A 64,105-nucleotide genomic window follows, 5' to 3' on the forward strand; every position below is an offset into this window, starting at 1 on the left:
AGAAGTCATCCCTTCAGTCATTAACCCAGAAATTCCTTTCTTACACATTTTACAAGTTTTTTGTGATATAGGTTATGACATTACGGAAAACACACTTTGGAGCATATGGTGTCTCACAGTCAATCATTCAGTTCCTCTTGCTCTCAAGATTCAAAGAACTTATGAAATTCTTATGACTCCTGATGCAGCAGATGCCTTCTTATGGACCTTGTTGGAATGGTATTCTCCTATACCATGGTGGAGAAAAGAACTGTACAAGATCATCCTATCCAAAGAACAAGAAGGAAAAATAGAAGAAGAGATTTCAAAGATCACTGCCATTTTCATCATTCATAGACCTTACTGGAAAAGGCCCGATGGAATCATTTGGTCTCAGAATATTGCTTATCTCTGGGGATATTTCAATGACTATCCATTAGATCCCTGTTCAAAGACAATTCTACTAAAACATATCCAAGAACTCAACGGGTATGTAGAACCAGAAGACCAACCCAGTTCTTCACATGGCCCAGGCCCAAGTTCCTCACAAGCCCAAGATCCAATGCAAATTGATTTGATCTTTGATCCAATAGATGATGATGCAAATGCTGATGTCATGGAAGAGATAATTGAAGAAAAGGCCAAAACAGACAAACCTTGGTGGGAAAAGATGTATGGCGTTGTTGTGCTTTCAACCTTTGAAAAAGTTATTACAAAAGTTTGAATTTTTTGTTACATAAATATAGCATTTGAATTAAGTTAAGGATTTATTTTTATTTAATTTTATAATTTTCACGTGAATGTGATACTACTATAAAACTTAGGGTTCGCTTTTTCTGCAGTTACTGCAGATAAGTTATCTGTAGTAAGTTCGATACGACGTCGTTTTGGGACGGAAATCATGGTTTTTTTGTAATTTTAATTTATTTCAGGGTTATAATAGTCTTTATATTTATAATTTTTTAAGATTTCAATATCAAAACAACGTCGTTTTGGGAACAAATGCAGATAACTTATCTGCATTAACTGTTGAAACATTTTTCCCCAAAACTTATGTGCTATAATTTGAAATAAAAAACTGTTTTAAGATCTTTCTGTATTAATAATTGAGATTAATTTTTCTTACTTTGTTATTGTCTAATTTTCTTTTTTGTGCAATAGGTGATAGATACTTACTTTATCCATTTATGACTTTGCCAATATATGCAAAAGATATGTTATTTGCACAATAATTATCATAAAATTTTAGATTGAGATTAATTTTTCTTACTTTGTTATTGTCTAATTTTCTTTTTTGTGCAATAGGTGATAGATACTTACTTTACCCATTTCTGACTTTGCCAATATATGCAAAAGATGAGAGAGATTATACTTACTACATATTTTTCTTACTACTTCTTACTACTAAATCTTAACCGTTGATTTCTGTCAATCTAATGGTTATAATTTATTGGAAATTAATAATTAATTAATAAGTGAGATTCAATAAATTATAACCATTAGATTGACGGAAATCAATGGTTAAGATTTGGTAGTAAGAAGTAGTAAGAAAAATAGGTAGTAAGTATAACCTTTCCCGCAAAAGATATGTTATTTGCACAATAATTATCATACAAATTTTAGACTTTTCAAAAAAATAACAGAGTAAATACCCTTTTTGGTCCTGAACAAGTTTCACGATGCCCGCTTTAGTTCCTAGCAAATAAAAATGCCCATCGTGGTCCCTAAGAAATTTAAAATGGATCTATTTAGTTGAAATCGTGGTCCCTCACAAATTCAAAAAAGACCCATATTAGTCTCTAAAAGGACTAAAATGGGTCTATTGTGAATTTCTTAGAGACTACTATAGGCTTTTATATTTGTTAAGAACTAAAGCAGGTATCGTAAGCCCAAAAAGAATATAAAAATCTATTCAATCCAAATCGAATATTACGGGAAACAGCCATAAGTATTAAAAAAACTCCGACCTGCCGGATTCGAACCAGCGACCTAAGGATATCTGATGTTTAACCACTACAGTCCTCCGCTCTACCAACTGAGCTAAGGTCGGCTTGTGCAAACTCTGGCAGCATCTAATTGTTATTTGAATCAACAGGCTGTACTAATAAATGATTTGACATCAGTAAGGCCCAAGTTTTTTTAGGGAGTGATTAGCAAGGCCCAGATTTTGATGCAGAAAGCCGATATGATCATACAAGTCAAGGTCCATTATTGAGAAATTATTAAAAATCATCTTAAAGCATTACTTAAAATTTCATTTTATTTACCAACAAAATTCCGCATAGGTGGTAAATAGTTGGGTTCTTTAAATATATTGAAAGGAGTTTGATTTCTTGTCGTGTGTATGAATTTTTTTTTATTGATAGAGATAAAATCCACTTCAATAAAATATATATCTCAAGAAAGATTAATTTTCGGCTCTCGATTTTCGAGAGTATGCTTTCAATTTACTGGAAGAAAAAAAAAATGATTTCGTTCTTACATTCCAATAATGGGATGAGAAACTCTCCATCTTTTATAAAAAGGGTGCTTAACCAATGGAAGTAGTAATATGAACCTGACATATTAGTTCTCCAAATTGATGTAACCAAATGGTTTCGATTTTTCATAGTCGAAGAAAAATGTAAAAATCAAGTTGGATAAGCTTGGGAATGATTCTGACCTTATATAATTTTTATGGCCCGTTATATGACTGTCTTCATCTTCACTTTTCTCTCTCATTTGAAGTTTCGTTCCTTTGAGCTTTGTCAACCCCTTCGTCTCATCTCTATCACATCCAACTTTGTCTTAACCCAATACCCCACAAAGCTCCATTTCATGGATATCATTTTTGTTCGTGTGCATGATTAGATATTCAGTCCAAATGCAAGTTATAGTCATCCCTAAAACTAACCAATTGAGCTATTATTCATAATGTAAAACTATTTTAAGCCATCTTGTTTTATATTTTGAATCATATTTATATCTTTACCAACCTTTATTTTGACCAACATCTAGTATCTATTATTGTCAATCTAATCATATTCTATCAATCTTTCAAAATTGCAATAAAAAATGTGACCAAAACTGCTTTGTGCTAGTTATTATTAGATGTAATCATGAACCTATATCCTTACCTATCAAATTCTTATAAATGTTAATGGCTTATTATAATCAAAGTTGCTATCTTTTAGACTTTCCCCTCCAAGCACGCCACCAAAGTTTTTTTTTTCTAATAAAAAAAAAAAACCTATGATATAATCAATCGATCTGCCCAAAAGGAAGGAGTCTGAAATTCATTATGGATTGTACGTAGTTAATGATTGATGGTGTAATATGAATTCATGTGGTTCTTGTTGGAAATATTGAGAACCAATATATATATATATATTCTTTAATATTAAAGTTTCTAAAATTACTTTAGATAATATTATTTAATATTCACCAAAATACATAAATAAAAATGTCTCGGGTCTATATATTTTTTTCTTTTCTTCGTGGAGAGGGAAAATTTTCTCAGATAATTCAATAAGAAAATAGAGAATTCTAAAGGCATAGTAAAAATCGTCGAAAGCAGGATTCGAACCTGCGCAGCCCAACAGATTTTGAGTCAGTCTCCTTATCGACTCAGACATATCGACCCAAGCTCAATTTAGATTAGAATCAAGGAATTATAAATGAAATTTGTCACTGAGGTGCTGGGTGATCTATAGTGGGTTAATGACTTGGATTGGTCCCGGAAGCACGTGCCAAGAAAAAGGGTCTACATGGTAAGTTTGGTCAATTACTTGACACGAGATAGAGAGAGAAAGAAAGAGAGGGGTGGATGCTTGAAGTCCACTAACATATTTTAGTGCTCGGATATAGATATATACTTGCTTCTATGCAAAAATGGAATAAGAGAAGGGTCAAGCTACATATAAATCTTGAGTTCTAAGCTTTTTATTATTTTATTATTTGTTTATGTGACTTAGTCAGAATTATTCACAAACTATATGGTTATTTAAGACACTAGCATATTTTAGCGGGAATGTCAGAAGGAGGATTAGTTGTTGTTGTTATATATTATGCTATATACGCAAACAAACTATTTTCCTTTTACTTTTCATGCTCGTGTTGTGTTGTGTGCTTTCTCTCTCTGACATTTTATATGTCACTTCTCTGTCTTTACATGTCTTGTTGCTACTCATAAACTTCGAACTTTGTTTTTGTTGTATACTGCCGAGAGAACCACATTGCTTCTGTACCATTTGACTACCACCGCATTTGCAGGAACTGTGTCTGTGTTTTGTGTCCACTTTTGGTTTGTGTTAATATCAGAATATGATCTTTTGTATCTGTGTCATTCTCTCCTCTTCTTCCTTGCCCAGTTTGGCCTTCTCATGACTCTCCCTTATTTGGATTCTCTTTTGTGTAAGTTTTAAAGAGTCAGTTTAAAGATTCTTGATCTGTGGTGTGTTTCAGTTTTCGTTTTTTTTGTTTTTAAGTTATGGAATCTTATTGCAATCTTGAAGTGGATGTAAATGGAGAAGAGACCTTCATAGTGGACAAGGTAACCAACCCTCTTTGAAAATCTTGTAATTTGTTTCAAAACTTTGTTGAAAATGTTTTGACTTTTTTTTCTTCTATGATTTGCTCTCCTTCTTCTGCCTTTTGTTTTTTCTTTTTCCTTTTCCATTGCGTTTGTTTATAGGATCTGTACTACATCACAAGGTTCTTCTTTTTTCATTCTTTTGGTTAATGGTTTCAGTTCGTGCTAAATGTTGCTACTCTTGAATTTAGAAATGATTATGGTTCAATGATTTACACTTTTGTAATTTTTTTTTTTTAATTTCTCTTTTTCTCTCTTTCTAGCTACCTTCAGTAACTTTATGATTGTAGCTTTCCGCCCATCATTAATTTGCACCTACACAGCATTGAGGTGGGGCAAATGGTGTTTGCCCATCCTGGCAATAATTTCCATAGCCATTCTCACAAACCACAAGCACGACACACGTTTTTTTCATCTTTTCTTTTAGTTTTTTTACTTTAATGTTTCACGTCACATTAAATGCTGCTGCTAGGGTCTTCTGGGGTTTCAATGTTCTTACCTTCATTTTGATTGTTTTATTCACATCTTTAAAGAGGGACCCAAAGTTGCTTTATCCCATTTATTTCTTTTCTATACTCTTCCCTCTTAGATGATTAGTAGATAGAGATCCTTCCTGCTCACCCTCATTTTCAATTTATTGTCTATAACGACTTCTCTGTCTCCACTTCATTCTTTTGGCTTAGGAGCTTTTATTACTGTGGAATTTTCCTTTCATTCTCTCCATTTTCCCATTTATTTTTTACCCACCTCCTTTTCTTGTCTATGTGCTTCTCCAGTGATTTCATGTTTTTGGTGGGTTTTTTTGGTATTTAGATAGCTTTTTCCACAATAAAAAATTGCCCTTTACTAGTTTGCTGGAACTTGCTGCATATCTAATTGTTCTTAGAGAATAGGACATTGTTTCTTTTATGATTATCTAACTTTATTTTAAATGGGTAATTTTGCAGGCTGTTATTGCTCAGTACTCGGGCAAATTTGCTAAGTTATTTGGAAAATCCAGTGGTGGCACCAGAAACCTTAAAGTAATATTCCATGATTTTCCAGGAGGTGCAGAAGGTTTTGAGCTTATATTAAGATTCTGTTATAACAGTGGAAAAGCTTATATAAGTCCCTCCAATTTGTTACTCGCACGTTGTGCTGCTGAATACATGGAAATGAAGGAATCTGTGGTTGATGTTTCTAACTTATTTGAGCAAACAGAAAAATCACTCCAAGAGATCAGCTATTGGACTTGGTCAGATCTTTTGATTGTTTTGAAGCAATGCCAGAATTTATCATTAGTTGCAGATTCTTCAGTGATGCTTGAGAGATGTTTGGATTCTGTAGTGGGAAGAGTGGTTTTGGCCAGTGAAGCAAGTCCATGTCCATCAACTTGTTCCACTGACAGTTCTGGTATTCGGTTTTCATGTGACTCTAAAAGCACTGAGAGTATGAAGACAAATTTCTCTCGTTCAACATGGTGGTTTGAAGATCTCCTATTTTTGAACCCCTTGTTTGTTGAAATGTTGGTAAAGTCAATGCTTTCACGTAAGTTGGACCATGTTGTTATAAGCAGGTTTCTTCTCTATTATCAAAAGGCAAAATTTTCCACTGCTGCTACATATGAGAAGAGCAAGATCATTGAAATGGTTATAGATATGCATTATAATATGGATCACAGCACTGTTTCTTGCAAGACTTTATTTGGGATTCTTCGGGTTACTGTGTGTTTGAACATAAGCAAATGTAGCAGGAATAAGTTGGAGAATATGATTGGTTCCCAATTGGATCAAGCAACCTTGGACAATTTGCTTGTTCCATCTCCATATGGAATAAGCTATTTATATGACGTGAGCCTTGTTCTGAGATTTTTGAAAGCATTCCTGCGTGGAGGAACTGGTCTAGTCACTCCCATTCGGATGAGGAAAGTTGCTAGCTTAATAGATTTGTATATAGCAGAAATAGCCCCTGATCCTTGTTTAAAAACTTCAAAGTTCTTGGCTCTTGCCACAGCATTTCCAGATTCCGCAAGAGATTCTTATGATGAGCTCTACCATGCAGTGGACATGTATCTAGAGGTATGATAATTCTTTTCAAGTTAATATTTTAAACTTGGAAGTTTTTTTAACTTTGGTCATATGGTTAACTACTTGATTTATAAAGCGACTTAAATCTTCATGTTCTATTCATTGGAAATGCTAATATGATATGACAAATATGTGAAAGGTAGTCTCAAAATTTAGTGTAAACCTCTATAATAAAAAAAAATCAAGGCCTACTTAAACTTGGTGTAGTTGAACAGACAATGTTGTGTTATAGGTACATGCTCAATTGTCACAAGAAGAAAGGGTGAAGATATGCTGTGGTTTAAATTATGATAAGCTTTCACCTCAAGCTTGCCTACACCTTTCTCAGAATTCAAAATTTCCTTCAAAATCTGCGGTTCATGCTCTCATCTCTCAGCAATCTAAGCTCAAAGATTTACTCCATGATACTCCCAATTGTGGTTTAAGTGGTGTTGCTCAAAGGGGAAAGAAAGACAAAACCAGTGAACAGGATGTGTTGTATGCTAGCAATTTTGATCTTTCAGCTGATAATGAGAAACTCAGAGCACATTTGCAAGGAATGCAGTGTAGGGTTATGGAATTAGAGAAATTCTGTAGGAAAATGCAAACCCAGATGACAAAGATCACAAAATCAAAAGCATCAGGCCATAGTTACACAAGATCTTTGCCCAAGCTTTGCTCATGACCATTTTTTATTTTTTATTTTGGATTTTATTTATTTTCCAATTTGTAATTTTCATATATGTACAGCACAGGAAGGAGTTTTGTGTGTGTTGTTGTAGTTTTTCCACTATTCTGCTTAACTTGGAGGTTCATTGGGTAAGAACAATGATACTGATTGTACAGTCATGAAATAATGGAAAAGATTGCAAAGAATTTCAGATAGGCATGTGTTAATTCTCAGTAGTTCACCAACTCCTATTTCCATTGTTTAGAGAGTATATGGACATTTAACTTCAACAGGAATTAATATCTGTCTATCTTCAATTTAGAAACATGATATTTGAATGTGGTACTATTCAGTCTATTTTGCTTTGTTGTGAATCAAACGCTACTTGCAAGTAAAAATATTGCATGCTAGATGGTCAAGTTTCAACTAATAAAATTATGGTTTGTTAGCTTACCATTAGATGAAGACAAGGTGGTAGTTGACACTTGACATGCCATAGATACAAAGTATAAAAGGGATGACAAGAGCGGGCCACGTTGTCACTGTATTCACCAGCCACCACTACGCCAGATCCCGATACACAACGCTTTTCGACTTGTGAAAGTAGGAATAATAGTTGATTGTATTTATCGGAAATAACTCATAATTCGCATTCACATAATAGTCTCTTATTGATAGGACACATAGAAAACAAATGGCCGTAGTATTAATGTGAACCTTTGGATTTTTATTTTTTTTAAAGAGATATAAAATAATTAATTTAGCCTCATCCAATGTCTTAAGATTTTGAGTTGAAATGGTTCTTTACATGGTATTCAGTAGCCACGAAGTCACGAGTTCGATCTTCACCGCTCCTACTTTCAGGTGGAATTAAGAAAAGCACAAAAAAATAAGCTTCTGCAACACAAGGCAGACAATAGGCTCGTGCCATATCTACGCTTCAAGTCCAAAGAGCTCTTACATGAGGAGGTGTATTAGAGAGATATAAAATAATTAATTTAGCCTCACCTAATGCCTTAAGATTTTGAGTTGAAATAGTTCTTTAGATTTGTTTTTACAAGTTTGAATTTAGATCCATAAATAGCTATGTTGTTTAGAGTTTCTAAACTTATTTATATTACTCTTATAAAATAGTGTGTTTTGTGTAACCGAGTGAGGTGAGAATAGAATAGTGAAATATTGTTCGACATAGCCTAAAACCAAGGTAAATCTGTGTCTATACTCTTTCTTTTTCTGTTTTGGGATTTATGTATGTGATTGTTGGTCCAAATAATACGTAACCTTACCCTTATTTTACTTTTTTGTGCAAAGAAGACATTCGATAACAAAAAAATATATATACTCTGAATGCTTTTTAGGATATGATATATTCTTGTGTAGAACTAGTATTTTAGGATGAATAATTCCTTCAAGTTGACTCAGATTCCAAACCAATCACGATGAGGATTAGTTGTAAGCAGTGCATGAAGGTCCCATGCGTTGCAAATTAGTAATAATGCCATTGATAGCGCAGCAGAGGAGGTGGAACTGGTCCCTATTGTTTCTTCTGCTCCAATATCAAGCTTGCCTTTATTAGGTGTAGCAAAATGTCCCACATTAACAAGACCAAAGTACATTAGCAGCGTTACAAACTAAACCTACTACACCCATACTAAAACCAATTGTTATAGCTTTATCATGTAATGCAGTTTATAATTTGAAATTCTGATGTAAACATAGTCATGCTTTTTCCTAAGCGACTTAAATCTTCATCTAACCCCTAACTCTTGAAAACATAAGCATTAATAATTTGTGTTTCGTTTGAGTATGTACCAACATGTGCATTAGGCAGCAGGAGTCAATTTGGTCTAATATGGAAAATTTTCTCAACTAATAATATTATAGGTACCCTGTTTGTGATAGATTATAATTATGTATTTCTATATTATAATTATGTATTTCGCGAAGTATATAGTTATAATATAAAAATTGTTTTTTTTCATTCTTTATATCAGCTGACAACTTTTGAAGAGAGAAAAAAAAAAAACTTTAATATTATAACTATATACTCCCTGAAATATATAGTTATAATCGGTAGCTGAAAAAAAAAATTACAACAACCTAAGAAAAAGATTTCCCATAATTATAAATATATAATAATGTCCTTTCATCTAAAGAATATTCGTACAGCAAGGGCGTGGTGGTGTTAAAGATAGCACATGTTTTTGTGGGGCTAACCGTAGAAGCCACTGGAATCCCATTTAATACACTGTACCTGTGGTAAATGTTTTTTGCCCTTCCTATAGTTAATTTTGCTTAAAGGAGGGACTAAAGCTGATATGCTCTGTGATAAAGGAACAAAAGTAAACAACCCTCCTCTTAGATTAGAGGCATATTACTGGCCATAAGTGTTGATGGGTCAATTCCACCCCCATATTCAAAGGATATGGCACTGCCCTTTTCTTTTGCATTGAATCCATGTATAACCTCCAGAGAGATATCCAATTTTGTGTAATGGTCATTAATTTCCAACATATTGGGTGCATGATGAACCTAAAAAGGGTGAAATATTACTAGCTATAAAATTACCATAAAGGCACATTAATTTTTCTTTCTTTCCTTTTCCTTTTCTGTTTGTGTGATGGGATGCAATAACATCTCTAGTGATGAACCTCAATTAAAATAATCTGTGTGCTGGCTATGATAACAACTGAACCCATGTAAAACCGCGTGTTAGGTAAACACCATGAATTCCACCTATTGGGGAAGTACCCTACTTTCAAAATATAATCAGATGTCATAATCAATATTCTCTTATAAATAATGTAAATAATAAAGCTTCTAAATATTAATATAAAAATTCCCTACAACAAGTTTATAACTTTTTAGCCAATTTTATAATTATCGGATATAATATATGGGCGAACATTGATGCAATAATAAAGCCGTTCATTTGTGACTCTAAGTGAAGGGTTCGAATTTAGAAAATATTATAAAAAAATACACCTTTGCAAAAAAAATATAAGCTTACGGACAGTCCACTTTCATTTTATCTTGACAAAATCTAAGAGCCATGCGCACCGCGATTTGACTTTTTTTATAATCTAACGGTAACGGATATCTTAGCAAGGAAAATGGAGGGGTACGGCCACCATTTTTTAGAAGGTCTTTTAGTGTAAATAGAGGGGTAAAATTAGAAAACAAAAAAATAGTAGCGGTAAAAGGAGAAAGAAAAAATTGATGATGTGAGAAGGAGCACCAGATCATTGGGTAGTCTTGGACTATAATAAATATTTCCCTTAGCAAGGGTTTTCCTAGTACATGTTGCACTTTGGAAAAGTTTTGTACAAGGAATTTTTTGGATTTTCGGAGAAGTGAGAATCTTATTTATTTATATTTGATATAAAAATTGTGAAAAAAATTATTTTTTCCATAATTTTGATTTGTAAACACTTTTTAAGGCAAAATATCATTTAAGAATACTACCACTGACATGATATTCTTGGATTCCCGTGAACTGAAAAAACATTTTGGTCTCTGCGCCACTAGCGTCAAACAATATTTTCTTTTTGTACCACTAGCGCTGTGATGGTGCCACTAGCACGAAGTCTTCAAGTAATATTTTCCTTCCACGCCAATAGCGTGGTGATGGAGCCACTAGCGCCACCAGTGCAGTTTTTAAAATCATCCTATATTTCTAATAATATTTGATAATTAACTAAATATTAAATAAGAAAATTTGAGCCAACATTCATAATAATATTTTGATTTAACAAACAACTTTTTGATCAGATTTCCAGTAATACTTGACGATCAATAAGAAATTTGAGCCAACATTCTTGATAATATTTTAGTTTATCAAACAACTTTTTGGTCACGTTTAAAAAAATTCAATTTCCTAACATATTTTGGTAATCATAATTCCCAAGCATAAAAATATTTCTCATCTAACGCCTCTTAAAGGGAAATGCAAACTGTTTCATTTTATGGGCATCTTGTCTCCTTGGCCTTATTATAAAGAGTAAACATCTTTTTTGGTCTCTGGCAATATCTACGAAATTATTTTTAGTCCCTGACAATAAAAAAGGACCAAATTGATCCCTAAAATTATGAAAAAAGAGCCACGTTAGTGACAGAGGAGTTGATAGAAGGACTAATGTGACCCTTTTTTCATAATTTTAGAGACCAATTTGATCCTTTTTTATTGCCAGGAACTAAAAAGGATTTCGCAAATATTGTCAGGAACCAAAAAAAGATGTTTACTCTATTATAAATCTATAACGAAGAGGATGGTGTAGCTAGCTAGCTAGCGTAACATTCAGGTTTGTTTCCTTAGGTAGTGTCATTGTGTCAGCGTCCTAAAAGTCATGTATATGTGCCGTGACGATGAAGACATGCATTGATTAAGAAAACCAAGTTGGTAATTGAGCATTTCATATTTGCATGTGTCGTGAGAATATAGTATCGTAAGCATAAAAGTCGGTAATGTGGCGCCAATAAGCCTTATCGAAGAAATTAAGCTCGTAGCTTGTGTAACGTTTTCCTTAGACGCTACTCTTCTCCCTCTTTCGAGGTCTCAGCAATTTCGTTGAAAATAAAATAAAATAAAATATCCCTAAATAATTGGTAATCTCACAATGCTTATATGGTAATACTTTGGCTTGGGATTCAACATGGAAGGTTATTGACAATAAGGTCTCACATGAACCCAGTCATACTCGTCAATAAGCGCGCACATCCAGAACCCTTAAAAATCAGGCTAAATTTAATGTATGGACTATATGGTATTTTAGTTATAAGTTTGTTTAATCATCAACAACGGTTATTATTATTATTATTATTATTATTAGTAGGGAAAAATGTTTGTCATTTTAAATAACATAAAGTTATGTCATTTTAAGAGAGAGATAGACACAAAATAATATTTTTTATTTAAAATTTAAATAAAAAATCGCACACTTTCTCTCCATGATTTTCATTTTGTGTAAAATGACATAACTTATGTCATTTAAAATGACAAACATCAAACCCTTATTATTATTGTCACAGATGTTGTAAAACTAATTCGTTAAGCATTATCACAATATTGCTTACTAACCAAGTCCTCACACAATAATTACTTTTACTATGTTTGGAAATGATTGTTTTTAGGATTGTAATAACTTTTTTTAATTAAAAAACAGTTAAAAGGATTTTTTTAGACGCTAAGATAAATTAATCCCAACATGCATTCGTCTTAACAAAGGATGTTTCGAACCACTTTTATGAATTATTATTATTACTTAATCCCAACACCATTTGGGGAGAGACATAAGTACCGTAATCTTTGGACTAGCATCTGAACTTTGAATTAATCCCATAGGCAGTTCAAAGAGTCGAACTCGTGAGAATATCGGAAGATTCTGATTCGCCTTAAAGAGATAATTATGATCCGTGAAAAAAAAAGATGGTCTATTATTATTATTATTATTATTACTATTATTTCGTTACAGTGAGAACATTGAAATTTGAACTATGACCCCAGATAAATTACCAAAACTTCTTCGCACTGGACAAATCCTAACGGCTTATCACAGCTTATCATAATTATTTGATAATGAGTTGCCAACATTGTATTTCGTATCACTATATATTTTGAGTACGGAACTAATTCTTATTGCTTGAATGTTTAATAGTGTGACTTTGGGCTCGTGAATTTTTTTAGTGAGGTTTGACTTTTTACATTACAAATAAAATCAATTCATATATAGCTTAAATTGTCAATTGAATCCGACACCACGATTTTATTGATTTAAATTTTAACTCATCATTAAATTTAAAATCATCTTACACTATCATTCAATTTTATATTAAAAATGTTAATACAAAAGTTTCACCTGATAACATAATTCAATTATTTTTATAATATAATAATTATTATAATAAATAAAATTTATCGAATAATATAATGCCACAACCAATTCGTAATGAATCAAAAATAAATTCATTATTATTGTAGTAAGTGGCGGATCCAAAAAATTAACGAAAGGTGTGCACTAAGTTTAAGTACATATAGATCTAGGTTTGGTCTGAAATGTGACTTGCGAGTAGCTGCCGACTGTATGGGTCTGGTTTAGATCTAGATATGGACGGATTGCGACTCAATTGGATCGATGATGGAGGAAGAAACAAATGTTTCATCTTCCAATAATGGAGATTGAGGTTTGAGAGGAGATAAATTAGTATCTAGATGCAAATGATGGGCCTGGAATAGAGCTCTCTGCTGTTAGGTTTGAATAATGAAGGTGGAGGAAAAAAATCACAAAAAAATAAAATAAAAGGAGAAAAATTTAAGGGGTAGGATATCGTAACAACCAACTAGGGTTACTACCAATTAATTTTACCGTTAGATCGATTATGTTGATCCAACGGTTATATTTATTTTCATCTTTGTATGGTTATGATCCCCATATTTAATGTAAAAATATTAAATATGAAAAATCATAACCATACAAAGTTGAAAATAAATATAAAGTATTAAATATTGGAAATCATAACTATACAAAGATGGAAATAAATATAACCGTTGGATCAACATAATTGATCTAACGGTGAAATTGATGAGTAGTAACATTGGTAGTAACCCTAATTAGTTGTTATAATATCCTATCCCGAAATTAAATTGGAAAAACTTAATAAGAGAAGGATATTTTTGTATTTTTATATCAAATTTCAAGGGTGAGCATTTGCCTCCTTTCTCTTGTATGTGGATCTGCCTCTTATTGTAGATGCATCCTTTCTTTACCGTGCACAAGCCAATGTTCATTATGAATATCTTTTTGTTGGGTTTGCTCTTTTACTAAAGCCCAAATGGGTTATTAGTATGAGAAGAGCCCAAGGAACCTAGAGCCCAATGAGCTAGGGTTTCTTGGAACCCATATAAATACTACATCTTAAGTCATCAGCCTCCAAGGTCTTCTTTGTGAGAAAGAGGCAAGCTCAGAATCTAATCAGTGCCCACACACTTCCCCTTCTTCCTCGAGAGATAGTTTGGAAGATCTGCCACAGTCCAGCTTCAAGGAGGTTGTTCGTGCTGCGGCGCTGAGGTGACCTGTTCGTGAAGAGGAATCCTACAAGGGAAGATTCTACACGAGACCTGCGCACCGAGAGGTAATTGTGAAACAAGGATGATTCGGTAAGCATACTAATGTACTAGGTCCTAAACCGCTTCCGCATAAATCTAAGATTTCCTACACTTTTACCATTGTGATGTTCTTAGCTCCACATGCACTTCATTATAATTTTTTTTTGGTACAGTACTTCGTTATAATTTTAAATTGAATATAGATCTATGGTATAATTCCACATGCTTATATTGTTTAGTACTAAAGATTGTCATTGTGGATTAGTACTAAGGAGTCCCATGGGCTACTGCTGTCAGCTGCCTCTATGGACCAAGCCACCAAGTCTGTTGTTCTCGTAACACGTGGCATGAAAAGGCCTTTCATGCGAAACCATTGGGCCATGGTCCATTGGGCCATAGTAGAAAAGCCACACAAACGGAGGAAACTAACTGCTCAATGAGACTTTGTTGTGGAAAGTAGAAACTCAAAAGCAATACGCAGCCATCGTTTAGCACAGGGCGAACTGTTCTTTCGCTTTTTTACTAAAGAAACTCAAAAGCAATAGGCTGTCATAATTGGAATGGGCCCAATTATGGCGGAAGTGATGCTCTTTTTGATTTACAATTTGGGTTTCCACGGCCACTCCATCTCCGTATATAGAACTGGGAGTTTTTTTTTCACCCTTTGTCATTTTCGAGGTATTCTTTGAATTCTGGCACAAATTAGACCAGCGTGAGTAATTGAATATAATTGGAAAAATCAAGCAATATGATTTTTTTTTGTTTATTCATTTATTTATTTTTTTGAGATGGCCTCCAGTGCGTTAGGTTGAGCTAAAGTTAAGAGCAAACCACTCAAGTAGCCAAATATCCATGAATATTATGGCACTCGACGAAATTAGCTAGCAAATCAAGCCTTTTTTTTTTTTAGGTCCACCCAACTTGTTCAGGACTAGGTAGCCAAATTTACTGGTCAACCATTAAGGTTCATATAAAGGTCATATCTTAAACTTAAAGTGAGACTTTTTAAATCTTTATAATAGCACACCTTACACCTCACGTATTAGATGACTGTGTTTGCCCACACCTTACGCAACAAGTGAGTGTGTTTGCCTTACACAAGACCAATAAGTACAAAACGATTATGGCTGAAGATGCATCCTCACAATATTTCCAGAGCTGTTATGCTAAGGAAATCTCACTACAAAGCCATCATGCCCTTATATTCCCCCTTAATTCTCAGTGTTTGCTCGAGACATTATGTACGATGACTCTCTTTTGAACTTAGGTCTATACCTCTTTCTCATAATACACTAATGTATTGAGATATTTCATCCCATCCGAGAGAAACAAGTATTTTCTCCGTTAACTAAATAGCTGACAGCTATATTACGACACCTCATCAGGCCTTTGCTTTGTGTTGTTATGTGTAAAGAACCATTTCAACCAAAAAATTTAAGTTTGTAAGTGGAGGCCCATCAATCTTTTCAATTTATATCTCTCTAACATATTCCCTTTTGCAAGAGGCCTTTGAGCTTGAAGCGTGGATATTGTACATGTCCATTTTTTTTGTTCTATCTTAATTTAACTAGAAATCGAACTCGTGAATAAATACTCATCAACAATTTTATATTATATCTCTCTAACATCATGTCCAAGTAAGTAGTTGTCACAAACAAGGAAAACGGAAGGCGACATCCAACCATTTTCAATACATTGCTCCAATGTTAGCGTGACTGTGACCTCGATTTATGAAAGATGATTCTTCATGGGGAGAAGATTTACATAAATTGAAGGTAGGGTCGGCAAAACAAGCTCCCCTGACGGGCCGCCCCGCCCACAAACCTGACGCGGGCTGAGTTTTTTTGTGCAAAATGGATTCAGCCCGACGGACCACCCTATACTGCTCGCCAAACGGGGTAAGACAGATCAAGTTTTTCAACCCACTTTCAAAAGCAAGGCGAGATTGGCTGGCTTATTTTTTAGCGGATTAATGACATAGAGAGGCTGGAGTGTCGCCCACTTTGCCACCTCTAAATTTGAAGAAAGGAAAGAATGGTTAAAAGTAGAACTAATTGCTTGTACGAAAAATTTAGGGTTTTATATTTAATTTGGTGACAAAAAGTTTAGGGAAGGGAAGTTTAACCTATTAATTTCAAGGTTAATTATGACACAAACTTCAACGAGTACTTGTGTTATTTAAGAGATCTTTTTATCGACATTACTTAAAATAGTCGTAGTTGAGTTAACTTTGATTTGCACTAAAGTGTTTCTGCTTTTTCCAGAAGATGTGGCAAGATGTGTCGTTCACACTTCACGGACAAAGAGCTTTAGAAAATTATCTTTTGTGTCGAAATATTAGTGTATTATAGCGAAAGAAACAAAAATCATGGTGGAAAAAAGTGAGAAACAGACCTTTTAAACTGAAGATAAACATTCACTTTCTGTTTTCTCTCCTACAAATGAAGCAACCAATAGTTCGAGTTTCCGAAAAACTAAAAAGTACCTTGAAACCTCTGACAGTAGTAGCTTGAAAACTGCCAAATAGGGGTGCTAAACGAGCCAGGGACCTTTGGCTAGGCTCGTAAAGGCTCAACTCGTTTAATAAAAGTTCGTGTTGGAACCGGTCTTGGACTTGTATAAAAGCTCGTTTAATAAAAAGGCCTTAGGCTCTAATTCAGAAGCTCGGCCTTAGAGCCTCCCAGGCTAGCCTAGTATATAAATATTTATTTATACTTTTTATACTACTTGTAATAATTCTCTCTCATCAATTTATTTCACCCTATTTTATTGGTTTAACAGACTTTTTGAATGATTTTGTTCTATATTATGTTATTTGGATATATATTGAATTTATGTATATTTATGAAATTACTAGTGTTGTTCTATATTATCCTTCATCCTCCTTCACACAAACAAACCCACAAAAACTCATTCGTTCCACTGTGCACTGCTCGTTTGTGTCAATTTATTTTTTATTTTATTTTTATTTTTGTTGGCACTTTTTTTATAATGGGCTAAGATAATATAACCTGTTATCTACTTTCTCACTTTAATTTTTTTATTTATTGTAGACTTTGTAAATTATTGCTGCAAATTTGAAGCTAAGGTTTCTATCTGGAAATTGATTTTTTGTGGAATTCTGTTCTCTTATTTTTATTCTTTAACATGCTAACAGGCTAAGACAGGCTTCACACAGGCTTTTATTTTTTGTAAATAAACCAGGCCACAGGCCAATATTATATTCATAACAGGTAACAGGTTAAGGACAGTCGGACACGTTTAAATACAGGCTTGACCCGTTAAGATCAAAGCTCGGCTCGGCTCGGCTCGTTAACACCCCTACTGCCAAATATAACAACTTAAAAATTGCCTGCAAATAACAATTAGCAATAAGTAATTAGTAATGATAGTTTTTATTAAGTAATAATGTATTTATTATTATTTTATATATTTTTTAATAAATAATAAAAAATGGCCATTTAAAAAAATAAATATTATAAAAAGGTGATAAATCCACTTTATATAGTAATATACAATAAATACAGATAAAATTATCTTGTTGGCAAAAGGATAAATAAAATAAGATAAACAATCAAATAAATAAGATAAGATAAACCTTTAACACAATTTTAGGGAAAAAAGAGATAAGAGAAAGCTAAGTTTGTGGCTGATGATGCCATCTTAAATGCAAAAACAAAGGATAATAGGACAATAGCTTGATAACTCACACAACACCAATTACTACAAAATGTGTCGTATTGACGTTACATGAGAATGATAAAAAAATTCACTTTTTGTTTTCTCCCGCACAAATGAAGCAACCAATTATAGCCAACCATTTTTTTTATATATAATTGGGAATTGAATATATAACTTAATATAAACTACCCAAATCCCTCTCTAATAGAATAAATCTATTGGCTTTTATAGCCAAGTTTTTGAAACACTGAAAAGTATCTCAAAACCTCTAGTAGTAGTAGCTGAAAAATCACCAAATATAACATAGCCTGCAATTAATAATGAGTAATAATTAATAAGTGAATGATAGTTTTGAATAAGTAATAATATAACATATTCATTATTATTTTTATATAAACATTTTAAAATTTTTAAGTGATAATCATTCTAAATCCCCTTTGTATACTACATATAATTATTATAAATAAAATTATGATGTTGGCAATAGATAAAAATACACATAAAATACAATAAACCTTGACAATATTTTAGGGGGAATAATCTCAAGGGGGTACGGTACAGTTGATAAGCAAGTTTTGCCAAGTTGTGGCTGAAAGGTCACTATTCGATTTCTAGATAAAGCACTTTGGGACTAGTGATAAAAATCTTTACGCTTTACGCTTTACGCTTTACGCTTTACGCTATGAAAGGGTAGTCTAATCCAAATGAATGGGAACACCCTTCAAAAACAAAAAAATAGACATGCGAAAGATAAGTTTGTGGTGGATAATGATTAAATACAAAACATATAGATGAACAGCTTAATAACTCACACATGATCAACTACGAATTTGTGACCGTATGTGAGAATGAGAAATTAGGAATTTTTCATATTTAATAGATATTAATTAGATTAGAAATCTAATGAAAAGAATTAATTCACTTTTGAGATAAAAGTGAAATTACAGAAAATTTTAGGATAAAAATGCAATTATGCAAAAATTACATGAAACTTAAAGAATAATGAGTAGAAACTTCCAACTACAAAGTTGTTCCCCTTGATCTTGTGAGTGATTCTTATGTAGAGTGCATCTTGTGGGGAGCATTGTGTGAGGAGAAAACTGTAAGAACCCGCACCGTTAATTTAAGAATTTAATTAATTAATTATGAGATTAAGGAGATAATTTCATAATTGATCCTAATTATTATGAGAAGGCTTAATTAATTATAGTGAGTGATTAATAATGCTGAAAGTCGCTTTTCTGACGAAAAGTACAGGTACCGGTTCTGCTCCACGGTATAAATGCGTACCGATGAAGTATCCCAAAAAATTATAAAAGTATGTATATATCACTAGAATAATATCTAGGACTAGTATAACAAGTTTCAAGTCAAAATAATGAGAATTGGTGTCAGAATTGATACTGACTACGTAAAAGCGCGTACCGACAAAGTGCTGCGAAAAATAAAATAAAAATATGACAAATCCTAGAAAAATGGCTAGGTTCAGAATCTAAAGTTTGAGATTAAAATGCTAAGTGTAGCTATTGAGGCTAATATAGTGTGATTAATACTAATTAGACTATATATTTGAGGGCACAAGTTTCTAGGTCATAAACTTAACATTCTCTACGTGAGTTTTTGCTGACCCTTGGCTGCTGCCACCTTTCCTTCACCTTGCCACCTTCATCTTCTCCATAGAAACCTCAAAGTGATCACCTTTGATCATTGTTTCTTCACCAAAACACCATGTCTTAGGGTGTGTTAGCATTGGGTGGGTGAAAGGCTTGTCTTTGCTGAGTTATAACTTCTGTTTGGGTGAATGAGGGTGCTGACTTCTTGGGTGTGTGTGGTGGGAGTCATTTACTTAGCATTTGTGACTCCAAGAAGCCATTTTGTGAAGCAAGGAACCATTTTGGTTGCTCATTTTCGTGGCTCTTCGTTGGCAGCACTGTGGAGTGGCATTGGAAGCTCCAAGCCATTGCCTTTCTTCTGTTTTAAGAGCTTGGTAAACTTTTCCAACCTTGATCATGAGTTTCATTTTTAAAGATCAAGTCTTGGTATGAAAAATGATAGGTTTAAGTAGTTAACACCATCACTGACCTAAATGGGTTTAAAGATGCATGCTTTAACGTTTAAAAGTTTTAAAAACGGAACCTTGGGAGTGATATCTCCCGAAATGCAGAATCTGCATTCTGTCGCGAAATATCCGGATATGGGGTTTGTGATTTCCGGATATGGATATTCGGATATGATATCCGGATATGCCCCCGACAAATATCCAGATATTCTGGGAATTTCGAGATGGTCACTGTTCTGTTCATACAGAATGAGATTTTGGGTTTGTGGACCCATGATTGGTTAAGTGGAACCTCTGTAATAATTAAACTAAGTTAGAATCACTTAGATTAAGGGCTTTAGGATTTGGGAGAAGCCTAATGGCATGAAACGATAAAGAGAACGTTGTCATTATGTCATGAACTCTTAGAATATAAATATTGATATGGTTGCTGGTCTAAACAGATTGTGATTTTGCTGTTTGTGGACTTTGAGCTTGTGTGGACTTTGGCTTGGATTGATTGCTTAAGAGGTAAGCTTTCGTGTCCTCGGTTTAGTAATATATGCATGATGTGTTTTCATGTATTGATATTTGAAATGCTGTTGAGCTGTTATGTGCAAGTGCTTTATGATATGCATGTGTTGTTCCACCTAGATGGTAAGCCTGAGTATGTGGCGTCATACAAGATGGTGATTCTGTGGGTGGAGTGCAAGTAGCGTCTTGCACTGATTGTAGGTTGTAGACATATGTAATTCCTGCATGTTCTCTGGCCAGTAGGATTTTGACACACATGACATGATTATATGCTACATTGCACATATTTTGGAACTTATACTATTATATTGCTTTTAGAACTTATATTGCATATGTAAGTGAGCTTGGGGTAGAGAGATCCTTGAGGACCCCTTGTCTTACTGAGATTTCTTTTTAGAGATCTCACCCCACGTTTGGGGCACATTTTCAGGTTCAGGTAACTCGGGGGTTGATACCTCGGGCGGTAGGAGGCCGGAGCTGAGTTGAGATATATGCTATTATGATGAAAAGTCTGGATATTGATTTTATTACCTTCAGTATATCTGTATTTGATTTGAGACTTTGTTGGACTTTGTTGCCTTATTTGGTGAGCATGTGGATTATTTTTGTTCAGTTAGACTTGAGTTGTATAATCTATCAGGATATTGTTCGGTCTACGTGTTGTAGTTCCGTGACTAGAAACACATTTATATATGAGATATTTCAGTTAGTTGTTTAATTGCAATTTGCATACAGGTAATATTTTGAAAAAAGATTAAGAAATCAACTTGGTTAATAATAATGATGTCATAATTTTAAAGAAAAAGTTAGTTCCGCATTTTAATTAAGCAGCGCTTAATATGATGATATGATAACAAATCGGGTATACTCGGGGTGTTACAAAACCCCCCTATTTTAGCCAGAAAAATTGGTGCATTTTGGGAGATTTTGGTGTTCTTTTGGCTTGATTCATTGGTTGGAGACCTATCTTAGGATCATTTGAAGACCATTGGTGGTAAGTTTCTACACTCTCTTTGAGTTTTCATGGAAATCATAAAATGGATGAGGGTTTGATTATGTATTGATGAGTTGTGATAGTTTGGTGCATTAAATGGTATGTCTCCTTTGGAATTAAATGCTTAGAATGATAAATAATGATGATTGATGTAATAAAATTTATTGGTGAAATGGATTAGTAACTTAGTGAAATTTATGATGAGAATTGGGATTGGGGTCTTAATTATGGTTGTTGGAAATTAATGGTTGGTTGTTGGAATATTAATGAGGATCATTATAAAATAGTTGAAAATCCCCTTAGATGATTGTAAGAATCCGCACCGTAGTTAAATTAGGAATTGAATAATTAATTATGAATTTAAGAAATAACCCCATAATTGACCTTGAATAATTATGAGAGGGTGTAAATAATTATAGTAAGTGCTTAATAATGTTGAAAGTCACTTTTTTGACGAAAAGTGCAGATATCGGTTCTGCTTCACGGTATAAGTGTGTACCAGTGAAGTATCCCGAAAAATTATAATAAGTGTATGAATATTCCTAGAATAATATTTAGGACTGGTATATCAAGTTTGGAGTCACAATACTGAGAACTGACGTCAGAACTAATACCAACAGCGTAAAAATGCGTACTGACAAAGTGCTGTGAAAATTATAATAAAAATATGACAAATCCTAGAAAAATGGCTAGGTTCAGAATATGAAATTTGAGATTAAAATGATTAGCGGAGCTATTAGTACTAATACCGACGATTAAAACTTAATGTGCCTATAAATACTTAATGCACAAAACCATAGGCTGATTTTCCATAAGTTCTACGTGCCTCTTTGCTGAGTGTCTTCTGCTATTTCCCCTTTCTTCTTAGACTTGAGTCTCATGCACCAAAAATGAGCCAAGAACTCACCTTTACATTGATTCTTCCTCATTAAAGTTGTAAACACTGAATTAGTTAGCATTGTGAGGGAGTTTGGTGTTTCATTTCTGAGTGATAGGCTGCTGAGATAGGAGTTTGAGGCTGTCCACTTGGGTTTGGGGTTGTGGGAGCCATTTACATGTCATTGGACGTTTCAAGAAGCCATTTTTAGTGATAAAGAACCAAGCTTGTAGTGCATTTTCGTGGCCTTGTAAAGTCAAAACCTTTGAGCTCTGTTGGAAGCTCCAAGTCAGTTTCTTGTTCTGAGTTTTTGAGCTTAGAGGTAAACCATGATCTCCCTCTTTGAAATTTCATGGTTTCAGCTTGTTTGAGTTGTTAAAAAGAGAAACTTTGATTAATCAAGTTAAAGATTGATAATCCATGCTTAAAATGTATTAATGGACTTCTGTTTGTGGAGTTATTGGACTCCAAATCATGAGAGAACCATTAAAATGAAGATTATGCAGAAACTGCACGAGTTTCTGCATTCTGTCTGATAAGTATTCGAATACTTTTTGTGGAGTATTCGAATACTGATCAGTAGGTAGTTGAATACTCAGCAAGGAATATTGTGATACTTTTCTAGGAAGAAAAGTATTCGGATACCTTAGTAAAGGTATTCGGATACCTTGTGGTATTCAAATACTTTAGTGAAAGTATTCGGATACTGTGTGGTATTCGGATACCGTGGGAAAAGTATTCAGATACTTTGTGGTATTCAAATACTTTAGTAAAAGTATTGTGATACTTTCTGGAGACATGGAGTATTCAAATACTCATTGAGGAGTATTCGAATACCTCCTGCAGATTAAGCCTGAAATCACTTAAAACAAGCTGGAAAGTCTTAAACACTTAGTGAAACCTTGGGCTATGAATATTAATGATTATTTATGCTATAAACAGACTGTGATTGTGCTGTTTGGTGACCTTGGGCTGGTGTTGACTCTTGATTGAACGGTTAGCTTGAGAGGTAAGATTTCGTGTCCTCGATTTTGCCTATTGTTGGTTCCACCATACCTCATAGTGGGGTGGTTATATGCATGATGTGTTTTTATGAAATTATCTGATTATTACTGAAATGCTATTGAGTTGTTTGATTAAGTGCAAGTGTCGTATGATATGTATGTGGTGTACGACCTAGACGGTAACCCTGAGTATGTGGAGACATACAAGATGGTAACTCTGTGGGTGAGGTGCAAGCAGTGTTCCTTGTACTGTAGGTTGTAGACGTATGTAATCTCTACATTTTATTCTCTGGCCAGTAGGATTCTTACACACATGACATGGATATATGCTGCATTGCACAGATTTTGGAAATGATATTATTATACTGTTTTGGAACTTATATTGCACATGTAAGTAAGCTTGGGGTGGAGAGATCCTTGAGGACCCTTTGTCTTACTGAGATTTCTTTTTAGAGATCTCACCCCGTGTTGGGGCATATTTTCTGGTACAGGTACCTCAGGGGTTGATACCTCTGGCGGCAGGAGGCCAGAGCTGAGTTGATATATGCATGTCTACTTGTTAACGCTTTTGGATTTATACATGCCTTGTTATTATGATATGGCTATTGATTTGAGACATTGTTTGATTTTGTTGCCTTATTTAGTGAGCATGGGGTTGTCCATGCCATATTGACATCAATTATGTCTTATTTATTTGAGTTGTATAATGTATCAGGATTATTATCCGGTCTACGTGTTGTAGTTCCGTGACTAGATACACATTTATTTCATGAGGATATTCAGTTAGCTTTAATTGCAATTTACATACAGACTATATTTTGAAAAAGGAATAAGTAATCAACTTGGTTAATAATGATGATGTCATAATTGGAAAGAAAAAGTTAGTTTCCACATTTATTTAGCTACGCCATTACCATATGTATGTTTAATACGCCGGGTGCACACATGGTGTTATATTTTTATGTTATCAAAGCACTTTCTAGGGAAAAGCCTGTATGTATTGCAATAACTTAGGATGTCTTGTTGTGTGAACTGCCTGTTGAGTTTCTTTAGGGTTTTACTATGATGATGCATGCGTGACCACATTGTGTGGACCTGATCAACTTATTCTTTGTGTAACATGTGCTGAGTCATGGTACTTCCCCGGAGGACTCGAGAGATGAGAGAGGGTCAGTCTGACCGGGTCCTAGCTACATTAGCTGAGATGCAGACGGCTAGATAAGCCGACCAGGAGGCCATTAGAGTGGCCAATCAGGCGATGTTGGACGCCGTTATTGAGGCGAACCGGAAGGCTACAAAGGATGTGCTCGAGGCGAATCGGCTGGCGAACATGACCATGATGAGGGTCATGGTGGAGGAAATGAGGACTGATCATGTTGGTGGCCAGCATCCTCCGCCACCACCGCCGCCTCCACCCAGTCACTAGAATGGGCATGGAGGAGGTGGGGCGCACATTCCTGAGGACGATAGTCAGAGTCGCATGGAGGGCGTGAGCACCTCACGGGATTGATGCAGCCTTACTTTGAGGCACCAGGAGACGCGAGACCGTCGGCTGAATGCTTTTCGTAAGCATAAGCCACCTTTCTTTGATGGATCATATGATCCAATAGTTGCTGCGAGATGGCTTCAGGCCCTGGACAAGATATTCAGGGTGATGTAGTGTACAGATCCCTAGAAATTGATGTTTTCCACCTATATGCTGGAGGGAGACACTCACAAGTAGTGGATGAAAACCTCTCAGGTTTATAAGATGCAGGGTCATGTGATCACGTGGCAATTCTTTGAGGAGCTGTTTCTTGGGAGGTATTTTCCCTATGACGCGCTGGAGAGAAAGCAAGGGGAGTTCGAGCGGTTGGTGCAAGGCTTGATGTCGGTTGATGAGTACTTGGCTAAGTTCAATGAACTGGCCAAATTTGCACACTTTAGGATTGCTATGCCTACACCAGCATTCTTGGCTTCTAAGTTTCGTAGGGGACTTAATGAGGACATAGCAGACAGGATAGCGGGAGCGGAATCCCGAGACTTTGGCACCTTGGTTCAGCAGTGTCGTGATATTGAGGATGTATGTGTGGTGAGTAAGGCCAAGATATCTGAGGTGAAGGGAGCTGATAGTTCCACTTCTTGGAGAGACAAGAAGTTTGGAGGAAAAGGAAAAGGGAAGCAGTTCTCTGCTAGGCAGGCGCCAAATCAGTTCAAGAGGACTTCTATGCAGGGAAGTGCAGCTAGATCTCCCAGTAGTCCTAGGTTTACCGGATGCGGGAGATCGCATGTTGGGCCGTGTGCCACCGGTCAGCTCATTTGTTTCCACTGTAGCAAGGAGAGCCACTATGCCAGAGATTGTCCTTCGTCAGCTGCTAGAGCTGCTGTAGTTCAGGCGATTCCTCTTCAGATGATTCCTACTCCACCTACAGCGGCACCTGTCGTGCCACCAGCCACTGGCCGAGTTTACACTTTGAATCGGCAGCAGTCAGACAGAGTTTCGAACCTTGTGAGAGGTACTATTTCCATTAGTGGTTCTGCTGTTGATGTATTGTTTGATTCTGGGGCTACACATTATTTCATCGCGACCCCGATTGCTGTGGGGCTTGGGTTGCTTATTTATGTGATTTCTCCACCGTTGCGGGTTACTACCGCAACCGGAGAAAAGTGTGATACCTTTGCTGTACATCGCGATGTCGTGTTTCAGTGGGATGGCCGTGAGTACTCGGTAGATCTGATAGGATAGGATTACCGATGGCTGATTTGGAGATCATTCTTGGCATGGACTGGTTGTCCAAGAATTGTGTGATGATTGATTGTTGTGCTAAGAAAGTGGTGATGTCTCAGTGTGATTCCACTGTCGGTTCTTCTCCTTATATATCAGTGCTACAGGCTAGGAGAGATTTGAGAGCAGGGGCATTTGGTTATGTCATGTTGGGAGATTTGGTGAGTGGGTCACAGGAGGATATTATCGGCATTCCATTGGAGAGGGAATTCCTCGAGGTGTTTCCTAAGGAGATTTCTGAGTTTTCGCCACAGAGGGAGATAGAGTTCTCCATTGATTTATTGCTTGGTGTGGGACCTATTTCATTAGCTCCATACCGGATGTCTCCACCAGAGTTAGTGGAGTTGAAGAAGCACATTGACGAGCTTTCCGCGAAGGATTTCATTCGAACGAGCGTGTCTCCATCGGGAGCACCTGTTATTTTTGTTAAGAAGAAAGATGGGACCATGCAATTGTGCACCGACTACAAACAGCTGAACAAGGTGACAATCAAGAACAAGTATCCCTTCCCTCGTATTGATGAACTGTTAGATCAACTTAGGGGTGCTTGCGTGTACTCGAAGATTGATCTTCGGTCCGGATACCATCATATTCGGGTGAAGCCGGAGGATGTCCCCAAGATCGCGTTTCGTTCGAGATACGGTCATTATGAGTATTTGGTGATCCCGTTTGGACTCACCAATGCATCGACAGTGTTCATGGATTACATGAACCATATCTTTCAGCCGTACTTGGATCGCTTTGTGATCGTCTTCATCGATGATATCTTGATTTACTCCAAGAGTGAAGAGGAGCATGCGGAGCACTTGAGGATTGTGTTGCAGGTGCTGAAAAGCTATATGTTAAACCTTCAAAGTGTGAGTTTTGGCTCAAGTCGGTGAAATTCCTTGGGCATGTGATTTATGTAGAAGGAGTTGCAGTAGATCCGAACAAGATTGAGGCAGTGTTAGATTGGGAAAGACCCAAAACTGTTACAGAAGTGAGGAGTAACCTGGGTTTGGCAGGTTACTATAAGAGGTTCATTGAGGGATTATCCAAGATGGTATTGCCATTGACTCGCCTTACCTCGAAGGAGACTCCATTTGTGTGGACTCACGAGTGTGAGGAATGCTTTTAGGAGTTGAAGGAGAGATTGACCACTGCACCAGTGTTGGTCCTTTCTGATCCTGCTGAGCAGATTGAGCTGTATTATGACGCCTCTGGGAAATGGTTGGGTTGTATGCCGATAAAGACTGGTAGAGTTATCGCTTATGCTTTGCGGCAGTTGAAGCCTCATGAGGAGAACTTCCCGACTCATGATTTGGAGTTGGTTGCAATTGTCTTTGCCTTTAAGATTTGGAGGCATCACCTTTTCGGCATGAAGTTTGTCGTGTTCAGTGACCACAAGAGTTTAAAGTACCTGTTTGACCAGAAGGAGCTGAACATGAGACAAAGGAGATGGATGGAATTTCTGAAGGACTACGACTTTGAGTTGAAGTACCATCCTGGCAAGGCCAATGTGGTAGCGGATGCTTTGAGTCAGAAATCCGTGAGTCTATCCAGTTTGATGATGGGTGACTTTGATGTGATTGAGAAGTTTCGAGATTTGACAGTGACCTCTTTGTTTGGGGGTGCACTTCTCTAGATGGAGACTGTGAGAGTTGAAAATGAGCTCATGGAGAAGATTACAAAGGCGCAAGTGCAAAGAGAGTGCCTTGATTATGTGAAGAACTAAGATGGTGTGTGTAAGAACCTGCACCGATAATTTAGGAATTTAATTAATTAGTTAAGAAATTAATAAGTTAATTTCATAATTGACCCTAATAATTATGAGAAGGCTTAAATAATTATGGTAAGTGATTAATAATGTTGAAAGTCACTTTTCTGACAAAAAGTGCAGATACTGGTTCTGCCTCACAGTATAAATGCGTACGATAAAGTATCCCAGAAAATTATGAAAAGTATGTATATGTCACTAGAATAATATATAGGACTAGCATAACAAGTTTCAGGTTAAAATAATGAGAACTGGTGTCAGAACTGATACTAGCTAAGTAAAAGCGCGTACAAGAAAAATGCTGCGAAAAATAATATAAAAATATGAAAAATCTTAGAAAAATGGCTAGGTTCAGAATCCAAAGTTTGGGATTAAAAAGATAAGCGTAGCTATTAGTGCTAATACTATGTGTTTATAACTTAACCGGCTATAAATACTCATGGGCACATAACCCTAGGCTGATCTTCAGTTCTTTACGTGGGTTTTCTGGTGGGAAGCCTCCTTCTCCCTCATATTCCATAGCTTTTTCTCCGTTGAGACCTCCAAGTGACTATCTTTCTTCACTTTTTCTCCACCAAATCAGCATTGTTGGGTGTGGGGAAGACTTGAGTGGGTGAGAGGCTCTTGTTTTCTGAGTTATAACCTCTGTTTGGGAGAGTGTGGGTGCTGACCTCTTGGGTTTGTGTGGAGAGAGTCATTTGCTTAGCATTTGTGACTCCAAGAAGCCATTTTTGTGAAGCAAGGAACCATTTTGGTGTGCCATTTTCGTGCACCTTTGGAGTTAGAATTTGTGGACGGACTTGTGAGCTCATAGAGCACTTGTGGTTCTGTTTTGAAGCCTTTGGGTAAGCACCATTACCTTGATCATGACTTTTCTTTTATAAAAGTGGAGTCTTGGCATGTAAAAGAAGTTGAATAGGTAACCAACCTGAACATGAACCTAATAGTGTATAAAAATGCATGCTTGGACGTGTTAATGGGTTAAAAACGTAACCTTGAAGTGATATTTTCGCGAAATGCAGAAACTGCATTCTGTCGCGAAATATTCGAATATGATATCCAGATATTGACATCCGGATATGATATCCGGATATTGATATCCAGATATGGGGTTGGGCATATCCGGATATCCACCCCATATCCGGATATGGATATCCGGATATGCCCCCGACAAATATCCAGATATTCTGGGAATTTCGAGACTGTGACGGTTCTGTGCAGACAGAACTGTATTATGGGTTTATAGACTCATGATTGGTTAAGTTGAACCTCTGTATTAATTAACTAAGTATGAATCAAAGTGATTAAGGGCTTATAAATTTGTGAGAAGCGTAAAGACATGAAATGTAAAAGGAAAGCGTCGTCTTTTTCTCATATGCTTGTAGACTATGATTGTTGGTATAAATAGACTGTGAGAGTGCTGTTTTTGGACCTTGGACTTGGTTGGACTCTTGGTTGGATAGTTAGCTTGCGAGGTAAGCTTTCGTGTCCTCGGTTTAGCTTGTTGGTTCCACCATACCCCATGGGGGAATGGTTTATATGCATGATGTGTTTTCATGTATTTATATTTGAAATGCTGTTAAGCTGTTATATGTAAGTGCTTATGATATGCATGTGTTGTTCCACCTAGGCGGTAGACCTGTGTATTTAGGAGACATACCGTAGGGTGATTCTGTGGGTGGGTGCAAGTGGTGTCTTGCACTGATGGTAGGTAATAGACGTATGTAAATCTTGCATTTCTCTAGCCAGTAGAATAGTTGACACACATGACATGATTATTCTGCTGCATTGCACTGATTTTGGAACTTATACTGTTTTTACTATTTTAGAACTTATATTGCACATGTAAGTGAGCTTGGGGTGGAGAAATCCTTTAGGACCGCTTGCTTTACTGAGATTTCTGTTTAGAGATCTCACCCCACGTTTGGGGCACATATTTCAGGTTCAGGTATACCTCGAGCGGTAGGAGGCCGGAGCTGAGTTGAGATTTATGCTTTATGATGATATGCTTGGATTATGCTTAGATGCTGACCTGCTTTATATTTATTATCGTGTGTTGTTGTTGAGACTCTGATGCCTAATTTGGTGAGCATGGGGGTTGTTCATGCCACATTGATTTCTGTTATGTTTGAGTTTATCTGAGTTGTATAATGTATAAGGATTATGGTTCGGACTACGTGTTGTAGTTCCGTGAGTTAGATACTCACACATTTATATTATGAGGTTATTCAGTGTAGATAGCTGTTTATTTGCAATTACATATAGGCAATATTTTGAAAGTGATTAAGTAATCAACTTGGTAAATAATAATGACGTCATAATTGAAAAGAAAAAGTTTATTTCGCATTTTTATTAAGCGCTGCTTAATACGATGACATGATAACAAACCGGGTATACACGGGGTGTTACATTTTATGGTATCAGAGCACTTGCTAAGGAAAAGCCTGTATGTATTGCAATAACTTTGGATGTTTTGCTGTGTGTCTGTCTTGTGTGTTTTCTCGGTTGGGTTTTTTCTATGATGATTCATGTGTGACCACATCGCGTGGGCCTGATCAACTCATTCCTTGTGTAACTTGTGCAGATTCATGGTAATGCCTAGGAGAAACCGAGAGACGAACGAGGATCAACCTGATCCTGTCCTGACTGCATTAGCTGAGATGCAGGCGGCTAGACTGGCCGATCAGGAGGCCGCTAGATTAGCCAACCTGGCGATGATGGACGTCGTTCGAGAGGCGAACCGGAAGGCCACAAAAGATGTTCTTGAGGCAAACCGGCTGGTGAACATGACCATGATGAGGGTCATGTTGGAGGAGATGAGGGCTGGCCGCAATGAGGGTCAGTTTTCTCCGCCAATATCACCACCGCCTCCACCCAGTCTTCAGGACGATAGCCAGAGTCACGTGGAGGGTGCCAGTCAGCGTACTGGGGTGATGGAACCCTACCATGAGCCTTTTGAGGACCGTGATGTGATTGACCGTCGGTTTAATGCTTTCCGCAAGCATAAGCCACCCTCTTTTGATGGATCTTATGATCCTATTGCTGCTGCCAGATGGCTACAGGCGTTGGACAAGATCTTCAGAGTCATGCAGTGCACCGATCCACAAAAGTTGATGTTTGCGACATATATGCTGGAGGGCGATGCACATGAGTGGTGGACGAACACCTCTCACGTCTATGAGATGCAGCGTCATGTGATTATTGATGGGACGAAAATTCGTGCCCATCTAATCCCATTTTGATGGCAAAATACCATCCGTTCCTTCACCTAATGAGAAACTTTAGCACTAAAAACACATATTTCCTATCTTTATCACAAAAACACAGGTGGGAACGGAAGGTGACGTAATCTTTGGAAAATATATAAAAAGGGGAACGGATTTGGAACATTTATTACACCTTCTTCATTCACTCAACCCTCTGACCACTTTTTATGAAACGTTGAAAATAAGTTTCCAATTAAGCACAAGTGGACAACACTCAACCAAGGAGAAAGGTGCACAATAGGGAATAAACGGTTCCTATTGGTAGAAAAGGAAAGCAAGGCATGGGAGGTTCAGAAGGAAAGACAAATCTCAGCAAAAACTGTCCCATCCAGCCACGTGTGCCCCATAAAGCACTGTTCACACCGCCCCTTTAATGCAGTCAAGAAACCGACTCCGAAGAATTTACAAGCTTGCCATTCACTCTTCTGCCTATAAATAGGACGTTCCAGCACGAAGACATCCATCACATTCCTAAGGGATTGAATTCCTTAAGAAGAGATCACTTAGTTTATTTTTCGTAGTTTTTATTTGTACAATTTTAACTTTAGTTAAGTGACAACACTTCTTCTTCTTTCTGTATCACCCACTTGAGACTCCTCACGAGCAAGAACCATCTTCTCCACTTTTCATTTTGTTGTAAGCAATTTGTTTTCATTTAAATACAAGTGTTATTTCTATCCTTTTCACTCGTTATCTCTGAACTGCATCTCGGGTCTATGGGACTTCAGTTTGGAATAATTATGTTTAAACTAGTAACCATGGGCTAAACTATCTGTGGAACAAAAAACTGCAAATTTCTTAAAAAGTTATTTTCGAAACTCTTGTATTACAACTTTTGTGTTTCTCTGGTTAAGTGTGCTATCTTCATTGCGTATCTTTGAAAATTGAACACATACTGAGAAAGAATCTTCCATAAGGAAGGGATTTCAGACAACTTAACTAGAGGAGGAAGGCAGTACTGTGGAAACGGTACTCCTGGTGCCTTAGGAATAAGGGGCCACTTCGTTCATTTTAAGGTTCTGCACTAAGTACCTGTTAGAGTCAAGGGAGCCATAGGAATATGAAAACTTGTGAGCCATCTAGTCCATAAGCTGAGGAATCAGACGTTGGCAGAAAAGAAACTGGAACAAATACTTAAGTGTTGAGTCCAGAGTAGAGAAAATAATTATTTATGAATGGAGCAGTGGATCCGTTCCTTCTGTTATTATTGTTTTGAAACTATCCACCCTGTTGTCTCTTGATTATTGTTATTACTTTTTGTATTTTTTCTTTATTTAATCTTGTATCTATAAACCTCTCATGAATATTGTTGTTCCTTCCCTAAACAAGAAGGTTGACATACATAACGAAGCGATGAACTGTTTGATATCTGATTGAACCTACTGTCCTTGAGGAACGTTGTCAAGATAGTAGGGAACGTTTGACCAAACAGGTCAATTACTAACTTTCCTTTTCATTTTCATTCTTTATAAAACAGTATAAGACACTAATTAGAGTTCTATCCTCGTGGGAACGATAATCTGGGCATAATACTCCTATTTATTACTTGAAGCGTGCACTTGCGCACTTGGGTTGAACTAAGAAAACACTTGTGTTCTTTCTTAGTAAACTGAGGAACGTTTTCACCATACTATATTTTCATCCAACAGCCTCTGAGCACCCAACAAGTTTTTGGCGCCGTTGCCGGGGATAGATACACTAAATTTTGTCCATATTATTCTTTTAAAGTACATACTCTGTATATTTTATTTTCATTTTTTTTGTCATATTTTCTGCTGATTCATACTATCTGTTTTATGGTTTATGAGAGAGGAGTATGAAGCAGATTCTCCCCACTCCAATGAGATACCGGAGTTCTTCTTTGACCCTAAGCCAGAACGCACTTTACATAGAAGGAGAAGAAATCTCAGGGAAAATCTTTTGAAAACATGGCTGATCATATGACATCCCTCCTGAACAGAATTTTAGAACCTTGGCTGCTCCTTTCAGGAACAGACCAGAAAGGGGAGTAATCCTCCCTCCTGTAGCCCCTAATTTTGAATTGAAACCCATCATGTTCCACATGATAAGGGAGGCTGGAGTCTTTCATGGACTCCCTGCAGAAGATCCTTACACACACCTCACAAACTTTCAAGATATTTGTGATAATTTCAAAACTGAGGGTGTGACAGAGGAAAGTATGAGAATGAGGCTGTTTCCTCACTCCCTAGGCTCAAAAGCAAAAATATGGATGAAAACTCTCACCCCTGTATCCATACACTCTTGGGAGGAACTTTCTAACAAGTTCATAGAACGGTTTCTCCCTATGTCTCGACAAGCTGATGTTAGGGCAGAACTCTCTAACTTTAGAATGTTTCATGGAGAAATTCTTTATGAAGCTTGGGAGAGATACAAGGACATCATCAGAAAATGTCCAAACCATGGGGTAGAAAGTTGGGGAGTTTTACAGTCTTTCTATAAAGGCATCGATCATACTTCTCAATCACATTTAGACTTTGCTGCAGGAGGATATTTTTTCACAGGTACCCTCGAATCTAGGTATGAGATCATAGAAGGCACTGTAGAAAGATGTCTCCAATGGCCACTGGAATGGATGAGCCCAGTAAGGAAGCCAGGCATGCTCGAATTAGACAAACAAACTGCCATGGAGTCCCAATTGGCCACATTGATGAATGAGGTGAAGAACCTGAAAGCTGATCAAGAACAACCAAGGATGGAAGTCTTACAACTCACAGCAACTGAGAGTCAACCATGCTTAGCCTGTGGTGACCTTCATGATTCAACAGACTGTCCAACTACTGCCTTGGTATGTTATGCAGAAAACTTCGGGAACAAAAACTTCACCCAGGCCAGAGACAATCAGAATGCAGGCAACAACAACAATCAAAACCCTGGAGGAACCATAGTGAAGGATTAGAACCATAATCCACAATGGAAACCACCTATGAACAAAAGACCATACAACAATCAGCAGCAGCCATATCAACAAGGCAGAAGCAGTGGGAACGGAGCATATGAGCCACAGAGGAGAACCAATTATGCTCCATTCTAAAGAGATGACCAACATATCAACACCCTGGAAAGCTATGTCAAAGACTTTGTCACCAGTAACGATGCTGTGGTTAGAAACATTGAGTCCCACCTGGGACAGATAGCTGCTAGCCTTAACACCAGAACACCAGGACATTTACCAGGGGATACTGAAGTTCCCTCAATAACCTCCCCAGAAACCTGAGAGGTTAGTAACATGTCTAGCTAAGGACATTAAACTAAGCGCTGACTGGGAGGCAACCCAGTGGATACCTTTGCCCGCTAACAAAGAGAAAAGTTTTGGGGTGGTTAAACTTAACCACACAGCTCCAAAATGGAGGGAACGTCTGATGTTCAACTCCAAATCCAACTGAAATACGTTCCGTTCCAGGAACGTAGTTTTGGGGGTGGTTCAATAACCACACATTCCCATATTACCTATCCTAAAAATATATATATATATATATATAATATATATAATTGTGATTATTTAATTTTACTTGCACACACCTTCATTTGCAATTTTTAACTAATTAGTATCTCTTTATCATGCAATTTCTGTTTCGAGTTATTTTATTAAGTAGGCTTGCATTTTATTTAATAGGAATTAGTTTATTTCTGCTATAGTATAGGTAAAAGACAAAGGGAACGTTCCCTGGCTTAGGAGATATGAGTGACAAGGATGCCTGTCCATTCTGAGTCACTCACATATACGCAGCCGTTATCAAATCTGCACTCATTGCAAATTTTGAAAACGTGCTCTGAAAAAGCAACTGTCTCCTCAGCCATTATGAAACTACTGCTACCCTATTCCCCTCTCTCCCACGTTTCTAACCTAAAACCGTTCCATCTCCTTACCACCATCAGAAGCAGTTGAATAACACTCTCCCTGAAAAGGTCCCCATTCCACCACCTCCTCAACTCCCTCTCTTTAACCTCCACGTCCTGGAAAACTCATCATTTTCCTTCCTCTGCATGCTTATTTAAACTCATCCCATGTACTCTTCAATCTTTACCATTCTCTGCTAATCTTAGAAACTCTTGTTCTTATTCTTATTCCCCTTTGCATTATTGTGCCCTACCCTTCTTTCTATTAGACCATGACTAAGCTCTTAGTAATAGTTACTCCTACGGCCAGCCATGACCAAGAACCCGAAATCACTGAGGAGGTTGTTCATCTCTATCCAGAGAGGAACATCTCTGATAGCGACACGGCAAGTGCACCGATCGTGAAAGTAAAAAAGTGTACCGGAGTACGAGATCGTTCCCACGAGGATCAGAATTTCAAGCACTAGTTAACTAATTGCGTTTTTGTTGGACAATCAAAGGTTTGGTTTGGGAGAATGGTGAATTTATATGAAAAGAATTGTTGTTCAAGACTTAAAATTAAAAACAAGTAAATGCATGCAATATGAAAATTCAGAATTAAAAGAATGAATGAGATGAAGTTTGATTAAGATTTAAAAAGAGAAGTTAAGGTTTCGACTTCCCCCAATATCCTCAATATGTTATAAATTAAATAGCCAAGAATCTGTTTCTTAATATATTGCAAATCAATTCTATCTAAGTTAATTTAGGGCTCAATTCCTTGTTACCCCAAATCTATGTAATCTTGAAAGAAGTCTAGTTCCCCGATTATTCCCCAAGAAAACATTCATTAAGATCAAGAATTACAAGATTGCATAATAACCTTATGTCTATTCCTATTCCTATTCCTAGATCACAAGGATTATGATAAATTATCAAGTCAAGGTTCATGCACCAACATCCCTATTGTCATACAATTCCCTAAAATCATTCTATAAGGAACAAACTCATAGAAAGCATTAAAAACAGATAATTTATTCAATTATAAAAAGAACAAGATTCAGAGACAATTTAATTCATAAACATAAAGATTCAATTGGGTTCCATCTACCCTTAACTACATAAAAAAACTACTCTAGCATACTGAATTAAAAAGAAATATTAAAGAAAAGAGAACCCCAAGCCTCCATTGGTCTGATGTTGACTTGGTTCCTCAATGTTCCACCGCTCCGCAACAGGATTCCTCCTTCAGTTTTGGTGTAATGCTCTGGAATTGTGTTTTGGTTGTGCTCCCAAGCTCCTTATTTATAACCACAGGAGTTGTATCCATCATCTAATCTTCCAATGAATCCATACAATATTTGTATTTGATTTCATCTTTGTTTCCTTTTTCATGTAAAATCTTGGAGATTTGGTTGATGAATTAGAGTTTTAAATCTTCGTTGTATCTTGCTTCAATTTTCTCAGGAATCATCTAGAAGTTTCCTTTTTAGTTCGATATCCTATCTGAACAAATCTTCTTTAAATCTCAGCAAATCTTTGTTAAATCTCGCTGTCTGAATCCCACTTGGGCGCTCAAGCGTGTTGTTGGGTGCTTGAGCGCCCTGAATTGCCTAAATTTGATGTTGCTGTCAGGATTTGGGCGCTCAAGCGTGCTAATGAGCGCTGGAGCGTGCTCCTCGAGATGAAATTATGTCTTCTTGGGCACTTGAGCGTGATGTTGGGCGCTTGAGCGTGCTATTTTGGACCTTGAATTGTAATATTTGAGCTTTCTTTGATCCATATTGATCCTTTACTTCTCTGTCATGATTTCTTTAGCACTTTTAGCACCAATTCTTGTGGTTTTTCCTTCAAAATGCAAATATTATCAAGACGTCAGCTCAATTTCCTATCTTATGACTTAAATGCCTATAAACCTTGAATTCCATGCAATCTATGAAGTATTTCTCATATAATTTAGCCTAAAAACATGGTAAACCAAAGGTTTATCAACCATTCCCAAATTTGAATATTGATGTCCTCAACAATCAATTAGAATAAAACTAAGGGAATATGGAGTTGGAATTCTTAATTGCGTGGAATTTGACAGAAATGATTTAATGAGAGACATGATTACAGAGCATGCAGACTTTAAAAATTAACGCATCAATCAACAAGATTCATAATTCATTAGTAAAAATATGTAACAAACTCTCTTAAGATCAAGAATAAGAGAATATTTACTGAAACATTTCCTCACTAGGATTTCAATTCACTCACCCTCAACTGTTTAGAGGGTTGGCTTACTTTCTCGAGAAGACTCCTCATTGTGTTCTTCTTCACCTTTCTTTTCACCAATGTAGTAGACTTGATCTTCCGGTTGAGCTATAGATGAGGGGACTTCTTTGTCAAAGAACTTGAAAGTTACTTGCTCTCCGTCTACCCGTAATATCAGCTCGCCTTTTAGCACATCAATCAGTGCTCCTGAAGTTGCCAAGAAGGGTCTTCCAAAAATTATAGGAATTGTGGCATCTTCTTCAATGTCAAGGATGAAAAAATCGACATGAATGATGAATTTGTCTACCTTAACCAATATGTCCTCGATGATACCATAAGCTTGCTTTGAAGAGCGGTCAGCCAGTTGCACTATCGTCTTTGTGGGATTCACTTCGGTTATCCCCAGCTTCTTCATCATGGAGAGTGGCATGACATTGATGCTAGCTCCAAGATCACAAAAAACATTGTCTACTTCCATCTTGCCTAAAGTGCATGGAATGCTGAAGCTCCCTGGATCCTTGACTTTGGTAGGTAACTTCTTTTCACTGATAGCATTACATTCCTCCGTCAGATTTACTGTCTCACATTCCCGCAACTTACATTTCCTTGATAATAGATCTTTCATGAATTTTACATAGTTGGGCATGTTCTCTAAAGCTTCGACAAAAGGAATGTTGATATGCAATTTTCTGAATATGTCTAGAAACTTTGAATATTGCTGCTTCTGAATGTCTTTATTTAATCTCTGAGGATAAGGGATTCGAGCATATGGAGAGAGATCTAATGGCTTATTCTGTCTTTCTAAAGCTTTCTTCTTCTCCCACTTGAATAGTTTCTTTTCAGCTTTTTCAGGATTGCTTTTGTCAACTTCAATTGTATCCTTTGCCTTTTCTTCCTTCTCTTCTTCATCTGATGCTTCTCCATCCTTCTTTTTTTTTTTCGGGCTGTTCCTCTATAGCTGAATTATTGTCCCACTCCTAGTGGTGATAGCATTGCAATGCTCCCTTGGATTGACAATTGTGTTGCTTGGCAAAGCACCCTGAGTCCTTTCAGTGAACTGTCTTGACAGCTGACCAATTTGAGTCTCCAAGTTCCGGATCGAAGCTTCTTGATTCCGAAATGAGGCTCTTGTCTCCTCTCTGAAGGAATTTGAATTTTGAATGTAGTTCGAGGTGGTCTTGGACAGATGTGCAAATGCTTTTTCCCACTCTGATTGTGGAGGTTGCTGCTGTTGTTGCAATGGCACAGGAGGATTCAGCTGGTAGTTTGACTTGTAACTCAACCCTGGATGTTGATTCTGATTCTTCTGATCATACCAGAGTCCATTGACCTCTGCTAGTGACTTTTCTGCTGCTCTTATGTATTCACAATCCTCAGTTGCATGAGCCTCCTGACAAATATCACATTTAATGTTAGCATTAGAAACAGAAGAAACTTGAGAAATATTAAATTTCTTATTAAGAGCATCTAATTGTTCTTGTTGTTTCTTGTGCATTTGTAGCATTTGTTCATTCTGGGCTAAGAGTGCATCATAGCCTTCAAGCTTCATAATTCCTGATCTTCTTGGTGCAACTGGAGCAGAGGCATTGTCAAATTCTTGAGATGCTAATAATTCCAACAATTCAAGTGCTTCTTCTGGAGTTTTTGTTTTCAATGAGCCTCCGGAAGCAGCATTTACCAATGTTCTTGTGTTGGATGTCATTCCTTGGAAAAAGATCCTTGCTTTCTCCCATGCTTCAATTCCATGTTGAGGACACTTCCTGAGTAATCCTTTGAGTCATTCCCAAGCCTCGTACAGAGATTCGCTTTCTTTTTGTTCAAAAGCATTGATCTCCGCTTTGAGCCTTGCCATCTTTGAAGCTGAGAAAAATCTGGCCAAGAATTTTCTTGCTAAGTCATCCCAACTGGTTATGCTTCCTTCAGGTTGAGACTGCAGCCAATCTCTTGCTTCATCCTTTAGTGAGCATGGAAATAGTCTGAGCAGGATAGCATCACGAGGAACTCCATTCACTTTTAATGTATCACAGTAAAGTAGGAAATCATCAAGATGACTATAAGGGTTCTCTGAGCTTCCTCCAGAGAACTGATCTTTTTGAATCAGTTGCAGCAGTGCCGGCTTCAGTTCAAAGTTGTTAGCCTCTATGTTTGGTCTACAAATGCTTGCCGTCTGTGGAGCTCGATCTGGGGTCATGTAATCCCCCAACGTCCTTCGAATGAAATGATTATTTTCTGCCATTGGTTCCTCCTTAGGTTCCTCTTTTGGTTCCGTCGAAGTTGATACATTTGTTTCCTTCGCTTTCTTTGCTTTTGCGTCTTTGCTAAGTTTTCTTTCTGTCTTTTCTATCTCAGGATCAAACTGCAAGGTTCGCGGGTTAAGAGTACCTCGCATAAACTAAGATTGAAAAGATGTGCAGAAAAATAGAAAAAAGGCAAAAAAGAAAAACAGAAAAAATAAAAAATAAAAAAACAAAGAATGCACAAAAATAAATATGCAGAAAATTGATGCAGAATTTTAATGCAGAAAAATATTTTTGAAGAATGTATAAAGTGCAGAAAAATAAAAGTCCAATCTAAAATTTAATTAGTTACTTCTAATGTTGAAGAATCCCATCCCCTGCAACGGCGCCAAAAACTTGATAACGACACGACAAGTGCACCGATCGTGAAAGTAATAAAGTGTACCGGAGTACGAGAACGTTCCCACGAGGATCATAATTTCAAGCACTATTTCACTAATTGCGTTTTAGTTAGACAATCAAAGGTTTGGTTTGAGAGAATGGTGAATTTAGATGAAGAGAATTGTTGTTCAAGACTTAAAATTAAAAACAAGTAAAGGCATGCAATATGAAAATTCAGAATTAAAAGAATGAATGAGATGATGTTTGATTAAGATTTAAAAAGCGTAGTTAAGGTTTCGACTTCCCCCAATATCCTCAATACGTTATAAATTAAATAGCCAAGAATCCGTTTCTTAATATATTGCAAATCAATTCTATCTAAGTTAATTTAGGGCTCAATTCCTTGTTACCCAAAATCTATGTAATCTTGAAAGAAGTCTAGTTCCCTGATTATTCCCCAAGAAAACATGCATTAAGATCAAGAATTACAAGATTGCATAATTACCTTATGTCTATTCCTATTCCTAGATCACAAGGATTATGATAAATTATCAAGTCAAGGTTCATGCACCAACATCCCTATTGTCATACAATTCCCCAAAATCATTCTATAAGGAACAAACTCATAAAAAGCATTAAAAATAGATAATTTATTCAATTATAAAAAGAACAAGATTCAGAGACAATTTAATTCATAAACATAAAGATTCAATTGGGTTCCATCTACCCTTAACTACATAAAAAAACTACTCTAGCATACTGAATTGAAAAGAAATATTAAAGAAAAGAGAACCCCAAGCCTCCATTGGTGTGATGTTGACTTGGTTCCTCAGTGTTCCAGCGCTCCGCAACAGGATTCCTCCTTCAGTCTTGGTGTAATGCTCTGGAATTGTGTTTTGGTTGTGCTCCCAAGCTCCTTATTTATAACCATAGGAGTTGTATCCATCATCTAATTTTCCAATGAATCCATACAATATTTGTATTTGATTTCATCTTTATTTCCTTTTTCATGTAAAATCTTGGAGATTTGGTTGATGAATTAGAGTTTTAAATCTTCGTTGTATCTTGCTTCAATCTTCTCAGGAATCATCTTGATTTGTTTCCTTTTTAGTTCCATATCCTATCTGAACAAATCTTCTTTAATTCTCAGCAAATCTTTGTTAAATCTCGCTGTCTGAATCATACTTGGGCGCTCAAGCGTGTTGTTGGGTGCTTGAGCGCCCTGAATTGCCTAAATTTGATATTGCTGTCAGTATTTGGGCGCTCGAGCGTGCTAATGGGCGCTCGAGCGTGCTCCTCGAGATGAAATTATGTCTTCTTGGGCGCTTGAGCGTGATGTTGGGCGCTTGAGCGTGCTATTTTGGACCTTGAATTGTAATATTTGAGCTTCCTTTGATCCATATTGATCCTTCACTTCTCCGTCATGATTTCTTTAGCACTTTTAGCACCAATTCTTGTGGTTTTTCCTTCAAAATGCAAATATTATCAAGACGTCAGCTCAATTTCCTATCTTATGACTTAAATGCCTATAAACCTTGAATTCCATGCAATCTATGAAGTATTTCTCATATAATTTAGCCTAAAAATATGGTAAACCAAAAGTTTATCAACCATTCCCAGATTTGAATATTGCTGTCCTCAACAATCAATTAGAATAAAACTAAGGGAATATGGAGTAGGAATTCTTAATTGCATGGAATTTGACAGAAATGATTTAATCAGAGACATGAATACAGAGCATTCAGACTTTAAAAATTAACGCATCAATCAACAAGATTCATAATTCATCAGTAAAAATATGTAACAAACTCTCTTAAGATCAAGAATAAGAGAAAATTTACTGAAACATTTCCTCACTAGGATTTCAATTCACTCACACTCAAATGTTTAGAGGGTTGGTGTTTCACTCTTGTTCCACTGTATCAACACTACCATAGGCTTGCATATATTCTCGGCTCTCCACAATTCTTATGATAAATTAAGCAGATCAAGAGGTCTTCAATAGGGTTATAATGTGGCCCGGTTAAAGGAAAGAAAAGATTTTTGGAACTAAGTTCAAGAATTAAATTCAGATTCTGAAGGAAGGAGTAAGCGTAATTTGTTTCGTACATTTGTACATTTTTCTTCTTCTTCCTTTTGAACTTTTTCTCTTTTGACGTTTTCTTTCCAATAATTTTTTGCTTTTTTTTTCACTTCTTCGCCTTTCTTTTTCTTTGAGCTTTTTGCTTGCTCTTCTTTGTTCTAACCAACTTTTCTTCCTTGGGCTTTGCCCTTTTCTTCTTAGGAGCGGGATGGACCAACTCTCTTCTGTTGTCAACAAATGCCAGGAACAGTAGAGAACAGAAAGAGAACAGCTCCTTAACACCATCAGAGACAGCATCAGCAGCATCAGGACTGCACCCTCTGCACCGACCTTGCAGGCTGTTAGGGACGAAATCAAGAAAGCATCTGAACCCCTTCAACTTGCTTACTCCCTTCACAACACCAGAGCTGAACTACAGCTGAAGAAACTCCTCCTCAAGAACACAGAGGAACGAACAGAAACCAAAGAAGCTCGCAAAGCTTTTGGTACATATTTGGAGGGGAAAATCACTCAGATGGAACACATAATGCTGGATGTGGAGGGACAGCTAGTGCACATCCACAATGGTAGGATAATGATGAGATCCACCATTGTGCACCTCACTGATGTGATCAGCGATTTACTGAAGGATGCTGAGAAGTGACTCCCCGCAGCTGAAGTAAGAAGATTTAGAGAACAGCTCAGCAGGAGACCACCCACACAGGAGGAGCTGGATGCTGAGAAGGAGAATTTGAATTGGGCAAGAAAAGGCCTCAGTGAAAAGGAGAAAGATCCTCCTAATTTTTTGTTTTGTGTTTTTTCCTTTTATTGCTTTATGTTATTTCCTTTTATTTCCCTTTCTGTTCCCTAGTGTAATTTTTAAATGCCTTTCTTTTTGAAATAGAAAAATCTTTTTGATCAAACTGTTTAGAGCATGCATCTCATTTATAGTACTGTGGCTGTGACACTTTGAATAACCAATGACAGGAAACACAAAGTCACTAAGTAACCATTCTTGTTCTTACTCTGAATGCTTGACATAGGAAAGGTAAAATAAATTTAATCTTCATATTTTTGAAGCAGGTTGATCTGTGTGAACTAAAACTGGTGAGGAACGAAAAATGCCAAACACTTACTCATGAGAGCGTTCCTGAGGTGTCACCACAATGAAACTTCTAAACTTGCCTTGACGCTGTAAATACTGCTGAAGAACAGGTGAATTTCATTAACAGGGATCAAACCACCAAACACTAACCCCCTCACAATCATCCAAACACTTCCGTTCCCATTCACACCACAGCTTTATTCCACACACTCACACTCACTCACAGGTCAACAAAAAGGAACAAGGAACAAAATCGAAATGAGCACAAAGGGCAGAAAGAAAGAAAACAAAGCAAAATGGGGACAACCATTCAAAAGAATTCAGAAGAAAATACCAGAAAAGCTTCCTCCAAACCAAAGGAGGGAAAGAAGGTACAAAAGACAAGGTGTCCCCACAAACATAAAAGTCTAGCTCTAGGACAGAAAAATTGAAGCACATTCCTTGACTCAAAACTCGTGACCAGTCCACTTTTAAATCCCTTCCATCCATCCCTTTCACAAAGATCCTTGACATGGAAGACACCTGCACTTCTCAGGAAAGCAGCAGATAAGCAAGTTTGAAGAATCACATCCAGGAATGGACAGAGAAACACCAAGCCCTGAGTGAGAGTGACACAAAAGATCAGCAGTCATCACTTACCTGGGAACAAATTCTTAAGTTGAGCTATTCTTTGAAATTGAGCAGCCTAAGCAACTATTTATGAGTTGTTTGAGGACAACCAATAGTTTAGTTTTGGGGTGTTTGATGGGACAGAAATCTGTGCCCATCTAAGCCCATTTTGATGGCAAAATACCATCTGTTCCTTCACCTGATGAGCAACTTTAGCACTAAAAACACATATTTCCTATCTTTATCACAAAAACACAGTTGGGAACAGAAGGTGACGTAATCTTTGGAAAATATATAAAAAAGGGAACAGATTTGGAACATTTATTACACCTGCTTCACTCACTCAACCCTCTGACCACTTTTCAAGAAACGTTGAAAAGAAGTTTCCAATTAAGCACAAGTGGGCAACACTCAACCAAGGAGAAAGGTGCACAATAGGGAATAAACGGTTCCTATTGGACGAAAAGGAACGCAAGGCATGAGAGGTTCAGAAGGAAAGACAAATCTCAGCAAAAACTATCCCATCCAGCCACGTGCGCCCCACAAAGCACTGTTCACACCGCCCCTTTCATGCAGTCAAGAAACTGACTCCGAAGAATTTACAAGCTTGCCATTCACTCTTCTGCCTATAAATAAGACGTTCCAGCACGAAGACATCCATCGCATTCCTAAGGGATTGAATTCCTTAAGAAGAGATCACTTAGTTTATTTTTCGTAGTTTTTATTTGTACAGTTTTAACATTAGTTAAGTGACAACACTTCTTCTTCTTTCTGTATCACTCACTTGAGACTCCTTACGAGCAAGAACCATCTTCTCCACTTTTCATTTTGTTGTAAGCACTTTGTTTTCATTTAAATACAAGTGTTATTTCTATCCTTTCCACTCGTTATCTCTGAACTGCATCTCGGGTCTATGGGACTTCAGTTTGGAATAATTATGTTTAAACTAGTAACCATGGGCTAAACTATCTGTGGAACGGAAAAACTGCAAATTTCTTAAAAAGTTATTTTCGAAACTCTTGTATTACAACTTTTGTGTTTCTCTGGTTAAGTGTGCTATCTTCATTGTGTATCTTTGGAAATCGATCACATACTGAGAAAGGATCTTCTATAAAGAAGGAATTTCAGAAAACTTAACCAGAGGGGGAAGGAAGTACTGTGGAAACAGTACTGCTGGTTGCCTTAGGAATAAGGGGCCACTTCGTTCATTTTAAGGTTCTGCACTAAGTACCTGTTGGAGTCAAGGGAGCCATAGGAATATGGAAACTTGTGCGCCATCTAGTCCATAAGCTGAGGAATCAGACGTTGGCAGAAAAGAAACTGGAACAAATACTTAAGTGTTGAGTCTTGAGTAGAGAAAATAATTATTTATGAATGGAGCAGTGGATCCATTCCTTCTGTTATTATTGTTTTTAAACCATCCACCTTGTTGTCTCTTGATTATTGTTATTACTTTTTGTATTTTTTTCTTTATTTAATCTTGTATTTATAAACCTGTCATGAATATTGTTGTTCCTTCCCTAAACGAGAAGGTTGACATACATAACGAAGCGATGAACTGTTTGATGTCTGATGGAACCTATTGTCCTTGAGGAACGTTGTCCAGACAGTAGGGAACGTTTGAACAAACAGTTCAATTACTAACTTTCCTTTTCATTTTCATTCTTTATAAAACAGTATAAGACACTAATTAGAGTTCTATCCTTGTGGGAATGATAATCTGGGCATAACACTCCCATTTATTACTTGATGCATGCACTTGCGCACTTGGGTTGAACTAAGAAAACACTTGTGTTCTTTCTTAGTAAACTGAGGAACGTTTTCACCATACTATATTTTCATCCAACAGCCTCTGAGCACCCGACAATGTCATAATTGGAAAGAAAAATTTAGCTTCCACATTTATTTAGCTGTGCTATTATGTTTAATACGCCGGGTGCACACATGGTGTTACAATGATTATGAGGGAACCCATCGACCTATAGGGAAATTCTGGGAAATTGATGTGGAAAAAAATTGTATAATCAATGATTGATGCTTTGGTGCATAAAATAATGGATTGGTGAGTTAGTTTAATAACCAAAGTGAGAGGACTAGTTGAAATAATGAAAGATAACCTCTAGGCCCAACTGGTTAGGTTTGAGCATTATTGTTGTGAAATTGAATTGGTTGTTATACAAGTGTTGATGATCATGGTTATTGGTAAATATAAATTACCTCTCATGGACTCGATAGAAGTGGATTGAGCTTGGAGCTTACGTTGAGGAGCAATTCTTGCAGAATTGAGGTAAACTCTTGGTACTGGAGTTTATCCCTTTGCGTGTTTCACCACACCCAGTGGAGGGTAGTGGTTGGATAGTGTGCTCTTTGACTTTGTATGAAGTGTATGTTCATGCATTATTGACATGATTGTGTGACATGCATGGAGCATGTTGTGTGACATATCTGTGAGCTCTGGCCAATAGATGTGTGTAGTTTAGAATTCCGCTGGTGATATCCCTTTGGGGGATTCCGATCGGGTTTTGTCGTGGGCCTCTCTGGGAGCGGTACCAGGATAATCCAAACGTGGGACTTCCGCTGGATAGGTCTCTTTGGAGTTCCAGTTGAGTTTTGCCATGTAGTCGTCTCAACCATGGGAGAGGCACCAGGAAGCTTCCCAGGAGTTATATGATGGGGTCCTTGAACGGAATCCTTGTGTGGATGTTCTTGGATGTGAGCCTAGTGTTATGTGATATTTGTATGTTATGCATTTTATATGATGATTATTGTATGCACATTGAGTGAGCCATGGGGTGGAGTGATCCTCTAGTACCCTTGGTTTACTAAGATATATTTGTATATCTCACCCCGCGTTTGGGGACATCATTTCAGGTTCTAGTGAGCATGAAGGATCTTCGGGCTAGAGGCCTGCTTAGAGGAGGATTGGATCATGGTGTGCATATGGAGAGCATAGCATTTTGGAGGATTGCATTTGATGCACATAACATTGTAGCTAGCATTTTGGACTTAGGTTATGAACATTTTGCATGTTGATATTGCCATGCTTTTGGGTGTTCATGACTAGATTCTAAGTCTATGTAGTTGATGTATATTATGGCTCTTGTTTATATTGATATTTTGGTGAGCATGAGACTTGTCATGGCCACATTTGCTATCTTGAGGCATTTGGAGACTTATGATTGTAAATGAGCCATATGAAGTCAATTTGGCAAGTTATATGATGAATATTGTAATTGATGCATTGGTATAAGGCTTATGCATTATGGAAGGGCATAGAGCTTACATTAGTAATTGTACAAGTTGTATGATTAGTATTAAAGTGTTAGGAGTAGGATACTTGGTTTATTGTTAAGTTAAAAAGCTGTCAAAATGTGATTTCACAGTAGGGTAATCGATTACCTTCAGTGTGGTAATCGATTACCTGAAACAGGTGTTAGCACCTAATTTTGTCCTATATTTTGTGGTTTATAACCAAAAGAATAAAGGGAGGAAGAAAGGGAAGATAGGTATTTTTGGAAAAATTTGCAGCATGAATTGGAAATGAGTAGGTCTTGCTCCGACTGCGATATCTCATTCATCCATCGTCTGATCAAGCTAAATTTTTTTTAGTAAGATCTTGACTCATTTTACATCATATTCAACAGTGGATTTGTTGATTGGAGGCATGTACTATTCCTGAAAAATTCAAAACCGAAACAGGTCTTCTGGCATTTTCTACTGCATGCAACATTTATTTGAGGACCATTTCTCTGAAACGAACCGTCGATTATCCTCAAATTTGGTCAGCGTGTTTCTCGCATATGATACTTCAATCTGACCAGACCGAAATTCAAAATTGAGCCTCCTAGCCTTAGATATAAATTTCGAAAGATGGACTGTTAGTTTTGTTAGAATAGATGCAATTTCGGGCAACCATATTGCAAGGATCATTTCTCTCAAATGAACAGTCTGATCTTCCTGAAATTTGGTCGACATGTTCCTCGCATATGATACTTCAATATGGCTGGACCGATTTTTTCAAGCTAAGCCCTTTGGTGTGAGATATGGTTGTCACAAAATGGCTGTCCACATTGAAAAAAAACAATTTTCCTAAGAAGTCCCACATTACCCATTTCTCTTTCCTTCCTTCTCACCCCTCTATATAAAGAGCCTCTTCCCCTTCCTTCAAACACACACATTTTGGAGAGAACCAAACAAAAAAAACATAAAAAAGACAGTTGGGCTTTATATTTAAGCTTGTGTCATAGTAATATTTTTTTAAAGATACTTGGGTTTGGAATTAAAACCAAGCTAGTATCATAGTAAAAATTTCATTTTTCAGTAGAACTAAAAGGGCTTTGTTAATTTAGCCGTGACGGCTTGTTAACTTAGTTATCTGTGAGGATTAATTTAGCCGTGACGGCTTGTTAACCTCATAGTACATTTTTGGGGCATCAAGCTTGTTGAGTTGAGGCAGTTCTCCACAACTTGGCTCCGTACACAAAGTTTTGTCGTCTTTGAGGTAAGTCTGCTTATCTTTTCCTTTAATTTATAATTGTCTATTTTTTTATGCTTTTTTATGCTCTTTATTTGGTTTATTAGAAATTTTCTTACAATTGTTTGATTTATTTTATTATTTGTATGTTTTTGTGCTCTTTATTTGTTTTTTTAGAATTTTTCTTATGTAGCTTAAAAAACTTAATTAGGGATTAATTTTGTCGTGACGGCTTGTTAATCTCATAATTTTTGGGTCATTTTGGCTATGACAGCTTGATGACCCAAGCTAATTTTAAATTATTATATTATATTAATTTAAACATTTTTCCTAATTAAAGATTAATTTAGCCGTGACAGCTTATTAATCTCATAAAAAATTTCAGTTTATTTTAGCTGCGACAGCTTGATGATCTGAAATTCTTCAAATCTGATACTTCTAAGTGAATTATTTCAAAAATTAAAATCAATCAACAAAAAAATATTTTTTACAGAACGACATAGCTTTAAGTTCCCTATTGTACCGAGGGATACGTCGAAGCGGGACCCACTCGTCAAGCACAAAAATAAATTTTCAAAATTAGTTTTCTTTTCTAACAATCAATTTTATTTAATTCTTTAGGGTGAAATAACTCTTTAAAATTTTATCAATAATTTGCACAATTAATATAAGGTAACCATTTTTTTAAACGGACGGTGTAGGGTGCTAACACCTTCCCTACTCGTAATCGATTCCCGAATCCATTTTTCATTTCAAAGACCAGTATTCTCAAACAAAAGGGTTTTTTTTCAATGTTTTCTCAAATAAACCTTGGTGGCGACTCCATTGTTTTTAAACATTCAATTTCTTTCGCCGTCACGTCGCGATCCGGTTGCGTTAGCTAGCGACTCCACTTGGGACCTTTAGAGAGTCAAGCCTATTTTATTAATTGTGCAAATTATTCATGAATTTTTTTATTTATCTATTTCACCCACCTTTTGTTGCTTTATTTTTATGCCTTTTGTGTAAATACTGTTATTGAACATTATGTTTATACATCTATGTTTGTCATGTGTTGCTGGTATATTTATAGCTGCAATAATAAATATGTATCTTGTTTGGTTTTAACTTTAGGGTAGACATCCTCTGTATATATTCTACTTTATCTTTGTTTTGCCGCTTAGGAAGTTATTTTTAGATTGTACATGTTTGTTTGCTCCTAGCACACACTGTGCACTCACATAATTCACACACTTATGAGTTGGGCCATATACCCGAGTCTGAGTGAAACCTAAGATAGGTAAGAGGTTGTGTAGTAGTAGCCATTTTGGATGTATGTCCTATTTGGTTTTCTTGAAAACCTCAACTAGAGTGTGACTTTTTCGGAACTGTAGTTATTTTGGATGTACATCCTATTTGACAATTTTTCCCAAAATGAGATCTTAGCTCTAGAGACCAGTGTAGAGTATTAGAGCTACTCAATGAGAGATTTTAAAAAAGAGAAAAGATATATAACCGACCTTGGGGCTTCACCTATCTAGGACACAAAAGGAGCATTTTTTTTCAATTTTTAAAATCATTTTTAATGCCAATTAAATTATTTCCTTTCCAAAAAAACCATTCATGATCTTTTCGATTAAACATAGAAAACAATGCATTGTAAACGATTAAGATAAAAATCAGCATTCATTGCATTGTCAAAAAAAAAAGAAAAATGATCAAATGTTGCATCCTAGCATTGCATAAATAATAATTCATACATTGCATTCTAGCATCTCAAAAATAAAAAAATAAATAAAACAATAAAAATAGAGAAGATGTAACATGTTAGCATTATACTCTCCATCTTGTTCAAAATAAAAAGGAGAACTTTTTTTCATGCATGTTAATATCATTCAAAATCAAAAAATTTGCATTTCACATAGCATTCATGCATTTTTTTATCATTTAAAAAAACATTCTTTGCAAATACCATTATTATTTCTCCTTTCCTAAAAAAAAAGAAAAAAAAAAGGAAGGAAAATTTTTCTCCATTATCCAGTTATTGTTTGCAAAAATTGCATTATAATAAGTGGTCATTTTCATTGCACAGTGCATTCCATGCACTAAAAATAATTGTCTTTTATGAAGTTTAGACATTTCTCATTATCTTAGCATTCCTTTGGTTACATTGCTAAACAAAACTCATCATTTTTCTTTGCATCCCACCCCCCCCCCCAAAAAAAAGAAACAAAAAAGAAAGAAAGAAAAAGGTTGTCATCCACCATAAAAATAAAATCATTATTGTCATTTGCATAATAACATGACCATTATTGCATTCCACTTTGAAAAGAGGGAAAACAACTCTTCATGTAGATTAATCAATCATTTTTAGGATTAAGCATGACATGACATTTGCTTCCTATCATAAAAAAATGTGAAAAATGCTTTTTTTTTTTCATTCAAAGCAATTGGATTTTCAAGACATTCTTTCATTGTCAAATAAAAATGGTGTAAAAAAACTTTTGAACTATTGTTTTTCCTTCAAAAACTTGAATCCATCAAATCTTGCAATCTTAGCTCCAAGACATGGAATTCAATTCAAAAAAAAAGAGAAAAAGAGAAAAGAAAAGAAAAGAAAAGAAAAAGTGTGATACGAGGATTTGACTCATGAAATTGATGAATTGAAAAGAAAATTAAATGTAATGATGGAAAGACAAGCAAGAATAGAGGATGTGCAGAAACAATTGAAGATGACACATGATTTAAAAGAGCAAAAATTGAAGCTTGTGGAGCGGTATCATCCATCTCAATGCCATAATCTGCCATCCCTTTTCACCGATCAAACTCGTCTTACTCCATTATCCTACAATCATCAACCTTCTTCTAATATACCACACCCAGCTGTGATACCTCACATTATACTATTCACTCATCCATTCCATACAAATTATCCTCCTACACCCCTCAAAGTCACAACCAATATCCACCTTCGACCAGCCATCATTATCTTCCCAATCATCATTTCCCTAAGTCCAGCTCTCAAAGCCAAGAATATTCTTCTTCTAAGAAGAGATTTCCACCATTTCCAAACCAAGTAATTTCTGGAGCTGAATTGTTTGATTGCTTGCAAAGTGCCCAGAAAGAGAACAACTTTGAAGCGACTTGTTATTTTCACTCAAGATTAAATGGTCACTCTATTGAAAATTACAAGGGCGTTGAGGTAGCTGTGAGGAGAATATTAGATCGTGGTCAGCTAAATATCCTTGATGGACATTCTATTACAGCCAACAACCAACTTCTGAGTCATGAAGGAGGATCAATGCCTACCAACCAATCAACAATGAACAATCTTTGAGTTCTCGATGGTCTATCTGGTTAGTTGAAGAGATTGACATAGTGTAATTGTTTTGTCGTGTTATCTCTATAAAGATTAAAATTGGAGGAGTTTTGAATTAAAGTTAACTTTCTTTGAAGCATTCATTCAATGAACTTGCATGGTGATTGTCTTTTCTTATATTCTATTTATCAATTGATTTCTTTTCAAATCTCACATAAACCATTTCCATACAAATTCAATCCTTCTAATCCCTCACCCCCAAAAGGATTCCCAAAGACTCCTTTGATTGATTCCTATGTTACAGTGGGCATGGGCAATCATGAATTTGATGAAAAATTTGAAGTCCCCATAAAGAAAAAAAAACTTGCCAAGCTGATGATCAATTAAGGCAAGGTGAAGACAAAAAAAAAACTCTTAGAGAAATACCTTGTATTTTGGTCTACACTAGGGCAAACTCATTTAGCTTAGCAGTTGAAGATAAGTGCAAATTAGGTTTGGTACACATTGGGACAAACCCATTGAATTTAGCAACTTAAGATTGATGCACTTAAGTGTGACATATCCTGGGGGCAATTTTCTTTGAGTTTTGCAGCTGAAGATTGATGCAACCCATTTGGCCTAACTATTGAATAATTGGGGCAAATTCTCCGTCCTGTTTACACATGAATTCTCTTGGTGGTAATTTTAAGAGAGCATCATCCAAGAAGACATCTTTAAGCATGGTACGAACATACGGTCCAGTCTCTAAAGAGAACTCTTTTTAGTCCATAGAAGACAAAAAATGAGAATGAAAGATAAGCTTGTTAGGTTGAAAACCCAAAAGGGCGGCCTAAGCAAACGTTAAGGCAAGAGAAAAAAGAGAAGGAAAAAGATAGACCCGTTAGGTTAAAAATCTGTAAGGGTAGCCTAAGCAAAAGTTAGGGCAAGTAAGAGAGACATTATTTAAAAAAAGGGAATCCACACCTGGCTTTGCGGTAAAATTCCATTTTGATGACTCATCCATTCATGGGAAGTTCAATTGGCTCAAGGAAAGTAAGTACTGGGGCAGCACCATCTGATAGAAGAGAATCGACAGGTATAATGTCCATTCGTTCATAGGAATCTCTCAAATGAGAACAAAGGAATCTAGACTAGGGCAAACACTTAATCTTCCATGATATTCCACTTGTATCATCATTTACCTTCTTCCTTGTAAATCGCCATATTTCTTTTGAGATCTCAAGTTATCCAATCCTTTCAACCTTACTTGTGAAGTTATGCATGTTAATTGAATGATGTTTCAAAGTAAGAGAACATAAATACAATAACATGATTTAACAATTTGGTGACCATCTCTCAAATTAAGAATTTAGGTCAAGGAACTCAATTGGTTTCAATTCAGGGAAGGCTACAAATGACTTCTTAATATTTCCTCTTCATCAAGAAGGTTTGACACTTGTGGTCAAGAGCTATAAATGGGCACAATCTCCATGTTCAAGAAGGCTAAATGTCTTCTGTCAAGATTTGAGAACAAATACTCATGAAGAGAACAATTCAGATATATCCACAAGTGAAAAAATTTCAAATCACACACCTGTGTGAGAATTGGATGACATGTCAATGAGTCTGAGATTGCATGAGTTTTCCTTTTAAACATTTGTTGAAGGATTGGAGTTTTCAAGGAAAACAGCACAGTCAAAGCATTTTTCTTTCACTGGTGAATTTTCACATTAAGGCTGACATTAAAGAAAAAAGGATGAGATAAATATCAATATTTGTAAATGTTAAGTATTTTTGCATTAGGTGACGTGCATTACATATTGCATCATCTTTTCATATTACAAAAAGAAAAAAAGAAGAAGAGAAAATCTCTAAGTTTGAAAGCTAAAGCAATTCTACATTAGGTAAAATGCATTTCATCTTGCACAATCTTTGCATCAGAAGAAAAAAACAGAAATTTAAGTGCTTCTGCATTAGGTGGCATCCATTGCATCATCTTTGCATACCAAAAAATGAAAATGGAGAAAAAATATCAAAACTTTAAAATTTTAAGAGCTTTTGCATCATGTGACATGCATTGCATCTTGCGACATGCATTGCATCTTGCATCATCCTCATGTTTCAAAAAAGAGAGAAAGAAAAGTGACAAACACCATGATTCTTTACTTTTCGGGTCCAAGCCCACATCTTTCTTGTCCAGCTAAAAGACGACTCTGTACCTTTAATTTCCAGCCAAAAGACGGGTTCAAGTCCACACCTTTAATTTTCAGCTAAAAGACGGGTTCAATTCCGCACCTTTTAATTTCCAGCTAAAAGACGGGTTCAAGTCCGCACCTTTAATTTTCAGCTAAAAGACGGGTTCAAGTCTGCACCTTTTCCAGCTAAAGACGGGTTCAAGTCTGCAACTTTAATTTTCAACTAAAGATGGATTCAAGTCTGCACCTTTAGTTTCAAGCTAAAGACGGGTTCAAGTCTGCACCTTTTTAATTTTCAGCTTAAGACGGGTTCAAGTCCGCACCTTTAATTTCCAGCATAAAGACGGGTTTTGTCGTCTTTGAGGTAAGTCTGCTTACCTTTTCCTTTAATTTATACTTGTCTATTTTTTAAGCTTTTTTATGCTCTTTATTTGGTTTATTAGAAATGTTCTTATAATTGTTTGATTTATTTTATTATTTGTATGTTTTTGTGCTCTTTATTTGTTTTGTTAGAATTTTTCTTATATAGCTTAAAAAACTTAATTAGGGATTAATTTTGCCGTGACGGCTTGTTAATCTCATAATTTTTGGGTCATTTTGGCTGTGACAGCTTGATGACCCAAGCTAATGTTAAATTATTATATTGTATTAATTTAATCATTTTTCCTAATTAAGGATTAATTTAGCCGTGACGACTTATTAATCTCATAAAATAATTTCGGTTTATTTTAGTTGCGACAGCTTGATGATCTGAAATTCTTCAAACCTGATACTTCTAAATGAATTATTTCAAAAATTAAAATCAATCAACAAACAAATATTTTTTACAGAACGACGTAGCTTTAAGTTCCCTATTGTACCGAGGGATACGTCGGAGCGGGACCCACTCGTCAAGCACAAAAATAAATTTTCAAAATTAGTTTTCTTTTCTAACAATCAAATTTATTTAATTCTTTAGGGTGGAATAACTATTTAAAATTTTATCAATAATTTCCACAATTAATATAAGGTAACCGTTTTTTTAAACGGACGGTGTAGGGTGCTAACACCTTCCCTACTCGTAATCGATTCCCGAATCCATTTTTCATTTCAAAGACCAGTTTTCTCAAACAAAAGGGTTTTTCCAATGTTTCCCAAATAAACCTTGGTGGTGACTCGATTGTTTTTAAACATTCAATTTCTTTCGTCTTCACGTCGCGATCCGATTGCGACAACAGGGAACACAAATTTCAAAAGTAATCGATTACTTTTGGGATGGTAATTGATTACCTAGTTCAGTAATCGATTTCCTAGAGTATGGTAATCGATTACCTCAAGGATGGTAATCGATTACTATACTGCAAAATATTAAAATGAATTGTTTTATAACCCGGAGTTGATGGTATTACTCGAAGGGGTTTGTAATTAATAAGTAATATCCTTCCGCGAGTTTTGCAATTATAATTACGGTGTTGGTTTTCATTGATTACAGAAATAGTTAATGGTTAATAACAAGAGATTTCAAAATGCAAAAAGTTTACCCGTAATTTAATTAACTCAATTACTGTGATTGTAACTGCGCTTAATACCATATGCAATGTTAACATTACCGGTACGTAACGAGTTGTTATATGTTTCATTGACTTTGTCAATCTAGGGATAAAACAAGTTAATCATCATCATTTTCACTTAAGCACAACACTTCCATCAGTTAATCTCCTCCAAAACCAATAAAACACCATTGTTGAACTCCAAGAAGTCCATTTTCACAAGAGTTCATGAAATGCTAAAGTTCAAACACCAAAGTTGCTTAGAATTTTACCAATAACAAAACCTACCCTCATTTTACATCAAGAAGCTTTGTAGAGAAAGTTATCCTCCATCAAAGTTTGAGAAAATCTTTGGAGTTTGGGTTATGAGGGGAGTTTCAACTTACCGGTGCTTGGGAAATCTTTCTCTTAACTTCCTAAAGGGATTAGTGGTAAGAAAACACAATTCATTTCATGTTTTCATGGATTTTTGACAAATCTAGGTTTTAACATGTGTAAATATCAAAAATGGTGATTTTGTATGGATTATGATGGTTGTTTTTGTGTTGTTGATGTTATAGTTTTGAGCCTAATGCCATTTAATTGGTTGAAGAACATCAATTGGAATCCTCATTGAATCAAGACCTAGTTTCTTGAAAAATACCAAAGAGGGTAAGTTATGTTTCATAAGGATATAGATTATTCTAGCCAATAGCTTAATGTTTCATGTGTTATATGTGTTAATGATCACATTTTTCACATGTTGCCATAAGTAGCCTTTGTGTGGTCTGGGGTGTGATAGAGGCTCTTGAAGTTTAAAAGAGCAATATGTGAAAGTCGACGAAAGGTAAATGATGCTTCCCCGACAAGTATACCGATCACACAAGTAATATAATGATAAGTAGAGTATCGTCTTCACAAGGATTGTGATCGTATATCAATTAATAGTCCTTTCAAGATTGAAGGAATTCAAAAGGGTTTGTTTGTGACAAATAATGTCGATTTGAGTAAAATTAAAAGTAAAGACTTATTTTTGGGATTTTTCTGTGATGACGAATAAAATTGAAAATAACAATGAGAAGCGATCTGTAAAATATGAGAAAAACATTGTAGCTAGGATACACTCACTAAATGATCACCGCTTCTTACTTTGGATTGATTTACAATATTCATTTATAAAATTACTTGGATAAATTATTATCTAAAAAATATTAATAGTTAACCCTCAATTCGTTGCAAGGTTAACCCTTTAAACCCAATTGGAACCCCAATTCCTTGCAATGTTCCTCATGGTATTAAGCAATGAACTCAATAATTTAGGCATCCACAATTCAATACACATCTATTCCTAGCATGCATACGAACCGTTAGCTTACCCCCTTTCTAGATGAAAACCCCAATATTTCTATCTAGGGTTCTAACCCCCAAACTATCCTCAACTACTAGATTGATCAATTCCAATAAAGAGAATATAATTACGCACAACGTAAAGATAAAGATAATTTATATAAACGAGCAATTATAAATCAATCCGTCGTAACAAGGGTTCACATAGGGTTTGTGACCCTAACTACAATAAAAAGTAAACTAGCCAACCATAATCATGGCTAAAAATCCAATATTCAATAAAAACATAAAATAAAAGAGAAGATGAAGACGAAGAACTTGATCTCCAGAATCCTCTCGGAGCACGACCGTCGTCTCGCCTCAATAGAATAGGTCTGGATACCTAATTTTGTCCTGAGGATCCTATTTATAAGTTTCTTTTATTCTTCCAAAATTTCCCTCGCACAACACGATATAATTTTCCTGCAAACTGGCGCAAGTTGGCGCCGGTGTGGCGCCAGTCGGGGCCATGCTTCTACCTGATATGAAAAAGTCGGGACAATTTCCTCGTAACTTGGCGCAAGTTGGCGCCATTTTGGCGCAACTTGGAGCCATTTCTTTGCCTTCCAAAAAAAGTGGCACTACTTGGCTCCATTTTGGCGCCAAGTAGCGCCAAGCTACTGCCAATTGTTGAACTTTTGAAGAATTTGGCGCCATATTGGTGCCACTGGGCGCCAGTCCAAAAGCTTCGCTGCAAAATCTGGAACCCACGCCAGTGTGGTGCCGGTCCGCGTCATGTTGCTAGAAATTGTACTGTGACACATCCGTGTGGAGTCGCATCAACAGGCTTTTTATAATTTGTAATTTTCACTCCTTTTACTTGTATAAACACAACCAATAGGTGAAAAATATTATTGACATAGAAAGAATCAATATAATTAGCAAATATGTATTTAAATTGCTCTTTTATGACTCAATTCTTATCCATTTTAACTTGGAAAACCACACTTGCCAGAGGCACATCAAACCATTCCCAGATTTAAACGTTGCTGTCCCCAGCAATGTACAAGACTCAATTCAGGAAATATTCAATTACTCCAACATCACATCACACAGACAATCTATAGATCACTATGCTAAGCATGACTAAATCAATGCAAAGAACTCCTAACAATGCCTTCTATTCTCATGAAAATGTCAAAATCTAGCTTGAACACCCCTCACCAAGATAAACATATAACGCTCAGCACTCAAGTGTTTGGGGGAGTAACAATCACTCAATCCATCACATCAATAACACTACTATAAGCTTGGTCATATTCTCATGTTCCTAAAGATGAGGAACATTAACACATGCATAATTGATCAAAAGGACTTCTCATGGATATAATTTGGCCGGGCTTAAGGGTAGGAATTTATGGGAAGTAGCTAAAATTGTGAGTTGAGATTGGAATACTGATATATTCTTGAAAACAATCAAATCTCAAACAAATTTCAGCTCCAATATTCTTTAAGATCAGGGATCTATCCCTTTTATTTTCCACCTTTTTTTTTACATTGCTATAGACCCTTTCAAAAATTTTCAAAGAAATATTTTATATTTCTTCTTTTCTTTTTGACATATTACTTAGCTTTAATGAAACTTACCCCAATCGATTTTTTCTTTTCTTTCAAGTATTTCAATCTCAACAAAGGTAAGACAATAGGAATATGGCTAAGCAATCAGCAGGAATTATGAACAAAAAGGCTCAGGCTCAAAGGGGTTAACAATGGAGAAATCAAACAAGTGGGCTTTCTGGCCATGGCTAACAGAATAAAATTGCCTTAATCATTTCAATCAATGCGTGCATCTCAGTGAAACATAGCAAGTTCTAGAATGCTATCACAGTGAGGTCTCTCAAAATAAAATAAGTGTTTAAGCACAAAACCTCACCAGCTATGATGTCAAGCTAGACTTCCAAAAGAAACTTCAGGCATCTTTAATCATTCAAGCACAAAATTCAGACAAACGAGCAATCATGAAATCTACTCATGCCCATACAATATCATGCCAGAAGTTCATACAAAACATGTTTCTTATGATGAATCAATCAAGTTAACTAGGGGAAGCATATCTAAACCTGAGACTTGTTCAGAAAACCCTTTTCCAATTTTTTTTATATATAGCACACAAAATAACTACAAAAATAACTAAGAAAATTAAAAGAGTTAGAATATCTCCTATGATAGAAGAATTGCAGTCCTAAGATGCAAGCCTACCATTCCCAGATTTAGAGAATTGTTGTCCTCAGCAATAATTAAACCACAAGAAGGAAGAAAAACCTGCACAATGAAACAAACAGTGGCATATAGGATGAACTATAATGCGCACATTAAAACATCAGAGAGAAATATACCAACACAAAGTAACTAAAAATATGAAACAGAAAAATAAACTAATATACAAAATCTCCGTCAGCAAGGAGATATCAATCATCCATGTCATCCCCCTCAGCAGCATGGGATGACTCAGCAAATGGAAAATCTGGTGGTACTGGATGCCTTGGTGTATGAGACCACCATTCCCAGATTTGGTCCAAACCATGAAGCCATGTTAAGAGCTCTTTATTTTTCTGATAGATAAAGTCTCGGTGTCTCTTGTCAAAGACTCTTCTTTTTTAGGCCTTCATTTGTCGATGATCCGCTCACGTCGTCCAACCAGTATCAAAAAGTTTGACCACCTCCTTTTTTTTTTTTTTTTTTTTTTTGTAAATGACCACCTCCTTTTTCAGTACCTTCTTCAGTATAGGATGACGCCTCCCTTGGGGTTTCCTCCCAGGTTTGTCATCATCTTCATTGAGAATTTTGTGGGTACGGGAAGAGAGATCTTTATCTTCCAAACCAGTCTCCTGTTCCTTTAGTGCTTCAATTACCGCCTCCTTATTACCCAAGAAGATATCTTTTAAAGTTTGAGGAAGCTCTTTCAATTCCACTTTTGAGGTACCATCTTCTTTGTAATCATCTGCTTTTTCAAGAACCTCAACCGCTACATTTTTTCTTCCTTCAAGACTAAAACAATCGTCTTTGTGAGAAGACTGTTTTATAGAATCAAAGACATTGATAGTAATAGTCTCATCATTCATTCTTAGCTCGAGGTTTCCATTTTCAACATCAATCATTGCACGAGATGTAGCTAAGAAAGTTCTACCCAGCAAAAGAGGCATCTAAGTTCCCCCTTCCATGTCCAACACCACAAAACCAGCAGGGGAGATGAACTTGTCCACTTTAACAAGAACATCTTCAATAATACCACTAGGCTTCCTCAAAGACTTATCAGCAAGTTGAAGAGATGCCAAAGTAGGCTTCAATTCGGTGATCCCCAAGGATTTACAAACAGAAAGGGGCATCAAATTAATTCTAGCCCCAAGATCGCATAATGCTCTGCCAATTTTAGTGTTCCCAATTTCAATAGGAATATTGAAACTCCTAGGATCACGAAGCTTAGGAGAAAATTTCCTTGTAATGATGGCACTACACTCCTCAGTAAGTGCTACAGTTTGACACTCTTGCAACTTGTGCTTCCTTGACAACAAATCCTTCATGAACTTGGCATAATTTAGCATGCTAACCAAGGCTTCAGCAAAAGGGATATTTATATGCAACTTCTTGAAGATATCAAGAAATCTGCCATACTGTTGCTTCTGAGCATCCTTCTTGAAACTTTCAGGATAAGGTGCCATGGCTCTCACGTATTCAGGACTCAGCTCAAATTTCTTCTTTTCAACTGGCTTCTCCACTTCAGCAGATTTTTCAATTTCTTTTTCTTTTTTTGGGCTCACCTGTAGTATCTAGCTTCTTTTCAACTTTAGGAGATGGAAGTACTTTACCGCTTCTAATTGTGATAGCCATACAATCTTCCTTCGGATTGGTAACTTTGTTACTAGGGAAGGTACCTGGAGTTCTAGTAGCCATTTTGGCGCAACTTGGCGCCATTTCTTTGCCTTCCAAAAAAAGTGGCGCTACTTGGCTCCATTTTGACGCCAAGTAGCGCCAAGCTACTGCCAATTGTTGAACTTTTGAAGAATTTGGCACCAGTTGGCGCCACTGGGCGCCAGTCCAAAAGCTTCGCTGCAATATCCGGAAACTGGCGCGGGTTAGCGCCAGTGTGGTGCCGGTCCGCACCATGTTGCTGGAAATTGTACTGTGATACATTCGTGTGGAGTCGCGTCAACAGGCTTTTTATAATTTGTAATTTTCACTCCTTTTACCTGTATAAACACAACCAATAGGTGAGAAATATTATTGACATAGAAAGAATCAATATAATTAGCAAATATGTATTTAAATTTCTCTTTTATGACTCAATACTTATCCATTTTAACTTGAAAAACCACACTTGCCAGAGGCACATCAGTAAACTTCTGAATCTCGAGGTTAATCCCCTTGTGTGTTCTATCATACTCCTTTGGAGTAATGGTTGCAATGATATTGTGCATTATAATAATAGATATAGTATGGTGCATTGAAACTTATGAAAGTATGCTTAAGATGGAAGTTATGAAAGTATGTATGAGATATATCTTCAGCCAGTAGATTTATGTATGTATGTAGTTACTTGAAAAGAGACATAACACATTGTAGATCTCTCTTGATAGTATATTGCATGTATGGCTTTTCAATGGACATAGCACATTGTGGATCTTTCTTGAAAAGACCATACCATTAGAAACTTCCCTTAGAGCCAGCCTATGAGGACCTCCTTGGGGGTAGATGACTAAGAGACACAGCCTTCGGGGATCTCTCTCTTGGAAGTTCCAGAGATATAATATGTATGTATGTTATGTTTAGATATTATGTATGTACAATAAGTGAACTATAGGGAGGAGTGATCCTCCAAGTATCCTTAATTTATTGAGATTTTCATCACACCCCGAATTTAGAGAATACATTTCAGGTACCTCCACAGATGGAAAGAGAGTTTCACTTGGCAAGAGGCCAGTGTAGAGCTTTCCAGATAGCATTTGGAGTCTGTTCATTATTTTGCTCTATATAAATTATGTAAATAGATTTTTGGAAAGATTATCATGATTATGTAATTTGAGGCCTAGATGATGGCTACTTGTATTTTTGCATAATTCCAATGATGTATATTTGTTTAGAGAACAATGAACATGGATTATGTAATTGGGCAATTCAAGTATGATATGTAAAAGTGTGATTCATGAGATTGCAAAATGTTCAATTACGTATGTAAATTTTATGTTTCAAAGAGATCATGTTGAGTTTAATCAAAGATATGCATAAATTATGAGAGAAAGATATGAGACGTGAGATATGACTCATGAGATTGAACTATGAATGTAAAGAGCATGTAAATGAGATCACTTGAGCTTTAAGTTAAATGTATCATAGCTTAAGGTTGATGAAAGAATATACATGATGAGATTACTTAGAATGAAAGTAATGTGATGAATTAAAGGCTTGTAGCCTAAGGTATAAGTGTATCATGAGATAGCCTAAGTAGATGAAGTATATCTACGTATGTTGGTCCTAAAATTGTTAAACAGGTCAATTAAGTACCAAGAATGGGGTAAATCTCCCCAAGATAGTATGCAACCCGAAATGAACATATTTTGATTTTAGGGAGCCTCCTGAGCGCTAAAGCGCGCTCCTGGTAAAGAAAAAAGGTTCAAAGAGTGCGCAGAAGCACGACAATAATGCACTAATCAAATCTCATATAGTAGTTGCCCGTCTTAGTGCACTAAAGCGTGTCAAGTAAGAGAAAAATACCTAATGGTAACGTTAAAACGCGCAAAACAAAGAAAATTCTGCATGCATCAGCGCTCTTTCACATAACAAAATAGTGAATTTTACACCATGTTAGTTTATGGGGAGTATATAGTAGATGATATTAAGTTAATGTAAAATGCTTTCAAGTAATGTACGAGCAATGATTATGGTTTTTGAATTAAATGAATATGGAATTAGTTTTATGCAAAAATAAAAGAAAAAGTTTATCCGTAATTTAGTATTATTATAAGAAAAATTTAGTTCTTCTTTCTTTTAATTATTATTACAAGAATACTTTAGTATTCTTGTTAACTTTAGATAAATAAATAATATCGACAACTTTATTTTATCCCATAATCGCTCATGAATCTAGTAGATTTTTGTCACAATCTTGACTTTTTTTTAACCAGACAGCATTACTTTTTTTTTATTAAAAAAAATCATTCCAAGATGCTGGGGAAGGAGATAATTGTATATATTTTCAAACGAGCACTATAATATTATGTATATTTCGTGAAACAAATTATCTCTTTTGTAAAAAAATGCAGGCCCTTAATTAATAATGGAAACCACGTATGCCTTGTTTCGTTTATGAGTTTTATTAGTGTTATGTAATATGATGTAATTGTTGTTTCTAACTCTCACATCAAAATGGAGAGAAAAAGTAGAATGATGAAAGAGAAAGAAAAACATATGGACCCCACCTCTTCAATGTGTGGGTAATAAAGTGAAGTTATATTATGTTAAATGATAAACATAAAACCCATCGTTTATATCTAAAAGCAAGCTTTTGATTAACTTAAGTTTTGAAATGACTGACAAGGGACCCGCCAACTTTTTTTGTTTCTTTTGCCAAAAATACCCCCATATTTTTTGTTCCCAGCTATAATGCATCTTGCTTGTATCACAGGGGATCGTCAAGTGCACAACTTCTGTTACTAATGCTCTAAGAATTACTGAATGAGCATTTAGTGATAAAAAGTGCCCTGTTAAATTTAGTAATAAGACCAAAGCACCCGCTGTATCAGAATAAGGTCATCGGAGAAGGTTGAACGAGGATACCTCATAATAAAAGTATTAAGGGTGTATTTGGTACAAGAGAAATTTTTTGGTGACCGAGAATCATGATTAATGGGAATTCAGTAGAAATTGAGTTTACTTGGAATCTTACGAAAGATGTGTTTGGTTCGCCAAAATATTACCGGGAATATTGGGTAAAAATTACTGATTTCATATTTGGTTTAGAACGAAATATGACTTGGAATATGAGGTTATTTTACAAAAATAACCCCAAACTATTTTTATTTTTGTAATTGATAGATTGGGTCTAGATTTTTATGTGTATTGGAGTATTTTTGTCTCAAAATTTATTGTTGTGCTTTCCCTTTACTTGGTATTCTGATTGGTATTCCGAATTACCATATTATTTTTGGTAATCTGAATAGTGACTTTTCTTTATAAATCAAATTACCGGTAATCCTTGGATATCCGGGAATCGTAATTTATTCCTTCTACCAAACGTGGTAATTACATTTACCAAAGAAGGATTACCGGTAATCTTCTCTAAAAACTTGAACCAAACACCCCCTAAAAGAAAAAAAATAGTAATAAGACTTTAGTGGTGATAGATTGAGAAATTATTTCTAAAACATGATATTTTAATATCTAAATTGTCAAAATGTGACAAAGTGATTGTTGTCATAAGTCATAACAGACAATTTCTTCTTGAAGTTATTTCTAGAACAGCTAATTGTTACTCCTCACTAGCAGTCTAGGCTATGATTATAAG

At 36.1% G+C, this 64,105-nt stretch overlaps 2 protein-coding genes and 4 non-coding genes across 6 annotated transcripts; 2 read left to right on the forward strand and 4 right to left on the reverse strand.

Annotated features, from left to right (window-relative positions):
- Window positions 1–1,940: 1,940 nt before the first annotated feature.
- On the reverse strand, window positions 1,941–2,029 carry TRNAY-GUA (transfer RNA tyrosine (anticodon GUA)). Its single transcript is given in 2 exon segments — window positions 1,941–1,976; window positions 1,993–2,029. It is a non-coding gene; the product is annotated as a tRNA-Tyr (tRNA).
- Window positions 2,030–3,523: 1,494 nt separating this feature from the next.
- Window positions 3,524–3,599, reverse strand: TRNAL-CAA (transfer RNA leucine (anticodon CAA)). Its single transcript has one exon. It is a non-coding gene; the product is annotated as a tRNA-Leu (tRNA).
- A 569-nt stretch (window positions 3,600–4,168) lies between these two features.
- LOC133304115 (BTB/POZ domain-containing protein At3g22104) lies at window positions 4,169–7,397 on the forward strand. Its single transcript, XM_061504089.1, has 3 exons — window positions 4,169–4,510; window positions 5,497–6,606; window positions 6,848–7,397. The coding sequence occupies exons 1-3, from the start codon at window positions 4,448–4,450 to the stop codon at window positions 7,277–7,279; spliced, it is 1,605 nt and encodes a 534-aa protein (XP_061360073.1). The 5' UTR covers window positions 4,169–4,447; the 3' UTR covers window positions 7,280–7,397.
- Window positions 7,398–33,600: 26,203 nt separating this feature from the next.
- LOC133304122 (small nucleolar RNA R71) lies at window positions 33,601–33,707 on the reverse strand. Its single transcript, XR_009750571.1, has one exon. It is a non-coding gene; the product is annotated as a small nucleolar RNA R71 (small nucleolar RNA).
- A 4,618-nt stretch (window positions 33,708–38,325) lies between these two features.
- Window positions 38,326–39,609, reverse strand: LOC133304108 (uncharacterized). Its single transcript, XM_061504082.1, has 3 exons — window positions 39,279–39,609; window positions 38,902–39,143; window positions 38,326–38,763 (listed from the first exon to the last, which is right to left on the reverse strand). Exons 1-3 carry the CDS (start codon window positions 39,607–39,609, stop codon window positions 38,326–38,328), a joined length of 1,011 nt encoding a protein of 336 aa, XP_061360066.1.
- Window positions 39,113–39,219, forward strand: LOC133304120 (small nucleolar RNA R71). The gene has a single exon (XR_009750569.1). It is a non-coding gene; the product is annotated as a small nucleolar RNA R71 (small nucleolar RNA).
- Window positions 39,610–64,105: the final 24,496 nt, after the last annotated feature.

The sequence above is a fragment of the Gastrolobium bilobum genome, unplaced genomic scaffold (assembly GCF_033153095.1).
Source record: "Gastrolobium bilobum isolate Gb01-03AN ecotype WA unplaced genomic scaffold, APGP_CSIRO_Gbil_v1 utg5409, whole genome shotgun sequence".
Lineage (NCBI taxonomy): Eukaryota > Viridiplantae > Streptophyta > Magnoliopsida > Fabales > Fabaceae > Gastrolobium > Gastrolobium bilobum.

Bases quoted from the DNA above. Each gene is read 5' to 3' on its own strand.
- LOC133304108 (XM_061504082.1), bottom strand. From the start codon at position 39,609: ATGGCAGAAAATAATCATTTCATTCGAAGGACGTTGGGGGATTACATG. The intron at 39,144-39,278 runs GTTGGGATGACT...AATGACTCAAAG, and splicing joins ACCTGAAGGAAGCATAACCA to GATTACTCAGGAAGTGTCCT. The intron at 38,764-38,901 runs GCACTCTTAGCC...GATATTTGTCAG, and splicing joins TGAAGCTTGAAGGCTATGAT to GAGGCTCATGCAACTGAGGA.
- LOC133304115 (XM_061504089.1), top strand. From the start codon at position 4,448: ATGGAATCTTATTGCAATCTTGAAGTGGATGTAAATGGAGAAGAGACC. The intron at 4,511-5,496 runs GTAACCAACCCT...GTAATTTTGCAG, and splicing joins AGACCTTCATAGTGGACAAG to GCTGTTATTGCTCAGTACTC. The intron at 6,607-6,847 runs GTATGATAATTC...GTTGTGTTATAG, and splicing joins CAGTGGACATGTATCTAGAG to GTACATGCTCAATTGTCACA.